This window comes from Chamaea fasciata, unplaced genomic scaffold (assembly GCF_029207755.1).
Source record: "Chamaea fasciata isolate MVZ Bird 193981 ecotype frontalis unplaced genomic scaffold, bChaFas1.0.hap1 SCAF_251, whole genome shotgun sequence".
In the NCBI taxonomy this organism is placed as follows: Eukaryota; Metazoa; Chordata; class Aves; order Passeriformes; family Sylviidae; genus Chamaea; species Chamaea fasciata.
This window is the reverse complement of record NW_027094336.1, coordinates 509-70,423: the sequence shown is the minus strand read 5'-3', so window position 1 is coordinate 70,423 and position 69,915 is coordinate 509. Positions and strand designations below refer to the sequence as shown.

The 69,915-nt window shown below is 57.1% G+C and overlaps 1 protein-coding gene across 1 annotated transcript; it reads right to left on the bottom strand.

The window, feature by feature from the left end:
* Nucleotides 1–14,166: 14,166 nt before the first annotated feature.
* Nucleotides 14,167–56,738, bottom strand: LOC136305043 (olfactory receptor 6E1-like). Its single transcript, XM_066208446.1, is given in 7 exon segments — nt 14,167–14,195; nt 14,473–14,554; nt 14,949–15,050; nt 55,796–56,229; nt 56,232–56,365; nt 56,367–56,705; nt 56,707–56,738. Coding segments are annotated over 7 exon segments (1,152 nt in total).
* Between the last annotated feature and the right edge of the window lie 13,177 nt (nt 56,739–69,915).

Genomic DNA, 69,915 nt, shown 5'->3' with positions numbered 1-69,915 from the left:
TGCTCCTTCCTACAGGGCATGTGGGCAGGAGCACCTGGAGCAAGTGCTGGAAACTGTTGCGCTCTGTCAGAAGCTGTTACTCCATGCTGAAATTGTTTTCTACTTGGAGCCATTTCCTGAAGCACAAAATCACCCTGGCAGCAGAGGCAGAGAAGGATCTGGCATTTAAGAATCTTCAATTCAGGAAAGCTTTTCTTCCCATTACTCAACTCAAATAGTTCCAAAAAGTTGCAAACTTCCTAAATTCATAGCAATGGCCTGAGAACCTGATAGATTTGGAAGTTTCCTTCCCACCCCAAAGCAGTAACACATTTGCCTTAACGTCATCCACTGAATGTCACTTTACAAATCATAAGACCACACAGAGGCAAAATAAAGGCCTTGCTTTGGTTTCAAACATTTTTCTAGGAAGGCATGTTAAGAGCCTAATTCTCTTAAGGAATAAAAGCTCTCCACGAATGAAAGTCCACTCAGTGTTATAAAAGCAGCCCAAACAAATGAGTAGATTGCAAAAGGGCTAATCCTGCCCCTGCTACAGATATCTAAGTGGCCAAGAAAGCACAGCTCTCCCCTCCTCTTCTCTGCAGGAGAAGCAGGATGACTAAGAGAAAAAGTCCCAGCTATTCCTTCTGTCCTCCATAACCAAAGCTGTGCCATACCACAGGTGGTGCCTTCAAAGTGACTCCAGTTCCAGCCTAGACCTCTCCTCTTCCAGACGACTCCTTCCCCAACACACCCAGCAACACCAACCCCAGCTCAACACCCTGCCAAGACCCGGCAGCTGTCCCCATCCCTCCGCAGAGCTTTCCCACCCCCTGCTTCCCTGCACGTGCCAGTGGGATGGCACTCAGGAGGATGTGCTCCAAGGCCTTCCCCGGCAGCAAGCTCAGGCTGCCAGGCCTACGGTTCCTGGATCATCCTTCCCACCCACACTTCCCGTGCTCAGCTGTTCCATTTGCGCTCAGCTCAGACTTGTCCGCTTAAGCGGGACTGCTGGTAAAGGATGGAGAGCAGCCTGGCAAGCTCCTTCTCCAGCTCCTTCTTTACTCTCAGGGGAGGTAGAACATGCCACAGGAAAGCAAGCAGTGCCAAAAGACTTGGGCCAGCATCAGGCACATTTAGGAATGAAACAAGGCCTTTGTTTGATGTAAGGAAGCACAGGCAATTGACAGAAGGAAAGAGTACTTAGCACAGATATCCAGAAGTACTTAGCACCAGTTAACATAAGAAAAACCTGGAAGCCTAACTTGGCAAGAGAGTGACTTGATAAAAAGCTTTAGACATAGCCTTGGGGAAGACCTAAGGGTGGCTACAGAATCAGCCCTGTGCAGGGAAGGGGTGAGGAAGATGAGCTGCTTTGGTGCGCTGAGACTCCTCCTGGCCAGCAGGTGGACATTAGCTTCAAGTCTAGGATTCTGACGCAATGTGTTTCTTTCTAAGCCCCTGCCTATGGAATCGCCTCAGCAGTCTAAAGACGGAAGGTATTTTTGATAGAATTCCTACAGAAACCCACTGCAATTTGGACGTGGCAAAGAAGCCTTGTGGTGGGGTGCAGAGCCCTAACCGCCTGCAAATCAAAGAGCTTTTGGTGGACAATGCATTTGTCTGCTGATTTCTTTGAATTCTAGAGACCTCTCAGGACTGCTCTATCCTGAGGGAACGCCCTTGGCCTTGACCTGTAGGCACCCGCGCAAGCTTCAAATCAGCTCCCTCAGCTTCCAGGACCTCTCTTGGCCGGTATCCTGACGGGGATGCAGGACTGCTGCGAGGCACTGCTGGGACCCGGCAGGACAGGACCGGCTGTCTCGTGTCCACGTAGCAGCACCCCCTGACACAGCCGGGGTCATCCCGAAAGCAGACAAGGCTCACGTGTCTGCAGAGAGGGGCAAGGAGCGCTGGGCTCCTCTCAGGGTGTCTCAGCTGGGCCTGCTCCACAACACGCCCCCATTTGAAGGCCTGCTAATGCCCAGCTGCCAGAAATGCCTGCCTTGTTCTCTCCAAGATGCACAGGGAGAGCCAGTGAGCATGGCGCCTTGGGAGGAAAACCTTCCAAGCCTTTTCTGAGGCCACGGACACCCCAAGATCAGCCAAGACTCTCCGTGCCGCCTGGCCCACACAGCCCAGCTCGGTGCTGGCCCTCTGGGCCGCAGCAGCTTCCAGCAAGCAAGAGGCAAATGCATATTGCCAAGAGTTGAAACACAGCAGACAGGTAAGATGTGAGAGGTGTGTGCGTGAAGGCCTTTGAATTCACAGCTCTCAAAGACAGCTTTGGGGCTGGCATCTGGACAGAGATGCTCCTGCTCACACCTGTGTCCAAAGGGGGGGAACACACCCTGCTGCAGGTGCTGGCCTTGGTCTCCGCAGGTCCAGGTGGATTCCAAACCTGCTCTTCACAGCCTTCTCCCTTCCCTTGTCCATCTGCCAAGTGCAACGGGCCTCAAGGACTGAAAGGACCACAGAGAGCCAAAGGGGGACAGCTGCTCTTATGTCACTGGGAGCTCCTAGGAAAGCGCTTTCCTTCCGCAGCAAGCTCTTTTCCCCCAGAGGCATTTCCCCAAATGTGTACCTTTCCTGGGGAACACCAACACACTCTTAAGAAACCCTGGCAAGGCTGAGTTTCTTCTGGTCCTTTCTGGACAGGCGCTCCAGCTCTAGCTGGGATTTCCCCCAGTGTGATTCCAGGTGGAGGTTCGCACATGCAGCCCCAGGCCCTCTACAAACACAAGCTGCCCGCCGCCTCTTCACCTGCCTCGACGCCTGCCTGCACTCATAGCAGCAAAACCAGGCTCTTCCCGGCCAGAGACCAGAGCCCTGTTCCCGCAGGACGCTCCTGCCAGCACCTTCCAGGACTCTCCGCTGTGCACGCAGCACTTTTCATGCCCACTCTCCACAGCCTTTGGAACACAGAGCACAGCCTGGCTGGCGCTGCCATCAGCACACCCCAAACACAGGCGGAGGAAGGAGAAGCAGGGGCTGCTTTGTGGCCATGCCCAGGAGAGACTGGAAGGCTGCCCTCCCTCTGCTCTCACTTGCTTGGCTTTCTGACAGGCTCTGAGGCAGGGGCTGCGATTCCTCAGCTCTGGGGAGCAGAACCGCAGCCCGGATCCCAGCACTGCCTGACGGCGCTCGGGCCATTGGCTCGGTCACGCATCCGAGTCTTGGCCACCGTGCTGCTGCTGCTTCACTTGCCCTAAGGCACACCCAAAGCTCCCTGTTAAGGCCTGATGGTCTCTGCTTCTGCCCTCTCCCTGACCCTGTGCAGCGATGGAGCACTGCTATGCTTTCAGGAAGCCATTCTTGAAAGCTTCCAGCATTCCAAGCTCCTTTGCCCTCTGTAGATGCTTGCCATGGAATCCCTCACAGCTGGGTTCAGAGCATACTCAGGTTGGCTCTTCCAAAATCCAGGAGCTTCAGGCTGCTCAGCTGGACCTTAAACTGCACAGTGTTGTGGAACTGGACCTTCAGCACAGGCACCTTTCCAGCCTGACGCGGCCTCGCTCCTCTGTGCCTCTGCACAAAAGACGGCGCGCAAGAGGACGGCAGCAGGGGCCTGTGTGTGCCAGGGCTCAGGTTTTTACGCCGCTTCAGGTCCACAGTGACACAGGTAAAGTGAAGAAGCCAAAGTGTTTATTAATTAAAGGCAAAGCAAAGGGATGAGCTGGGAGGGAATAAGGGGGGATGGGCAGGGTTTGAGGGCTGGGAGGGAAGGAGCTGTCAAAAGGGGTGGAGAGTGGAGGGAAAAATAGGGCATGGGCCGGGTCTGAGGGCTGGAGGGAGGGAGCTAAGTACAAACAGGCAGAGGCCTGAAGCCATGAGAATTGTGCTCAGCCTCAGCTGTGCGTGGAGCTCCAGCAGCACTGAGAGATGGTGTCCTCTTCAGTGTCTTTTGGTGTGTTCTTGGGACACTGGTTCACTGGTTTCAGAAGACGTCCCCAGTTGTTGAGCTTTTTGAGGAAACCGGGCTTCATCTTGCAGCTTAGAGCATGATGGGCTGTTGTCTTGCCTCTGGGTTTGAAGGACTGGAAGAGAGAAGAACAGAGCCATGGTCAGAGCCGGGATCTGTGGGAATCCTAGGAGATCTTCCGGCCAGGGCCATCCCACCCAGAAGGAAGCAGGAGACATTGGGATCAGCCAGAAGGTGCTTGCCACGAATCCCCCACGTGCCCCTGAAATCTCTGTGTGTTGTGCCCTCTCCAGCCCTCGTCCACACAAGGAGCAAAGCCCTCCCCAGCTGGGGACTGCAGCTCTCGGCCCAGGCAGTGCAGCTTCCCCCGCCAGAGCCGCTGACAACCCGCTGCCCTCACTCACCCCTGGCGATGAGCTGGAGCTCTCCCTGCTACACCCTCATCTACCGGCTGGCCATGCCTGTGAAGACAGAGTGTGTCACAGCCCCAGAGGCACGGCTCCCTGCCAGCGCCGCTGCCAGCCCTGTGGCCACACGGCCTCCTGCCCCGGCAGGGCTCAGCCCGGGCCCTTGCCGCCTGCTGCCGCCCCAGGGCACGGCTGCCAGAGGGCGGCAGCAGCCCCGAGGGCAGGCGGGGCTCCACGGCGCCGGGCCCGGATGCCGCTGCAGCCGGGGCAGCAGCCGGGGCCGGGGCCGAGCTGCGGCGGGCCGGGGAGGGACCCCGGGCTCGTGGCTCACCGATGAACCCCATGGCCGCCTCTCGCAGGGACTCCTGTGGGTTCTGCAGGTGCTCGGCCGCTCGGCTCCTGTCGTCTGCCAGCTGGAGAGAGCGACAGGAGGGAAGGGTTGGCGCGGGCTCAGCCCCTGGGCCGGGCTCTGGCCGCGCCCAGCCCCGGCCTCCCCTGCCCGCACGGCCCTGAGGCGCGGCCAGCAGCCGCTGGTGCCGGGCTCTGGAGGGGGCAGAGGGCCGGCTGCTGCCCGGGGAGCGGCGCTGCCGCCCCGCCCCGCAGCCCCGCTGGGCCGGGACTCCACGGGCACCCGGCTCGGGGCCGCAGGAGCCTGGAGAAGAGCCCGCGGGGCCCAGGGAAGGGAGCGGCGTGTGGGGCGCAGGCCGGAGCCCCTGGGTGCAGCGCTGGGCAGGGGCCACGGCTGCCAGCCCCGCGGCCACGGATCTTCTCCAGGCTGAGGCTGGCACTTCTCCAAGCCATCCTTACCTTACACTCATCGATATTCAACAGATCTTCCTTGGTCGGTAGCTCCTCGAGATCCCTCCTCTCCAGGAACTTGGCCGCACAATGCAGGGTTTCCCGAGAGGCCTGAAGAGCAGCAGAGATGCAGAGATGGCACCACAGCCCAGGGCACAAGGACCCGCATCCCTGTGCCAAGGCCTGGAGGAGGACGCAGCCTGCGTGGCACCAGGGCAGGAGGCGGCTGAGCCCCCTCCCAGGCATGCACAAAACCTCACATTTGCAACACGCCGGTTCTCATCACGGCAGTAGATTAAAAGTAGCTGCAGGCTCTTGTTGACAATTGTCTTCAGGGGCTTTTTTCCCTCATCCATTACCACCTCCATCACCTTACGGAAGAGGTCAATGGAGAGCAGTTGCATGAAGCTATTTTCCTAGAGGAAAGGAAAAAACCTAAGCACCAATTACTCCAGGCCCACCTAGGCAAAGGCCTGAAAATGCAGACAGCACAAAGTTTCTGGGCAGCACCCAATGCCTGTGGCTCGGGTTGCCGAACCTTACATTGTTAAAGAGCGCCAGGAGTGCCTCAGCCAGCTTTGGGGCGGTGGTGCTGGATATCAGGATGTCTTCGTTCTTCAGCATATTAGTAAGCACGCACAGGGTCAGGGCAACCACCACTCCATCTTCATCACCCAGCAGATCCACAAAGCTTCGAGACAGACAGCACATTCTTCTGGCCTGTGTGGAACACAAGGCTGCGCTGTGAAGCTGTCAGCAGCTGCACCAGCGACAGCGCCCTGGCACTGCAAGCCCAGCCTGCTGCTGCAGGGCCCAGAGACCAAAGGCCCATCCCAAAGCACTCGGGCAGCTGAGGCAGGAGAGCTGGGAGCAGCTGCCTCAGCTCCTGAAGCCCAGCCAGCCCATGGGGCTGCTCTCCCCAGTGCAGCTTCAGCTGCTGCCCCTTTCTCACCATCAGGGGATCCTTGCTGAGCACCAGGAGGCCTCTGAGCGCCAGGCGACACATCTGCCTGCACTCGATCCGCAGGTAACTCGAAACGACCCTCAGGACCCAGCCACCACATTTAGTAAAGTCCAGGCACTCCAGGACCTGAAAGGCAGAGGGCAGTGGCACAGGGCCGGCTGGCAGGAGCCCAGAAGTGCACAGGGCCAGCCCCAGGCAGCAGCACAGGGCCCTGGTGCCATCCCGGGCCAGGGATGCTGCTGCGAGAGGGCAGAGAGCTGGGAGGCAGCTCAGCGAGGCCGCGCTGGCCTTCAGGCTCACCTCCACAAGGAATGCCAGGAGAGGCAGATCGCAGCCTGGCTTCTCAATGCTGAGCAGCCGGAGCAAATGGATTGCGATGCAGGAAGCCAAAGGGGTTGAGACATGGCGCATCTCCCTGCCAGGGGCAAAAAGGAACAAAGAGCCTGAGGTGGGGGGGCACACTTTTCTCAGGACTGACTCATAGAGGGGCAGTCTTTCCCCAGCATCCCTGCAGGGGACGTGGGTGCTTTGGGAGGCGGCCACTCCTGTGCACCCTCCTCTCCCAGCCTTTTCCAGTCTGCTCGGCCATCCCTAAAGTGACGAGGCCCTCTGGCCCACGACCACAGGGACTGTGTGGGGCAGCCCGGGCACAGGGCACAAATTCCAGGGACAGCAGGGAGAAGGGGATCTCACCTGGCCAGCAGAGACACAGCATAGTGCTGGGTGTCAGCACAGGGCAGCGTGTTCCAGCCATGCTTGGACTCCACAGCGATCACCTCCTTGTCACACTCCAGCCGGCAAAGCAGGGACCTCACGGCCTGCACTGCAAACCTGTGTGCAGAGCAAAGCCCGGGTCACACTGGGAGCACTGGCACTGGCCACAAGGACATGGGAAGGACAGGAGGGCGGAGACCTGTTGGGGTCGCTGGGAAGGCGGTGTTCCTCTCGGCATGCTCTCCAGAAGTGATGGACTTCCTGTGGTGGCATCTGCTGTGTGGTGATGACAACATGGAAAAGCAGAGCCACAAAGAGGCGGGAGGAATGAAGGATCAGTGCCTCGTGGCACTCAGGCACCTGGACAATCACCCACACCACCAGAGTCGCCTGCAAAAGAAGTTGCCGAGGAGAGCGCTCAGTGCTGAGGTGTCCATGTGGCAGGGCCCCAAGGGAGACGCAGGGGGAACAGCAGGCCTGGTGCCCCCTGAGCCTGCCCTTGGCCCAGGTTTCAGCCCAGGGCCTGAGGCAGGGAGAGGATGGAGAGCTGCTGGAGAGGCGACCTGGGGGTGAGCAAATGCCCAGGAACTCACAGCCAGGGCAAAGACGTCCTCCTTGTCCCCATCAGAGGTGAACATGCGAGACAGAGGCCAGTCCTCCATCACACTGAGGAGTGTTGGCAGCACCTTCTCCACCGTGGAACTCGATGAACCTATGATTCTCCACATCATGGCAGCAGCTCTGTGGGATCAGAGCTCTGTGTCAGGGACGTCTCAGCCACACTACCATGCCCTGTGCGGGTCTGGGGGCCAGGGGACAGAGCCCCGGTGCCCTGAAGGGCAGGGAGGGAGCATGGCAGCAGGCTCGGGAAACAGAGGGGCCCGAGGGTCCTGGACCTGTCTGCCTGTCTGGCAGAGCCCATTGCACAGGCCGTGCAGGGCCACGGCCCTAAAGGCGGGTGAGCCCTGAGCTCTCAAGGCAGGTGAGCCCATACCTGTCACAGGTTGGGGCACAGCGCAGGAGGGTCAGCACCACGTCCGCTGGGTGTTCTTCAGCCAGCCTCACAATGTCAGTTTGCATCCCGGCATCCACAGTGACATGGGATGCTAGTCTCTGGTGAACATTCCTAACAATTGCTGGTACCTGGAGGAGGCATGGGGAAGACTTGGAGCACTGTCCAAGGCAGCAACTTCTCCAGCTTCCCTTCCCACAGTACTCTAATGGCTTCAAAGGCTGAGAGGATCCAACGGCTTGAGGGGACACACAATCCTGGGAGGCCTCCAGCCCTGGCCCCAGGCTGCTTACCCGCTGCTGAAGAGGAACAGGACTCTCCTTGTAAAAATGCACGGTGGGAGCATGAGTCATGGTGGGAGTGGGGGTGCTGTCAGTATTTGGGAGGCCTTGAGTCATTCTGGTGGCAGGGTTTGTGATGCTCGTGCCCTCGGTCATTTCCATGACAGCAGCCTTCACCCGGAGATCATTCACTGCAGTGACAAAATTTTCTGAGTGTGCAGTCAAATTTGTGCTGACATCAGGCTCTTCCTGGCAGTTGGTCAGCCTGGAGTTAAGCTTGGCTGTACCTGCAGTTGCAGTGCTGCTGGTGTTCCTACGCCGAATGCGCAGGAATTTCGGGAACATCTGCAGGGGAACAAAGCCAGGGATGTTCCATGGAACGCTCCAAGGGCGGTGCTCGGCCGAGCAGTGACAGCAGGCCCAGCCCAGGTGGGGAGGGCTGCAGGTACCTTCAGTGTCCTGCGGAAGCGGCCGCTGGCAGGCCTGTGCTCTTGTGTGCCGTCCGTGGCTGCATCTGGCAAAGAGCGAGAGCAGGCAGAGCTGAGGGGCTGCGGGAGAGGCCGGAGAACACAGCCCAGCCCTGTCCTCCCCAGGCTGGGACTGCCCCGGGATGCCCCAGGGGATGGAGCATGGGTGCTGCCAACTTCAGCCCCAGCCCCTCTTCCGTCCTGTCCCTGGGCATGTCCACAACAGGTGGGAGAGGACGGAGCCAAGCTGGCTGCAGCCATCAGCCCTGTGGCCCAGTTCTGCCACTCACCATCCTGCACTGGCTGGAACTGCTCTGGCTCTTCAGGCTGTTGTGCTCCACGGGCTTGCTTTCTTTCCCCCCTGAAGACTTTGAAGAGGCCAAGAAATCTGTCCGCCATGCCAGAGTGTGGTGTTGAGGGCGCCTTCTAGAGAGGTGGCTCAGAAGAGCTCCGAGTCAACAAGTCCTCGATGGTACGTGCAAAAGAGAAGCCTCGGGTAGGCCACAGGTCACCAAGTCCTGTGGTCTGGCCTCGAGGTCACCTGTAGGAATAACACCTCGGAAAAGCTCCGGATCAGACGGGAATGAGTGTGCCTTGGGGGGGCTCCTCACGACACCGCTCTATCCCGTCCTGTCCCGTCGCCTGCTCCGAGCACTGTGGCCTGGCTGCGCCACCGCCAGCACCTATGTCGCCACGGGTCACAAAGGGTCCTTTGACACCCTGTCCCATTCCATGCCACGGTGACCCCGCTGCTGCACCGTGTCACAAAGGGCCAATGCACACACTGCCACCTGCCCTGGGGCCACCCCCAGCCCAGCCAAGGTGGTCCAGGTTGGAAGGAATCCCTCACCCCAAGTGTCGAAGACAGCCCTGAGACAGCATCTTTCGGAGCGGCTCAAACCGTGGGCAAACGCTGCCCGGCTCTGCGGGCCCAGGGCAGCAGAAGGAGCCCCCAGGGCTGCCGACGCGGCCGCAGCGGGAAGGCCACGGGGCCTTGCACAGAAGCTGGCACGGCCTCCCTGGGACACGTCCCCATCCGCTGGCCGTCCTAAACCCGCGGGTGTGACGCAGACGAGGAACGTGTGGGCCAGGGCACGGATGCTGCTCTGAGCCCTGGGGCCAGGGGAGCGCTGAAACCGGCAGGTGTGACGGAGCCCCCGCCCAAGCAGAGCTGCTGCCCCCCGAGCCCTGGCAGTGCTGGGGTCATCTCCTGCCCCAGAGACTTGTGCCCCGGGGCGCTTCTCTGCCACAGGGCAGCCAAAGCCAACGTGCGCTGGGGGCCGTGCTCCTTCCTACAGGGCATGTGGGCAGGAGCACCTGGAGCAAGTGCTGGCAACTGTTGCGCTCTGTCAGAAGCTGTTACTCCATGCTGAAATTGTTTTCTACTTGGAGCCATTTCCTGAAGCACAAAATCACCCTGGCAGCAGAGGCAGAGAAGGATCTGGCATTTAAGAATCCTCAATTCAGGAAAGCTTTTCTTCCCATTACTCAACTCAAACAGTTCCAAAAAGTTGCAAACTTCCTAAATTAATAGCAATGGCCTGAGAACCTGATAGATTTGGAAGTTTCCTTCCCACCTCAAAGCAGTAACACATTTGCCTTAAGGTCATCCACTGAATGTCACTTTACAAATCATAAGACCACACAGAGGCAAAATAAAGGCCTTGCTTTGCTTTCAAACATTTTTCTAGGAAGGCATGTTAAGAGCCTAATTCTCTTAAGGAATAAAAGCTCTCCACGAATGAAAGTCCACTCAGTGTTATAAAAGCAGCCCAAACAAATGAGTAGATTGCAAAAGGGCTAATCCTGCCCCTGCTACAGATATCTAAGTGGCCAAGAAAGCACAGCTCTCCCCTCCTCTTCTCTGCAGGAGAAGCAGGATGACTAAGAGAAAAAGTCCCAGCTATTCCTTCTGTCCTCCATAACCAAAGCTGTGCCATACCACAGGTGGTGCCTTCAAAGTGACTCCAGTTCCAGCCTAGACCTCTCCTCTTCCAGACGACTCCTTCCCCAACACGCCCAGCAACACCAACCCCAGCTCAACGCCCTGCCAAGACCCGCAGCTGTCCCCATCCCTCCGCAGAGCTTTCCCACCCCCTGGTTCCCTGCACGTGCCGTGGCATGGCACTCAGGAGGATGTGCTCCAAGGCCTTCCCCGGCAGCAAGCTCAGGCTGCCAGGCCTACGGTTCCTGGATCATCCTTCCCACCCACCCTTCCCGTGCTCAGCTGTTCCATTTGCGCTCAGCTCAGACTTGTCCGCTTAAGCAGGACTGCTGGTAAAGGATGGAGAGCAGCCTGGCAAGCTCCTTCTCCAGCTCCTTCTTTACTCTCAGGGGAGGTAGAACATGCCACAGGAAAGCAAGCAGTGCCAAAAGACTTGGGCCAGCATCAGGCACATTTAGGAATGAAACAAGGCCTTTGTTTGATGTAAGGAAGCACAGGCAATTGACAGAAGGAAAGAGTACTTAGCACAGATATCCAGAAGTACTTAGCACCAGTTAACATAAGAAAAACCTGGAAGCCTAACTTGGCAAGAGAGTGACTTGACAAAAAGCTTTAGACATAGCCTTGGGGAAGACCTAAGGGCGGCTACAGAATCAGCCCTGTGCAGGGAAGGGGTGAGGAAGATGAGCTGCTTTGGTGCGCTGAGACTCCTCCTGGCCAGCAGGTGGACATTAGCTTCAAGTCTAGGATTCTGACGCAATGTGTTTCTTTCTAAGCCCCTGCCTATGGAATCGCCTCAGCAGTCTAAAGACGGAAGGTATTTTTGATAGAATTCCTACAGAAAGCCACTGCAATTTGGACGTGGCAAAGAAGCCTTGTGGTGGGGTGCAGATCCCATACCTCCTGCAAATCAAAGAGCTTTTGGTGGACAATGCATTTGTCTGCTGATTTCTTTGAATTCTAGAGACCTCTCAGGACTGCTCTATCCTGAGGGAACGCCCTTGGCCTTGACCTGTAGGCACCCGCGCAAGCTTCAAATCGGCTGCCTCAGCTTCCAGGACCTCTCTTGGCCGGCATCCTGACGGGGATGCAGGACTGCTGCGATGCACTGCTGGGACCCAGCAGGACAGGACCGGCTGTCTCGTGTCCACATAGCAGCACCCCCTGACACAGCCGGGGTCATCCCGACAGCAGACAACGCTCACGTGTCTGCGGAGAGGGGCAAGGAGCGCTGGGCTCCTCTCAGGGTGTCTCAGCTGGGCCTGCTCCACAACACGCCCCCATTTGAAGGCCTGCTAATGCCCAGCTGCCAGCAATGCCTGCCTTGTTCTCTCCAAGATGCACAGGGAGAGCCAGTGAGCAGGGCGCCTTGGGAGGCAAACCTTCCAAGCCTTTTCTGAGGCCACGGACACCCCAAGATCAGCCAAGACTCTCCGTGCCGCCTGGCCCACACAGCCCAGCTCGGTGCTGGCCCTCTGGGCCGCAGCAGCTTCCAGCAAGCAAGAGGCAAATGCATATTGCCAAGAGTTGAAACACAGCACAGGTAAGATGTGAGAGGTGTGTGCGTGAAGGCCTTTGAATTCACAGCTCTCAAAGACAGCTTTGGGGCTGGCATCTGGACAGAGATGCTCCTGCTCACACCTGTGTCCAAAGGGGGGGAACACACCCTGCTGCAGGGGCTGGCCTTGGTCTCCGCAGGTCCAGGTGGATTCCAAACCCGCTCTTCACAGCCTTCTCCCTTCCCTTGTCCATCTGCCAAGTGCAACGGGCCTCAAAGACTGAAAGGACCACAGACAGCCAAAGGGGGACAGCTGCTCCTACATCACTGGGAGCTCCTAGGAAAGCGCTTTCCTGCCGCAGCAAGCCCCCTTTCCCCAGAGGCATTTCCCCAAATGTCTACCTTTCCTGGGGAACACCAACACACTCTTAAGAAACCCTGGCAAGGCTGAATTCCTTCTGGTCCTTTTTGGACAGGCGCTCCAGCTCTAGCTGGGATTTCCCCCAGTGTGATTCCAGGTGGAGGTTCGCACATGCAGCCCCAGGCCCTCTACAAACACAAGCTGCCCGCCGCCTCTTCACCTGCCTCGACGCCTGCCTGCGCTCACAGCAGCAAAACCAGGCTCTTCCCGGCCAGAGACCAGAGCCCTGTTCCCGCAGGACGCTCTTGCCAGCACCTTCCAGGACTCTCCGCTGTGCACGCAGCACTTTTCGTGCCCGCTCTCCACAGCCTTTGGAACACAGAGCACAGCCTGGCTGGCGCTGCCATCAGCACGCCCCAAACACAGGCGGAGGAAGGAGAAGCAGGGGCTGCTTTGTGGCCATGCCCAAGAGAGACTGGAAGGCTGCCCTCCCTCTGCTCTCACTTGCTTGGCTTTCTGACAGGCTCTGAGGCAGGGGCTGCGATTCCCCAGCTCTGGGGACCAGAACCGCAGCCGGGATCCCGGCACTGCCTGACGGCGCTGGGGCCATGGACTCGGTCACGCGTCCGAGTCTCGGCCACCGTGCTGCTGCTGCTTCACTTGCCCTTAGGCACACCCAAAGCTCCCTGTTAAGGCCTGATGGCCTCTGCTTCTGCCCTCTCCCTGCCCCTGTGCAGGGGTGGAGCACTGCTGTGCTTTCAGGAAGCTATTCTTGAAAGCTTTCAGCATTCCAAGCTCCTTTGCCCTCTGTAGATGCTTGCCATGGAATCCCTCACAGCTGGGTTCAGAGCATACTCAGGTTGACTCTTCCAAAATCCAGGAGCTTCAGGCTGCTCAGTTGGACCTTAAACTACACAGTGTTGTGGAACTGGACCTTCAGCACAGACACCTTTCCAGCCTGATGTGGCCTCGCTCCTCTGTGTCTCTGCACAAAACACGGCGCGGAAGAGGATGGCAGCAGGGGCCTGTGTGTGCCAGGGCTCAGGTTTTTACGCCGCTTCAGCTCCACACAGATGCAGGTGAAGTGAAGAAGCCAAAGTGTTTATTAATGAAAGTCGAAGGAAAGGGATGAGCTGGGAGGGAATAAGGGGGGATGGACAGGGTTTGAGGGCTGGGATGGAAAGAGGTGTCAAAAGGGTTGGAGAGTGGAGGGAAAAAAAAGGCATGGGCAGGGTCTGAGGGCTGGAAAGAGGGAGCTAACTACAAACAGGGAGAGGTCTGAAGCCGTGGGAATTGTGCTCAGCCTCAGCTGTGCGTGGAGCTCCAGCAGCACTGAGAGATGGTGTCCTCTTCAGTGTCTCCTGGTGTGTTCTTGGGACACTGGTTCACTGGATTCAGAAGACGTCCCCAGTTGTTGAGCTTTTTGGGGAAACCGGGCTTCATTTTGCAGGTTAGAGCATGACGGGCTGCTGTCATGCCTCTGGGTTTGAAGGGCTGGAAGAGAGAAGAACAGAGCCATGGTCAGAGCCGGGATCTGTGGGAACCCTAGGAGATCTTCCTGCCAGGGCCATCCCACCCAGAAGGAAGCAGGAGACATTGGGATCAGCCAGAAGGTGCTTGCCACGAATCCCCCACGTGCCCCTGAAATCTCTGTGTGTTGTGCCCTCTCCAGCCCTCGTCCACACAAGGAGCAAAGCCCTCCCCAGCCGGGGACTGCAGCTCTCGGCCCAGGCAGTGCAGCTTCCCCCGCCAGACAGAGCCGCTGACAACCCGCTGCCCTCACTCACCCCTGGCGATGAGCTGGAGCTCTCCCTGCTACATCCTCATCAACCGCACGGCCATGCCTGTGAACACAGAGCGTGTCACGGTCCCAGCGGCACGGTTCCCTGCCAGCGCCGCTGCCAGCCCTGTGGCCACACGGCCTCCTGCCCCGGCAGGGCTCAGCCCGGGCCCTTGCCGCCTGCTGCCGCCCCAGGGCACGGCTGCCAGAGGGCGGCAGCAGCCCCGAGGGCAGGCGGGGCTCCACGGCGCCGGGCCCGGATGCCGCTGCAGCCGGGGCAGCAGCCGGGGCCGGGGCCGAGCTGCGGCGGGCCGGGGAGGGACCCCGGGCTCGTGGCTCACCGATGAACCGCAAGGCCGCCTCCAGCAGGGACTGCTGTGGGTTCTGCAGGTGCTCGGCCGCTCGGCTCCTGTCGTCTGCCAGCTGGAGAGAGCGACAGGAGGGAAGGGTGGGCGCGGGCTCAGCCCCTGGGCCGGGCTCTGGCCGCGCCCAGCCCCGGCCTCCCCTGCCCGCACGGCCCTGAGGCGCGGCCAGCAGCCGCTGGTGCCGGGCTCTGGAGGGGGCAGAGGGCCGGCTGCTGCCCGGGGAGCGGCGGTGCCGCCCCGCCCCGCAGCCCCGCTGGGCCGGGACTCCACGGGCACCCGGCTCGGGGCCGCAGGAGCCTGGAGAAGAGCCCGCGGGGCCCAGGGAAGGGAGCGGCGTGTGGGGCGCAGGCCGGAGCCCCTGGGTGCAGCGCTGGGCAGGGGCCACGGCTGCCAGCCCCACGGCCACGGATCTTCTCCAGGCTGAGGCTGGCACTTCTCCAAGCCATCCTTACCTTACACTCATCGATATTCAAGGGATATTCCTTCCTCACTAGCTCCTCCAGATCCCTCCTCTCCAGGAACTTGGCCGCACAATGCAGGGTTTTCCGAGAGGCCTGAAGAGCAGCAGAGATGCAGAGATGGCACCACAGCCCAGGGCACAAGGACCCGCATCCCTGTGCCAAGGCCTGGAGGAGGACGCAGCCTGCGTGGCACCAGGGCAGGAGGCGGCTGAGCCCCCTCCCAGGGATGCCCAAAACCTCACATTTGCCACAAGCCGGTTCTCATCACGGCAGTAGATTAAAAGGAGGTGCAGGCTCTTGTTGACAATTGTCTTCAGGGGTTCTTTTCCCTCATCCACTACCAACTCCATCACCTTACAGAAGAGGTCAATGGAGAGCAGTTGCATGAAGCTATTTTCCTAGAGGAAAGGAAAAAACCTAAGCACCAATTACCCCAGGCCCACCTAGGCAAAGGCCTGAAAACGCAGACAGCACAAAGTTTCTGAGCAGCACCCAATGCCTGTGGCTCGGGTTGCAGAACCTTACATTGTTAAAGAGCGCCAGGAGTGCCTCAGCCAGCTTTGGGGCGGTGGTGCTGGATATCAGGATGTCTTCATTCTTCAGCATATCAGTAAGCACACGGAGGGTCAGGGCAACCACCACTCCATCTTCATCGCCCAGCAGATCCACAAAGCTTTCAGACAGACAGCACATTTTTCTGGCCTGTGTGGAACACAAGGCTGCACTGTGAAGCTGTCAGCAGCTGCACCAGCGACAGCGCCCTGGCACTGCAAGCCCAGTCTGCTGCCGCAGGGCCCAGAGACCAAAGGCCTGTCCCAAAGCACTCGGGCAGCTGAGGCAGGAGAGCTGGGAGCAGCTGCCTCAGCTCCTGAAGCCCAGCCAGCCCATGGGGCTGCTCTCTCCAGTGCAGCTTCAGCTGCTGCTCCTTTCTCACCATCAGGGGATCCTTGCTGAGCACCAGGAGGCCTCTGAGCGCCAGGCGACACATCTGCCTGCACTCGATCCGCAGGTAACTCGACACGACTATCAGGGCCCAGCCACCACATTTAGTCAAGTCCAGGCACTCCAGGACCTGAAAGGCAGAGGGCAGTGGCACAGGGCCCGGCTGGCAGGAGCCCAGAAGTGCACAGGGCCAGCCCCAGGCAGCAGCACATGGCGCTGGTTCCATCCCAGGCCAGGGATGCGGCTGCAAGAGGGAAGAGAGCTGGGAGGCAGCTCAGCGAGGCCACGCTGGCCTTCAGGCTCACCTCCACAAGGAATGCCAGGAGAGGCAGATCGCAGCCTGGCTTCTCAGTGCTGAGCAGCCGGAGCAAGTGGGTTGCGACGCAGGAAGCCAAAGGGATTGAGACATGGCGCATCTCCCTGCCAGGGGCAAAAAGGAACAAAGAGCCTGAGGTGGGGGGGCACACTTTTCTCAGGACTGACTCATAGAGGGGCAGTCTTTCCCCAGCATCCCTGCAGGGGACGTGGGTGCTTTGGGAGGCGGCCACTCCTGTGCACCCTCCTCTCCCAGCCTTTTCCAGTCTGCTTGGCCATCCCTAAAGTGACGAGGCCCTCTGGCCCATGACCACAGGGACTGTGTGGGGCAGCCTGGGCACAGGGCACAAATTCCAGGGACAGCAAGGAGAAGGGGATCTCACCTGGCCAGCAGAGCCATAGCATAGTGCTGGGTGTCAGCACAGGGCAGCGTGTCCCAGCCATGCTTGGACTCCACAGCAATCACCTCATTGTCGCACTCCAGCCGGCAGAGCAGGGACTTCATGGCCTGCACTGCAAACCTGTGTGCAGAGCAAAGCCCGGGTCACACTGGGAGCACTGGCACTGGCCACAAGGACGTGGGAAGGACAGGAGGATGGAGACCTGTTGGGGTCGCTGGGAAGGCGGTGCTCCTCTCGGCATGCTCTCCAGAAGCGATCGACTTCCTGTGGTGGCATCTGCTGTGTGGTGATGACAACATGGAAAAGCAGAGCCACAAAGAGGCGGGAGGAATGAAGGATCAGTGCCTCGTGGCACTCAGGCACCTGGACAATCACCCACACCACCAGAGTTGCCTGCAAAAGAAGTTGCCAAGGAGAGCGCTCAGTGCCGAGGTGTCCATGTGGCAGGGCCCCAGGGGAGACGCAGGGGGAGCAGCAGGCCTGGTGCCCCCTGAGCCTGCCCTTGGCCCAGGTTTCAGCCCAGGGCCTGAGGCAGGGAGAGGATGGAGAGCTGCTGGAGAGGCGACCTGGAGGTGAGCAAATGCCCAGAAACTCACAGCCAGGGCAAAGACGTCCTCGTTGTCCCCATCAGAGGTGAACATCCGACACAGAGGCCAGTCCTCCATCACACTGAGGAGTGTTGGCAGCACCTTCTCCACTGTGGAACTCGATGAGCCTATGGTTCTCCACATCATTGCAGCAGCTCTGTGGGATCAGAGCTCTGTGTCAGGGATGTCTCAGCCACACTACCATGCCCTGTGCGGGTCTGGGGGCCAGGGGACAGAGCCCCGGTGCCCTGAAGGGCAGGGAGGGAGCATGGCAGCAGGCTCGGGAAACAGAGGGGCCCGAGGGTCCTGGACCTGTCTGCCTGTCTGGCAGAGCCCATTGCACAGGTTATGCAGGGTTACGGCCCTAAAGGCCGGTGAGCCCTGAGCTCTCAAGGCAGGTGAGCCCATACCTGTCACATGTTGGGGCACAGCGCAGGAGGGTCAGCACCACGTCCGCTGGGTGTTCTTCAGCCAGCCTCACAATGTCAGTTTGCATCCCGGCATCCACAGTGACATGGGATGCTAGTCTCTGGTGAACATTCCTAACAATTGCTGGTACCTGGAGGAGGCATGGGGAAGACTTGGAGCACTGTCCAAGGCAGCAACTTCTCCAGCTTCCCTTCCCACAGTACTCTAATGGCTTCAGAGGCTGAGAGGACCCAGTGGCTGGAGGGGACACACAATCCTGGGAGGCCTCCAGCCCTGGCCCCAGGCTGCTTACCCGCTGCTGAAGAGGAACAGAACTCTCCTTGAAAAAATGCACGGTGGGAGCATGAGTCATGGTGGGAGTGGGGGTGCTGTCAGTATTTGGGAGGCCTTGAGTCATTCTGGTGGCAGTGTCTGTGATGGTCGTGCCCTCGGTCATTTCCATGACAGCAGCCTTTGCCCGGAGATCATTCACTGCAGTGACAAAATTTTCTGAGCGTGCAGTCAAATTTGTGCTGACATCAGGCTCTGCCTGGCAGTTGGTCAGCCTGGAGTTAAGCTTGGCTGTACCTGCAGTTGCAGTGCTGCTGGTGTTCCTATGCCGAATGCGCAGGAATTTCGGGAACATCTGCAGGGGAACAAAGCCAGGGATGTTCCATGGAGCGCTCCAAGCGCGGTGCTCGGCCGAGCAGTGACAGCAGGCCCAGCCCAGGTGGGGAGGGCTGCAGGTACCTTCAGTGTCCTGCGGAAGCGGCCACTGGCAGGCCTGTGCTCTTGTGTGCCGTCCGTGGCTGCATCTGGCAAAGAGCGAGAGCAGGCAGTGCTGAGGGGCTGCGGGAGAGGCTGGAGAACACAGCCCAGCCCTGTCCTCCCCGGGCTGGGACTGCCCCGGGATGCCCCAGGGGAAGGAGCATGGGTGCTGCCAGCTTCAGCCCCAGCCCCTCTTCCGTCCTGTCCCTGGGCATGTCCACAACAGGTGGGAGAGGATGGAGCCAAGCTGGCTGCAGCCATCAGCCCTGTGGCCCAGTTCTGCCACTCACCATCCTGCACTGGCTGGAGCTGCTCTGGCTCTTCAGGCTGTTGTGCTCCACGGCCTTGCCTTCTTTCCCCCCTGAAGACTTTGAAGAGGCCAAGAAATCTGCCCGCCATGCCAGAGTGTGGTGTTGAGGGCGCCTTCTAGAGAGGTGGCTCAGAAGAGCTCCGAGTCAACAAGTCCTCGATGGTACGTGCAAAAGAGAAGCCTCGGGTAGGCCACAGGTCACCAAGTCCTGTGGTCTGGCCTCGAGGTCACCTGTAGGAATAACGCCTCGGAAAAGCTCCGGATCAGACGGGAATGAGTGTGCCTTGGGGGGGCTCCTCACGACACCGCTCTATCCCGTCCTGTCCCGTCGCCTGCTCCGAACACTGTGGCCTGGCTGTGTCACCGCCAGCACCTATGTCGCCACGGGTCACAAAGGGTCCTTTGACACCCCGTCCCGTTCCATGCCACGGTGACCCCGGTGCTGCACCGTGTCACAAAGGGCCAATGCACACACTGCCACCTGCCCTGGGGCCACCCCCAGCCCAGCCAAAGTGGCCCAGGTTGGAAGGAATCCCTCATCCCAAGTGTCGAAGACAGCCCTGAGACAGCATCTTTCGGAGCGGCTCAAACCGTGGGCAAACGCTGCCCGGCTCTGCGGGCCCAGGGCAGCAGAAGGAGCCCCCAGGGCTGCCGACGCGGCCGCAGCGGGAAGGGCACGGGGCCTTGCACAGAAGCTGGCACGGCCTCCCTGGGACACGTCCCCATCCGCTGGCCGTCCTAAACCCGCGGGTGTGACGCAGACGAGGAACGTGTGGGCCAGGGCACGGATGCTGCTCTGAGCCCTGGGGCCAGGGGAGCGCTGAAACCGGCAGATGTGACGGAGCCCCCGCCCAAGCAGAGCTGCTGCCCCCCGAGCCCTGGCAGTGCTGGTGTCATCTCCTGCCCCAGAGACTTGTGCCCCGGGGCGCTTCTCTGCCACAGGGCAGCCAAAGCCAACGTGCGCTGGGGGCCGTGCTCCTTCCTACAGGGCATGTGGGCAGGAGCACCTGGAGCAAGTGCTGGCAACTGTTGCGCTCTGTCAGAAGCTGTTACTCCATGCTGAAATTGTTTTCTACTTGGAGCCATTTCCTGAAGCACAAAATCACCCTGGCAGCAAAGGCTGAGAAGGATCTGGCATTTAAGAATCCTCAATTCAGGAAAGCTTTTCTTCCCATTACTCAACTCAAATAGTTCCAAAAAGTTGCAAACTTCCTAAATTAATAGCAATGGCCTGAGAACCTGATAGATTTGGAAGTTTCCTTCCCACCTCAAAGCAGTAACACATTTGCCTTAAGGTCATCCACTGAATGTCACTTTACAAATCATAAGACCACACAGAGGCAAAATAAAGGCCTTGCTTTGGTTTCAAACATTTTTCTAGGAAGGCATGTTAAGAGCCTAATTCTCTTAAGGAATAAAAGCTCTCCACGAATGAAAGTCCACTCAGTGTTATAAAAGCAGCCCAAACAAATGAGTAGATTGCAAAAGGGCTAATCCTGCCCCTGCTACAGATATCTAAGTGGCCAAGAAAGCACAGCTCTCCCCTCCTCTTCTCTGCAGGAGAAGCAGGATGACTAAGAGAAAAAGTCCCAGCTATTCCTTCTGTCCTCCATAACCAAAGCTGTGCCATACCACAGGTGGTGCCTTCAAAGTGACTCCAGTTCCAGCCTAGACCTCTCCTCTTCCAGACGACTCCTTCCCCAACACGCCCAGCAACACCAACCCCAGCTCAACGCCCTGCCAAGACCCGCAGCTGTCCCCATCCCTCCGCAGAGCTTTCCCACCCCCTGGTTCCCTGCACGTGCCGTGGCATGGCACTCAGGAGGATGTGCTCCAAGGCCTTCCCCGGCAGCAAGCTCAGGCTGCCAGGCCTACAGTTCCTGGATCATCCTTCCCACCCACCCTTCCCGTGCTCAGCTGTTCCATTTGCGCTCAGCTCAGACTTGTCCGCTTAAGCAGGACTGCTGGTAAAGGATGGAGAGCATCCTGGCAAGCTCCTTCTCCAGCTCCTTCTTTACTCTCAGGGGAGGTAGAACATGCCACAGGAAAGCAAGCAGTGCCAAAAGACTTGGGCCAGCATCAGGCACATTTAGGAACCAAACAGGGCCTTTGTTTGATGTAAGGAAGCACTGGCAATTGACAGAAGGAAAGAGTACTTAGCACAGATATCCAGAAGTACTTAGCACCAGTTAACATAAGAAAAACCTGGAAGCCTAACTTGGCAAGAGAGTGACTTGACAAAAAGCTTTAGACATAGCCTTGGGGAAGACCTAAGGGCGGCTACAGAATCAGCCCTGTGCAGGGAAGGGGTGAGGAAGATGAGCTGCTTTGGTGCGCTGAGACTCCTCCTGGCCAGCAGGTGGACATTAGCTTCAAGTCTAGGATTCTGACGCAATGTGTTTCTTTCTAAGCCCCTGCCTATGGAATCGCCTCAGCAGTCTAAAGACGGAAGGTATTTTTGATAGAATTCCTACAGAAAGCCACTGAAATCTGGACGTGGCAAAGAGGCCTTGTGGTGGGGTGCAGAGCCCTAACCTCCTGCCAATCAAAGAGCTTTTGGTGGACAATGCATTTGTCTGCTGATTTCTTTGAATTCTAGAGACCTCTCAGGACTGCTCTATCCTGAGAGAACGCCCTTGGCCTTGACCTGTAGGCACCCGTGCAAGCTTCAAATCGGCTCCCTCAGCTTCCAGGACCTCTCTTGGCCGGCATCCTGACGGGGATGCAGGACTGCTGCGATGCACTGCTGGGACCCAGCAGGACAGGACCGGCTGTCTCGTGTCCACGTAGCAGCACCCCCTGACACAGCCGGGGTCATCCCGACAGCAGACAACGCTCACGTGTCTGCGGAGAGGGGCAAGGAGCGCTGGGCTCCTCTCAGGGTGTCTCAGCTGGGCCTGCTCCACAACACGCCCCCATTTGAAGGCCTGCTAATGCCCAGCTGCCAGAAATGCCTGCCTTGTTCTCTCCAAGATGCACAGGGAGAGCCAGTGAGCAGGGCGCCTTGGGAGGCAAACCTTCCAAGCCTTTTCTGAGGCCACGGACACCCCAAGATCAGCCAAGACTCTCCGTGCCGCCTGGCCCACACAGCCCAGCTCGGTGCTGGCCCTCTGGGCCGCAGCAGCTTCCAGCAAGCAAGAGGCAAATGCATATTGCCAAGAGTTGAAACACAGCAGACAGGTAAGATGTGAGAGGTGTGTGCGTGAAGGCCTTTGAATTCACAGCTCTCAAAGACAGCTTTGGGGCTGGCATCTGGACAGAGATGCTCCTGCTCACACCTGTGTCCAAAGGGGGGGAACACACCCTGCTGCAGGTGTTGGCCTTGGTCTCCGCAGGTCCAGGTGGATTCCAAACCCGCTCTTCACAGCCTTCTCCCTTCCCTTGTCCATCTGCCAAATGCAACGGGCCTCAAGGACTGATAGGACCACAGAGAGCCAAAGGGGGACAGTTGCTCCGACAGCACCGGGAGCTCCTAGGAAAGCGCTTTCCTTTCGCAGCAAGCCCCTTTCCCCCAGAGGCGTTTCCCCAAATGTGTACCTTTCCTGGGGAACACCAACACACTCTTAAGAAACCCTGGCAAGGCTGAATTCCTTCTGGTGCTTTCTGGACAGGCGCTCCAGCTCTAGCTGGGATTTCCCCCAGTGTGATTCCAGGTGGAGGTTCGCACATGCAGCCCCAGGCCCTCTACAAACACAAGCTGCCCGCTGCCTCTTCACCTGCCTCGACGCCTGCCTGCGCTCACAGCAGCAAAACCAGGCTCTTCCCGGCCAGAGACCAGAGCCCTGTTCCCGCAGGACGCTCCTGCCAGCACCTTCCAGGACTCTCCGTTGTGCACGCAGCACTTTTCATGCCCGCTCTCCACTGCCCTTGGAACACAGAGCACAGCCTGGCTGGCGCTGCCATCAGCACACCCCAAACACAGGCGGAGGAAGGAGAAGCAGGGGCTGCTCTGTGGCCATGCCCAGGAGAGACTGGAAGGCTGCCCTCCCTCTGCTCTCACTTGCTTGGCTTTCTGACAGGCTCTGAGGCAGGGGCTGCGATTCCTCAGCTCTGGGGACCAGAACCGCAGCCGGGATCCCGGCACTGCCTGACGGCGCTGGGGCCATGGACTCGGTCACGCGTCCGAGTCTCGGCCACCGTGCTGCTGCTGCTTCACTTGCCCTTAGGCACACCCAAAGCTCCCTGTTAAGGCCTGATGTCCTCTGCTTCTGCCCTCTCCCTGACCCTGTGCAAGGATGGAGCACTGCTGTGCTTTCAGGAAGCTATTCTTGAAAGCTTTCAGCATTCCAAGCTCCTTTGCCCTCTGTAGATGCTTGCCATGGAATCCCTCACAGCTGGGTTCAGAGCATACTCAGGTTGGCTCTTCCAAAATCCAGGAGCTTCAGGCTTCTCAGTAGGACCTTAAACTACACAGTGTTGTGGAACTGGACCTTCAGCACAGACACCTTTCCAGCCTGATGTGGCCTCGCTCCTCTGTGTCTCTGCACAAAACACGGCGCGGAAGAGGATGGCAGCAGGGGCCTGTGTGTGCCAGGGCTCAGGTTTTTACGCCGCTTCAGCTCCACACAGATGCAGGTGAAGTGAAGAAGCCAAAGTGTTTATTAATGAAAGTCGAAGGAAAGGGATGAGCTGGGAGGGAATAAGGGGGGATGGACAGGGTTTGAGGGCTGGGATGGAAAGAGGTGTCAAAAGGGTTGGAGAGTGGAGGGAAAAAAAAGGCATGGGCAGGGTCTGAGGGCTGGAAAGAGGGAGCTAACTACAAACAGGGAGAGGTCTGAAGCCGTGGGAATTGTGCTCAGCCTCAGCTGTGCGTGGAGCTCCAGCAGCACTGAGAGATGGTGTCCTCTTCAGTGTCTCCTGGTGTGTTCTTGGGACACTGGTTCACTGGATTCAGAAGACGTCCCCAGTTGTTGAGCTTTTTGGGGAAACCGGGCTTCATTTTGCAGGTTAGAGCATGACGGGCTGCTGTCATGCCTCTGGGTTTGAAGGGCTGGAAGAGAGAAGAACAGAGCCATGGTCAGAGCCGGGATCTGTGGGAACCCTAGGAGATCTTCCTGCCAGGGCCATCCCACCCAGAAGGAAGCAGGAGACATTGGGATCAGCCAGAAGGTGCTTGCCACGAATCCCCCACGTGCCCCTGAAATCTCTGTGTGTTGTGCCCTCTCCAGCCCTCGTCCACACAAGGAGCAAAGCCCTCCCCAGCCGGGGACTGCAGCTCTCGGCCCAGGCAGTGCAGCTTCCCCCGCCAGACAGAGCCGCTGACAGCCCGCTGCCCTCACTCACCCCTGGCGATGAGCTGGAGCTCTCCCTGCTACATCCTCATCAACCGCACGGCCATGCCTGTGAACACAGAGCGTGTCACGGTCCCAGCGGCACGGCTCCCTGCCAGCGCCGCTGCCAGCCCTGTGGCCACACGGCCTCCTGCCCCGGCAGGGCTCAGCCCGGGCCCTTGCCGCCTGCTGCCGCCCCAGGGCACGGCTGCCAGAGGGCGGCAGCAGCCCCGAGGGCAGGCGGGGCTCCACGGCGCCGGGCCCGGATGCCGCTGCAGCCGGGGCAGCAGCCGGGGCCGGGGCCGAGCTGCGGCGGGCCGGGGAGGGACCCCGGGCTCGTGGCTCACCGATGAACCCCATGGCCGCCTCTCGCAGGGACTCCTGTGGGTTCTGCAGGTGCTCAGCCGCTCGGCTCCTGTCATCTGCCAGCTGGAGAGAGCGGCAGGAGGGAAGGGTTGGCGCGGGCTCAGCCCCTGGGCCGGGCTCTGGCCGCGCCCAGCCCCGGCCTCCCCTGCCCGCACGGCCCTGAGGCGCGGCCAGCAGCCGCTGGTGCCGGGCTCTGGAGGGGGCAGAGGGCCGGCTGCTGCCCGGGGAGCGGCGCTGCCGCCCCGCCCCGCAGCCCCGCTGGGCCGGGACTCCACGGGCACCCGGCTCGGGGCCGCAGGAGCCTGGAGAAGAGCCCGCGGGGCCCAGGGAAGGGAGCGGCGTGTGGGGCGCAGGCCGGAGCCCCTGGGTGCAGCGCTGGGCAGGGGCCACGGCTGCCAGCCCCGCGGCCACGGATCTTCTCCAGGCTGAGGCTGGCACTTCTCCAAGCCATCCTTACCTTACACTCATCGATATTCAAGGGATGTTCCTTCCTCACTATCTCCTCCAGATCCCTCCTCTCCAGGAACTTGGCCGCACAATGCAGGGTTTTCCGAGAGGCCTGAAGAGCAGCAGAGATGCAGAGATGGCACCACAGCCCAGGGCACAAGGACCCGCATCCCTGTGCCAAGGCCTGGAGGAGGACGCAGCCTGCGTGGCACCAGGGCAGGAGGCGGCTGAGCCCCCTCCCAGGGATGCCCAAAACCTCACATTTGCCACAAGCCGGTTCTCATCACGGCAGTAGATTAAAAGTAGCTGCAGGCTCTTGTTGACAATTGTCTTCAGGGGTTCTTTTCCCTCATCCACTACCACCTCCATCACCTTACAGAAGAGGTCAATGGAGAGCAGTTGCATGAAGCTATTTTCCTAGAGGAAAGGAAAAAACCTAAGCACCAATTACCCCAGGCCCACCTAGGCAAAGGCCTGAAAACGCAGACAGCACAAAGTTTCTGAGCAGCACCCAATGCCTGTGGCTAGGGTTGCAGAACCTTACATTGTTAAAGAGCGCCAGGAGTGCCTCAGCCAGCTTTGGGGCGGTGGTGCTGGATATCAGGATGTCTTCATTCTTCAGCATATCAGTAAGCACACGGAGGGTCAGGGCAACCACCACGCCATCTTCATCGCCCAGCAGATCCACAAAGCTTTCAGACAGACAGCACATTTTTCTGGCCTGTGTGGAACACAAGGCTGCACTGTGAAGCTGTCAGCAGCTGCACCAGCGACAGCGCCCTGGCACTGCAAGCCCAGCCTGCTGCCGCAGGGCCCAGAGACCAAAGGCCTGTCCCAAAGCACTCGGGCAGCTGAGGCAGGAGAGCTGGGAGCAGCTGCCTCAGCTCCTGAAGCCCAGCCAGCCCATGGGGCTGCTCTCTCCAGTGCAGCTTCAGCTGCTGCCCCCTTCTCACCATCAGGGGATCCTTGCTGAGCACCAGGAGGCCTCTGAGCGCCAGGCGACACATCTGCCTGCACTCGATCCGCAGGTAACTCGAAACGACCCTCAGGACCCAGCCACCACATTTAGTAAAGTCCAGGCACTCCAGGACCTGAAAGGCAGAGGGCAGTGGCACAGGGCCCGGCTGGCAGGAGCCCAGAAGTGCACAGGGCCAGCCCCAGGCAGCAGCACAGGGCGCTGGTTCCATCCCAGGCCAGGGATGCGGCTGCGAGAGGGCAGAGAGCTGGGAGGCAGCTCAGCGAGGCCACGCTGGCCTTCAGGCTCACCTCCACAAGGAATGCCAGGAGAGGCAGATCGCAGCCTGGCTTCTCAGTGCTGAGCAGCCGGAGCAAGTGGGTTGCGACACAGGAAGACAAAGGGATCGAGACATGGCGCATCTCCCTGCCAGGGGCAAAAAGGAACAAAGAGCCTGAGGTGGGGGGGCACACTTTTCTCAGGACTGACTCATAGAGGGGCAGTCTTTCCCCAGCATCCCTGCAGGGGACGTGGGTGCTTTGGGAGGCGGCCACTCCTGTGCACCCTCCTCTCCCAGCCATTTCCAGTCTGCTTGGCCATCCCTAAAGTGACGAGGCCCTCTGGCCCATGACCACAGGGACTGTGTGGGGCAGCCTGGGCACAGGGCACAAATTCCAGGGACAGCAAGGAGAAGGGGATCTCACCTGGCCAGCAGAGCCATAGCATAGTGCTGGGTGTCAGCACAGGGCAGCGTGTCCCAGCCATGCTTGGACTCCACAGCAATCACCTCATTGTCGCACTCCAGCCGGCAGAGCAGGGACTTCATGGCCTGCACTGCAAACCTGTGTGCAGAGCAAAGCCCGGGTCACACTGGGAGCACTGGCACTGGCCACAAGGACGTGGGAAGGACAGGAGGATGGAGACCTGTTGGGGTCGCTGGGAAGGCGGTGCTCCTCTCGGCATGCTCTCCAGAAGCGATCGACTTCCTGTGGTGGCATCTGCTGTGTGGTGATGACAACATGGAAAAGCAGAGCCACAAAGAGGCGGGAGGAATGAAGGATCAGTGCCTCGTGGCACTCAGGCACCTGGACAATCACCCACACCACCAGAGTTGCCTGCAAAAGAAGTTGCCAAGGAGAGCGCTCAGTGCCGAGGTGTCCATGTGGCAGGGCCCCAGGGGAGACGCAGGGGGAGCAGCAGGCCTGGTGCCCCCTGAGCCTGCCCTTGGCCCAGGTTTCAGCCCAGGGCCTGAGGCAGGGAGAGGATGGAGAGCTGCTGGAGAGGCGACCTGGAGGTGAGCAAATGCCCAGAAACTCACAGCCAGGGCAAAGACGTCCTCGTTGTCCCCATCAGAGGTGAACATCCGACACAGAGGCCAGTCCTCCATCACACTGAGGAGTGTTGGCAGCACCTTCTCCACTGTGGAACTCGATGAGCCTATGGTTCTCCACATCATTGCAGCAGCTCTGTGGGATCAGAGCTCTGTGTCAGGGATGTCTCAGCCACACTACCATGCCCTGTGCGGGTCTGGGGGCCAGGGGACAGAGCCCCGGTGCCCTGAAGGGCAGGGAGGGAGCATGGCAGCAGGCTCGGGAAACAGAGGGGCCCGAGGGTCCTGGACCTGTCTGCCTGTCTGGCAGAGCCCATTGCACAGGTTATGCAGGGTTACGGCCCTAAAGGCCGGTGAGCCCTGAGCTCTCAAGGCAGGTGAGCCCATACCTGTCACATGTTGGGGCACAGCGCAGGAGGGTCAGCACCACGTCCGCTGGGTGTTCTTCAGCCAGCCTCACAATGTCAGTTTGCATCCCGGCATCCACAGTGACATGGGATGCTAGTCTCTGGTGAACATTCCTAACAATTGCTGGTACCTGGAGGAGGCATGGGGAAGACTTGGAGCACTGTCCAAGGCAGCAACTTCTCCAGCTTCCCTTCCCACAGTACTCTAATGGCTTCAGAGGCTGAGAGGACCCAGTGGCTGGAGGGGACACACAATCCTGGGAGGCCTCCAGCCCTGGCCCCAGGCTGCTTACCCGCTGCTGAAGAGGAACAGAACTCTCCTTGAAAAAATGCACGGTGGGAGCATGAGTCATGGTGGGAGTGGGGGTGCTGTCAGTATTTGGGAGGCCTTGAGTCATTCTGGTGGCAGTGTCTGTGATGGTCGTGCCCTCGGTCATTTCCATGACAGCAGCCTTTGCCCGGAGATCATTCACTGCAGTGACAAAATTTTCTGAGCGTGCAGTCAAATTTGTGCTGACATCAGGCTCTGCCTGGCAGTTGGTCAGCCTGGAGTTAAGCTTGGCTGTACCTGCAGTTGCAGTGCTGCTGGTGTTCCTATGCCGAATGCGCAGGAATTTCGGGAACATCTGCAGGGGAACAAAGCCAGGGATGTTCCATGGAGCGCTCCAAGCGCGGTGCTCGGCCGAGCAGTGACAGCAGGCCCAGCCCAGGTGGGGAGGGCTGCAGGTACCTTCAGTGTCCTGCGGAAGCGGCCACTGGCAGGCCTGTGCTCTTGTGTGCCGTCCGTGGCTGCATCTGGCAAAGAGCGAGAGCAGGCAGTGCTGAGGGGCTGCGGGAGAGGCTGGAGAACACAGCCCAGCCCTGTCCTCCCCGGGCTGGGACTGCCCCGGGATGCCCCAGGGGAAGGAGCATGGGTGCTGCCAGCTTCAGCCCCAGCCCCTCTTCCGTCCTGTCCCTGGGCATGTCCACAACAGGTGGGAGAGGATGGAGCCAAGCTGGCTGCAGCCATCAGCCCTGTGGCCCAGTTCTGCCACTCACCATCCTGCACTGGCTGGAGCTGCTCTGGCTCTTCAGGCTGTTGTGCTCCACGGCCTTGCCTTCTTTCCCCCCTGAAGACTTTGAAGAGGCCAAGAAATCTGCCCGCCATGCCAGAGTGTGGTGTTGAGGGCGCCTTCTAGAGAGGTGGCTCAGAAGAGCTCCGAGTCAACAAGTCCTCGATGGTACGTGCAAAAGAGAAGCCTCGGGTAGGCCACAGGTCACCAAGTCCTGTGGTCTGGCCTCGAGGTCACCTGTAGGAATAACGCCTCGGAAAAGCTCCGGATCAGACGGGAATGAGTGTGCCTTGGGGGGGCTCCTCACGACACCGCTCTATCCCGTCCTGTCCCGTCGCCTGCTCCGAACACTGTGGCCTGGCTGTGTCACCGCCAGCACCTATGTCGCCACGGGTCACAAAGGGTCCTTTGACACCCCGTCCCGTTCCATGCCACGGTGACCCCGGTGCTGCACCGTGTCACAAAGGGCCAATGCACACACTGCCACCTGCCCTGGGGCCACCCCCAGCCCAGCCAAAGTGGCCCAGGTTGGAAGGAATCCCTCATCCCAAGTGTCGAAGACAGCCCTGAGACAGCATCTTTCGGAGCGGCTCAAACCGTGGGCAAACGCTGCCCGGCTCTGCGGGCCCAGGGCAGCAGAAGGAGCCCCCAGGGCTGCCGACGCGGCCGCAGCGGGAAGGGCACGGGGCCTTGCACAGAAGCTGGCACGGCCTCCCTGGGACACGTCCCCATCCGCTGGCCGTCCTAAACCCGCGGGTGTGACGCAGACGAGGAACGTGTGGGCCAGGGCACGGATGCTGCTCTGAGCCCTGGGGCCAGGGGAGCGCTGAAACCGGCAGATGTGACGGAGCCCCCGCCCAAGCAGAGCTGCTGCCCCCCGAGCCCTGGCAGTGCTGGTGTCATCTCCTGCCCCAGAGACTTGTGCCCCGGGGCGCTTCTCTGCCACAGGGCAGCCAAAGCCAACGTGCGCTGGGGGCCGTGCTCCTTCCTACAGGGCATGTGGGCAGGAGCACCTGGAGCAAGTGCTGGCAACTGTTGCGCTCTGTCAGAAGCTGTTACTCCATGCTGAAATTGTTTTCTACTTGGAGCCATTTCCTGAAGCACAAAATCACCCTGGCAGCAAAGGCTGAGAAGGATCTGGCATTTAAGAATCCTCAATTCAGGAAAGCTTTTCTTCCCATTACTCAACTCAAATAGTTCCAAAAAGTTGCAAACTTCCTAAATTAATAGCAATGGCCTGAGAACCTGATAGATTTGGAAGTTTCCTTCCCACCTCAAAGCAGTAACACATTTGCCTTAAGGTCATCCACTGAATGTCACTTTACAAATCATAAGACCACACAGAGGCAAAATAAAGGCCTTGCTTTGGTTTCAAACATTTTTCTAGGAAGGCATGTTAAGAGCCTAATTCTCTTAAGGAATAAAAGCTCTCCACGAATGAAAGTCCACTCAGTGTTATAAAAGCAGCCCAAACAAATGAGTAGATTGCAAAAGGGCTAATCCTGCCCCTGCTACAGATATCTAAGTGGCCAAGAAAGCACAGCTCTCCCCTCCTCTTCTCTGCAGGAGAAGCAGGATGACTAAGAGAAAAAGTCCCAGCTATTCCTTCTGTCCTCCATAACCAAAGCTGTGCCATACCACAGGTGGTGCCTTCAAAGTGACTCCAGTTCCAGCCTAGACCTCTCCTCTTCCAGACGACTCCTTCCCCAACACGCCCAGCAACACCAACCCCAGCTCAACGCCCTGCCAAGACCCGCAGCTGTCCCCATCCCTCCGCAGAGCTTTCCCACCCCCTGGTTCCCTGCACGTGCCGTGGCATGGCACTCAGGAGGATGTGCTCCAAGGCCTTCCCCGGCAGCAAGCTCAGGCTGCCAGGCCTACAGTTCCTGGATCATCCTTCCCACCCACCCTTCCCGTGCTCAGCTGTTCCATTTGCGCTCAGCTCAGACTTGTCCGCTTAAGCAGGACTGCTGGTAAAGGATGGAGAGCATCCTGGCAAGCTCCTTCTCCAGCTCCTTCTTTACTCTCAGGGGAGGTAGAACATGCCACAGGAAAGCAAGCAGTGCCAAAAGACTTGGGCCAGCATCAGGCACATTTAGGAACCAAACAGGGCCTTTGTTTGATGTAAGGAAGCACTGGCAATTGACAGAAGGAAAGAGTACTTAGCACAGATATCCAGAAGTACTTAGCACCAGTTAACATAAGAAAAACCTGGAAGCCTAACTTGGCAAGAGAGTGACTTGACAAAAAGCTTTAGACATAGCCTTGGGGAAGACCTAAGGGCGGCTACAGAATCAGCCCTGTGCAGGGAAGGGGTGAGGAAGATGAGCTGCTTTGGTGCGCTGAGACTCCTCCTGGCCAGCAGGTGGACATTAGCTTCAAGTCTAGGATTCTGACGCAATGTGTTTCTTTCTAAGCCCCTGCCTATGGAATCGCCTCAGCAGTCTAAAGACGGAAGGTATTTTTGATAGAATTCCTACAGAAAGCCACTGAAATCTGGACGTGGCAAAGAGGCCTTGTGGTGGGGTGCAGAGCCCTAACCTCCTGCCAATCAAAGAGCTTTTGGTGGACAATGCATTTGTCTGCTGATTTCTTTGAATTCTAGAGACCTCTCAGGACTGCTCTATCCTGAGAGAACGCCCTTGGCCTTGACCTGTAGGCACCCGTGCAAGCTTCAAATCGGCTCCCTCAGCTTCCAGGACCTCTCTTGGCCGGCATCCTGACGGGGATGCAGGACTGCTGCGATGCACTGCTGGGACCCAGCAGGACAGGACCGGCTGTCTCGTGTCCACGTAGCAGCACCCCCTGACACAGCCGGGGTCATCCCGACAGCAGACAACGCTCACGTGTCTGCGGAGAGGGGCAAGGAGCGCTGGGCTCCTCTCAGGGTGTCTCAGCTGGGCCTGCTCCACAACACGCCCCCATTTGAAGGCCTGCTAATGCCCAGCTGCCAGAAATGCCTGCCTTGTTCTCTCCAAGATGCACAGGGAGAGCCAGTGAGCAGGGCGCCTTGGGAGGCAAACCTTCCAAGCCTTTTCTGAGGCCACGGACACCCCAAGATCAGCCAAGACTCTCCGTGCCGCCTGGCCCACACAGCCCAGCTCGGTGCTGGCCCTCTGGGCCGCAGCAGCTTCCAGCAAGCAAGAGGCAAATGCATATTGCCAAGAGTTGAAACACAGCAGACAGGTAAGATGTGAGAGGTGTGTGCGTGAAGGCCTTTGAATTCACAGCTCTCAAAGACAGCTTTGGGGCTGGCATCTGGACAGAGATGCTCCTGCTCACACCTGTGTCCAAAGGGGGGGAACACACCCTGCTGCAGGTGTTGGCCTTGGTCTCCGCAGGTCCAGGTGGATTCCAAACCCGCTCTTCACAGCCTTCTCCCTTCCCTTGTCCATCTGCCAAATGCAACGGGCCTCAAGGACTGATAGGACCACAGAGAGCCAAAGGGGGACAGTTGCTCCGACAGCACCGGGAGCTCCTAGGAAAGCGCTTTCCTTTCGCAGCAAGCCCCTTTCCCCCAGAGGCGTTTCCCCAAATGTGTACCTTTCCTGGGGAACACCAACACACTCTTAAGAAACCCTGGCAAGGCTGAATTCCTTCTGGTGCTTTCTGGACAGGCGCTCCAGCTCTAGCTGGGATTTCCCCCAGTGTGATTCCAGGTGGAGGTTCGCACATGCAGCCCCAGGCCCTCTACAAACACAAGCTGCCCGCTGCCTCTTCACCTGCCTCGACGCCTGCCTGCGCTCACAGCAGCAAAACCAGGCTCTTCCCGGCCAGAGACCAGAGCCCTGTTCCCGCAGGACGCTCCTGCCAGCACCTTCCAGGACTCTCCGTTGTGCACGCAGCACTTTTCATGCCCGCTCTCCACTGCCCTTGGAACACAGAGCACAGCCTGGCTGGCGCTGCCATCAGCACACCCCAAACACAGGCGGAGGAAGGAGAAGCAGGGGCTGCTCTGTGGCCATGCCCAGGAGAGACTGGAAGGCTGCCCTCCCTCTGCTCTCACTTGCTTGGCTTTCTGACAGGCTCTGAGGCAGGGGCTGCGATTCCTCAGCTCTGGGGACCAGAACCGCAGCCGGGATCCCGGCACTGCCTGACGGCGCTGGGGCCATGGACTCGGTCACGCGTCCGAGTCTCGGCCACCGTGCTGCTGCTGCTTCACTTGCCCTTAGGCACACCCAAAGCTCCCTGTTAAGGCCTGATGTCCTCTGCTTCTGCCCTCTCCCTGACCCTGTGCAAGGATGGAGCACTGCTGTGCTTTCAGGAAGCTATTCTTGAAAGCTTTCAGCATTCCAAGCTCCTTTGCCCTCTGTAGATGCTTGCCATGGAATCCCTCACAGCTGGGTTCAGAGCATACTCAGGTTGGCTCTTCCAAAATCCAGGAGCTTCAGGCTTCTCAGTAGGACCTTAAACTACACAGTGTTGTGGAACTGGACCTTCAGCACAGACACCTTTCCAGCCTGATGTGGCCTCGCTCCTCTGTGTCTCTGCACAAAACACGGCGCGGAAGAGGATGGCAGCAGGGGCCTGTGTGTGCCAGGGCTCAGGTTTTTACGCCGCTTCAGCTCCACACAGATGCAGGTGAAGTGAAGAAGCCAAAGTGTTTATTAATGAAAGTCGAAGGAAAGGGATGAGCTGGGAGGGAATAAGGGGGGATGGACAGGGTTTGAGGGCTGGGATGGAAAGAGGTGTCAAAAGGGTTGGAGAGTGGAGGGAAAAAAAAGGCATGGGCAGGGTCTGAGGGCTGGAAAGAGGGAGCTAACTACAAACAGGGAGAGGTCTGAAGCCGTGGGAATTGTGCTCAGCCTCAGCTGTGCGTGGAGCTCCAGCAGCACTGAGAGATGGTGTCCTCTTCAGTGTCTCCTGGTGTGTTCTTGGGACACTGGTTCACTGGATTCAGAAGACGTCCCCAGTTGTTGAGCTTTTTGGGGAAACCGGGCTTCATTTTGCAGGTTAGAGCATGACGGGCTGCTGTCATGCCTCTGGGTTTGAAGGGCTGGAAGAGAGAAGAACAGAGCCATGGTCAGAGCCGGGATCTGTGGGAACCCTAGGAGATCTTCCTGCCAGGGCCATCCCACCCAGAAGGAAGCAGGAGACATTGGGATCAGCCAGAAGGTGCTTGCCACGAATCCCCCACGTGCCCCTGAAATCTCTGTGTGTTGTGCCCTCTCCAGCCCTCGTCCACACAAGGAGCAAAGCCCTCCCCAGCCGGGGACTGCAGCTCTCGGCCCAGGCAGTGCAGCTTCCCCCGCCAGACAGAGCCGCTGACAGCCCGCTGCCCTCACTCACCCCTGGCGATGAGCTGGAGCTCTCCCTGCTACATCCTCATCAACCGCACGGCCATGCCTGTGAACACAGAGCGTGTCACGGTCCCAGCGGCACGGCTCCCTGCCAGCGCCGCTGCCAGCCCTGTGGCCACACGGCCTCCTGCCCCGGCAGGGCTCAGCCCGGGCCCTTGCCGCCTGCTGCCGCCCCAGGGCACGGCTGCCAGAGGGCGGCAGCAGCCCCGAGGGCAGGCGGGGCTCCACGGCGCCGGGCCCGGATGCCGCTGCAGCCGGGGCAGCAGCCGGGGCCGGGGCCGAGCTGCGGCGGGCCGGGGAGGGACCCCGGGCTCGTGGCTCACCGATGAACCCCATGGCCGCCTCTCGCAGGGACTCCTGTGGGTTCTGCAGGTGCTCAGCCGCTCGGCTCCTGTCATCTGCCAGCTGGAGAGAGCGGCAGGAGGGAAGGGTTGGCGCGGGCTCAGCCCCTGGGCCGGGCTCTGGCCGCGCCCAGCCCCGGCCTCCCCTGCCCGCACGGCCCTGAGGCGCGGCCAGCAGCCGCTGGTGCCGGGCTCTGGAGGGGGCAGAGGGCCGGCTGCTGCCCGGGGAGCGGCGCTGCCGCCCCGCCCCGCAGCCCCGCTGGGCCGGGACTCCACGGGCACCCGGCTCGGGGCCGCAGGAGCCTGGAGAAGAGCCCGCGGGGCCCAGGGAAGGGAGCGGCGTGTGGGGCGCAGGCCGGAGCCCCTGGGTGCAGCGCTGGGCAGGGGCCACGGCTGCCAGCCCCGCGGCCACGGATCTTCTCCAGGCTGAGGCTGGCACTTCTCCAAGCCATCCTTACCTTACACTCATCGATATTCAAGGGATGTTCCTTCCTCACTATCTCCTCCAGATCCCTCCTCTCCAGGAACTTGGCCGCACAATGCAGGGTTTTCCGAGAGGCCTGAAGAGCAGCAGAGATGCAGAGATGGCACCACAGCCCAGGGCACAAGGACCCGCATCCCTGTGCCAAGGCCTGGAGGAGGACGCAGCCTGCGTGGCACCAGGGCAGGAGGCGGCTGAGCCCCCTCCCAGGGATGCCCAAAACCTCACATTTGCCACAAGCCGGTTCTCATCACGGCAGTAGATTAAAAGTAGCTGCAGGCTCTTGTTGACAATTGTCTTCAGGGGTTCTTTTCCCTCATCCACTACCACCTCCATCACCTTACAGAAGAGGTCAATGGAGAGCAGTTGCATGAAGCTATTTTCCTAGAGGAAAGGAAAAAACCTAAGCACCAATTACCCCAGGCCCACCTAGGCAAAGGCCTGAAAACGCAGACAGCACAAAGTTTCTGAGCAGCACCCAATGCCTGTGGCTAGGGTTGCAGAACCTTACATTGTTAAAGAGCGCCAGGAGTGCCTCAGCCAGCTTTGGGGCGGTGGTGCTGGATATCAGGATGTCTTCATTCTTCAGCATATCAGTAAGCACACGGAGGGTCAGGGCAACCACCACGCCATCTTCATCGCCCAGCAGATCCACAAAGCTTTCAGACAGACAGCACATTTTTCTGGCCTGTGTGGAACACAAGGCTGCACTGTGAAGCTGTCAGCAGCTGCACCAGCGACAGCGCCCTGGCACTGCAAGCCCAGCCTGCTGCCGCAGGGCCCAGAGACCAAAGGCCTGTCCCAAAGCACTCGGGCAGCTGAGGCAGGAGAGCTGGGAGCAGCTGCCTCAGCTCCTGAAGCCCAGCCAGCCCATGGGGCTGCTCTCTCCAGTGCAGCTTCAGCTGCTGCCCCCTTCTCACCATCAGGGGATCCTTGCTGAGCACCAGGAGGCCTCTGAGCGCCAGGCGACACATCTGCCTGCACTCGATCCGCAGGTAACTCGAAACGACCCTCAGGACCCAGCCACCACATTTAGTAAAGTCCAGGCACTCCAGGACCTGAAAGGCAGAGGGCAGTGGCACAGGGCCCGGCTGGCAGGAGCCCAGAAGTGCACAGGGCCAGCCCCAGGCAGCAGCACAGGGCGCTGGTTCCATCCCAGGCCAGGGATGCGGCTGCGAGAGGGCAGAGAGCTGGGAGGCAGCTCAGCGAGGCCACGCTGGCCTTCAGGCTCACCTCCACAAGGAATGCCAGGAGAGGCAGATCGCAGCCTGGCTTCTCAGTGCTGAGCAGCCGGAGCAAGTGGGTTGCGACGCAGGAAGACAAAGGGATCGAGACATGGCGCATCTCCCTGCCAGGGGCAAAAAGGAACAAAGAGCCTGAGGTGGGGGGGCACACTTTTCTCAGGACTGACTCATAGAGGGGCAGTCTTTCCCCAGCATCCCTGCAGGGGACGTGGGTGCTTTGGGAGGCGGCCACTCCTGTGCACCCTCCTCTCCCAGCCATTTCCAGTCTGCTCGGCCATCCCTAAAGTGATGAGGCCCTCTGGCCCATGACCACAGGGACTGTGTGGGGCAGCCCGGGCACAGGGCACAAATTCCAGGGACAGCAGGGAGAAGGGGATCTCACCTGGCCAGCAGAGCCATAGCATAGTGCTGGGTGTCAGCACAGGGCAGCGTGTCCCAGCCATGCTTGGACTCCACAGCAATCACCTCATTGTCGCACTCCAGCCGGCAGAGCAGGGACTTCATGGCCTGCACTGCAAACCTGTGTGCAGAGCAAAGCCCGGGTCACACTGGGAGCACTGGCACTGGCCACAAGGACGTGGGAAGGACAGGAGGATGGAGACCTGTTGGGGTCGCTGGGAAGGCGGTGCTCCTCTCGGCATGCTCTCCAGAAGCGATCGACTTCCTGTGGTGGCATCTGCTGTGTGGTGATGACAACATGGAAAAGCAGAGCCACAAAGAGGCGGGAGGAATGAAGGATCAGTGCCTCGTGGCACTCAGGCACCTGGACAATCACCCACACCACCAGAGTTGCCTGCAAAAGAAGTTGCCAAGGAGAGCGCTCAGTGCCGAGGTGTCCATGTGGCAGGGCCCCAGGGGAGACGCAGGGGGAGCAGCAGGCCTGGTGCCCCCTGAGCCTGCCCTTGGCCCAGGTTTCAGCCCAGGGCCTGAGGCAGGGAGAGGATGGAGAGCTGCTGGAGAGGCGACCTGGAGGTGAGCAAATGCCCAGAAACTCACAGCCAGGGCAAAGACGTCCTCGTTGTCCCCATCAGAGGTGAACATCCGACACAGAGGCCAGTCCTCCATCACACTGAGGAGTGTTGGCAGCACCTTCTCCACTGTGGAACTCGATGAGCCTATGGTTCTCCACATCATTGCAGCAGCTCTGTGGGATCAGAGCTCTGTGTCAGGGATGTCTCAGCCACACTACCATGCCCTGTGCGGGTCTGGGGGCCAGGGGACAGAGCCCCGGTGCCCTGAAGGGCAGGGAGGGAGCATGGCAGCAGGCTCGGGAAACAGAGGGGCCCGAGGGTCCTGGACCTGTCTGCCTGTCTGGCAGAGCCCATTGCACAGGCCGTGCAGGGCCACGGTCCTAAAGGCCGGTGAGCCCTGAGCTCTCAAGGCAGGTGAGCCCATACCTGTCACATGTTGGGGCACAGCGCAGGAGGGTCAGCACCACGTCCGCTGGGTGTTCTTCAGCCAGCCTCACAATGTCAGTTTGCATCCCGGCATCCACAGTGACATGGGATGCTAGTCTCTGGTGAACATTCCTAACAATTGCTGGTACCTGGAGGAGGCATGGGGAAGACTTGGAGCACTGTCCAAGGCAGCAACTTCTCCAGCTTCCCTTCCCACAGTACTCTAATGGCTTCAGAGGCTGAGAGGACCCAGTGGCTGGAGGGGACACACAATCCTGGGAGGCCTCCAGCCCTGGCCCCAGGCTGCTTACCCGCTGCTGAAGAGGAACAGAACTCTCCTTGAAAAAATGCACGGTGGGAGCATGAGTCATGGTGGGAGTGGGGGTGCTGTCAGTATTTGGGAGGCCTTGAGTCATTCTGGTGGCAGTGTCTGTGATGGTCGTGCCCTCGGTCATTTCCATGACAGCAGCCTTTGCCCGGAGATCATTCACTGCAGTGACAAAATTTTCTGAGCGTGCAGTCAAATTTGTGCTGACATCAGGCTCTGCCTGGCAGTTGGTCAGCCTGGAGTTAAGCTTGGCTGTACCTGCAGTTGCAGTGCTGCTGGTGTTCCTACGCCGAATGCGCAGGAATTTCGGGAACATCTGCAGGGGAACAAAGCCAGGGATGTTCCATGGAGCGCTCCAAGCGCGGTGCTCGGCCGAGCAGTGACAGCAGGCCCAGCCCAGGTGGGGAGGGCTGCAGGTACCTTCAGTGTCCTGCGGAAGCGGCCACTGGCAGGCCTGTGCTCTTGTGTGCCGTCCGTGGCTGCATCTGGCAAAGAGCGAGAGCAGGCAGTGCTGAGGGGCTGCGGGAGAGGCCGGAGAACACAGCCCAGCCCTGTCCTCCCCGGGCTGGGACTGCCCCGGGATGCCCCAGGGGATGGAGCATGGGCGCTGCCAGCTTCAGCCCCAGCCCCTCTTCCGTCCTGTCCCTGGGCATGTCCACAACAGGTGGGAGAGGATGGAGCCAAGCTGGCTGCAGCCATCAGCCCTGTGGCCCAGTTCTGCCACTCACCATCCTGCACTGGCTGGAGCTGCTCTGGCTCTTCAGGCTGTTGTGCTCCACGGCCTTGCCTTCTTTCCCCCCTGAAGACTTTGAAGAGGCCAAGAAATCTGCCCGCCATGCCAGAGTGTGGTGTTGAGGGCGCCTTCTAGAGAGGTGGCTCAGAAGAGCTCCGAGTCAACAAGTCCTCGATGGTACGTGCAAAAGAGAAGCCTCGGGTAGGCCACAGGTCACCAAGTCCTGTGGTCTGGCCTCGAGGTCACCTGTAGGAATAACGCCTCGGAAAAGCTCCGGATCAGACGGGAATGAGTGTGCCTTGGGGGGGCTCCTCACGACACCGCTCTATCCCGTCCTGTCCCGTCGCCTGCTCCGAACACTGTGGCCTGGCTGTGTCACCGCCAGCACCTATGTCGCCACGGGTCACAAAGGGTCCTTTGACACCCCGTCCCGTTCCATGCCACGGTGACCCCGGTGCTGCACCGTGTCACAAAGGGCCAATGCACACACTGCCACCTGCCCTGGGGCCACCCCCAGCCCAGCCAAAGTGGCCCAGGTTGGAAGGAATCCCTCATCCCAAGTGTCGAAGACAGCCCTGAGACAGCATCTTTCGGAGCGGCTCAAACCGTGGGCAAACGCTGCCCGGCTCTGCGGGCCCAGGGCAGCAGAAGGAGCCCCCAGGGCTGCCGACGCGGCCGCAGCGGGAAGGGCACGGGGCCTTGCACAGAAGCTGGCACGGCCTCCCTGGGACACGTCCCCATCCGCTGGCCGTCCTAAACCCGCGGGTGTGACGCAGACGAGGAACGTGTGGGCCAGGGCACGGATGCTGCTCTGAGCCCTGGGGCCAGGGGAGCGCTGAAACCGGCAGGTGTGACGGAGCCCCCGCCCAAGCAGAGCTGCCGCCCCCCGAGCCCTGGCAGTGCTGGTGTCATCTCCTGCCCCAGAGACTTGTGCCCCGGGGCGCTTCTCTGCCACAGGGCAGCCAAAGCCAATGTGCGCTGGGGGCCGTGCTCCTTCCTACAGGGCATGTGGGCAGGAGCACCTGGAGCAAGTGCTGGCAACTGTTGCGCTCTGTCAGAAGCTGTTACTCCATGCTGAAATTGTTTTCTACTTGGAGCCATTTCCTGAAGCACAAAATCACCCTGGCAGCAAAGGCTGAGAAGGATCTGGCATTTAAGAATCTTCAGTTCAGGAAAGCTTTTCTTCCCATTACTCAACTCAAATAGTTCCAAAAAGTTGCAAACTTCCTAAATTCATAGCAATGGCCTGAGAACCTGATAGATTTGCAAGTTTCCTTCCCACCTCAAAGTAGTAACACATTTGCCTTAAGGTCATCCACTGAATGTCACTTTACAAATCATAAGACCACACAGAGGCAAAATAAAGGCCTTGCTTTGGTTTCAAACATTTTTCTAGGAAGGCATGTTAAGAGCCTAATTCTCTTAAGGAATAAAAGCTCTCCACGAATGAAAGTCCACTCAGTGTTATAAAAGCAGCCCAAACAAATGAGTAGATTTCAAAAGGGCTAATCCTGCCCCTGCTACAGATATCTAAGTGGCCAAGAAAGCACAGCTCTCCCCTCCTCTTCCCTGCAGGAGAAGCAGGATGACTAAGAGAAAAAGTCCCAGCTATTCCTTCTGTCCTCCATAACCAAAGCTGTGCCATACCACAGGTGGTGCCTTCAAAGTGACTCCAGTTCCAGCCTAGACCTCTCCTCTTCCAGACGACTCCTTCCCCAACACGCCCAGCAACACCAACCCCAGCTCAACACCCTGCCAAGACCCGCAGCTGTCCCCATCCCTCCGCAGAGCTTTCCCACCCCCTGGTTCCCTGCACGTGCCGTGGCATGGCACTCAGGAGGATGTGCTCCAAGGCCTTCCCCGGCAGCAAGCTCAGGCTGCCAGGCCTACGGTTCCTGGATCATCCTTCCCACCCACCCTTCCCGTGCTCGGCTGTTCCATTTGCGCTCAGCTCGGACTTGTCCGCTTAAGCAGGACTGCTGGTAAAGGATGGAGAGCAGCCTGGCAAGCTCCTTCTCCAGCTCCCTCTTTACTCTCGGGGGAGATAGAGCATGCCACAGGAGAGCAAGCAGTGCCAAAAGACTTGGGCCAGCATCAGGCACATTTAGGAACCAAACAAGGCCTTTGTTTGATGTAAGGAAGCACAGGCAATTGACAGAAGGAAAGAGTACTTAGCACAGATATCCAGAAGTACTTAGCACCAGTTAACATAAGAAAAACCTGGAAGCCTAACTTGGCAAGAGAGTGACTTGAGAAAAAGCTTTAGACATAGCCTTGGGGAAGACCTAAGGGCGGCTACAGAATCAGCCCTGTGCAGGGAAGGGGTGAGGAAGATGAGCTGCTTTGGTGCGCTGAGACTCCTCCTGGCCAGCAGGTGGACATTAGCTTCAAGTCTAGGATTCTGATGCAATGTGTTTCTTTCTAAGCCCCTGCCTATGGAATCATCTCAGCAGTCTAAAGACGGAAGGTATTTTTGATAGAATTCCTACAGAAACCCACTGCAATTTGGACGTGGCAAAGAAGCCTTGTGGTGGGGTGCAGAGCCCTAACCTCCTGCCAATCAAAGAGCTTTTGGTGGACAATGCATTTGTCTGCTGATTTCTTTGAATTCTAGAGACCTCTCAGGACTGCTCTATCCTGAGAGAATGCCCTTGGCCTTGACCTGTAGGCACCCGCGCAAGCTTCAAATCAGCTCCCTCAGCTTCCAGGACCTCTCTTGGCCGGCATCCTGACGGGGATGCAGGACTGCTGCGAGGCACTGCTGGCACCCAGCAGGACAGGACCGGCTGTCTCGTGTCCACGTAGCAGCACCCCCTGACACAGCCGGGGTCATCCCGACAGCAGACAAGGCTCACGTGTGTGCGGAGAGGGGCAAGGAGCGCTGGGCTCCTCTCAGGGTGTCTCAGCTGGGCCTGCTCCTCAACACGCCCCCATTTGAAGGCCTGCTAATGCCCAGCTGCCAGAAATGCCTGCCTTGTTCTCTCCAAGATGCACAGGGAGAGCCAGTGAGCAGGGCGCCTTGGGAGGCAAACCTTCCAAGCCTTTTCTGAGGCCACGGACACCCCAAGATCAGCCAAGACTCTCCGTGCCGCCTGGCCCACACAGCCCAGCTCGGTGCGGACCCTCTGGGCCGCAGCAGCTTCCAGCAAGCAAGAGGCAAATGCATATTGCCAAGAGTTGAAACACAGCAGACAGGTAAGATGTGAGAGGTGTGTGCGTGAAGGCCTTTGAATTCACAGCTCTCAAAGACAGCTTTGGGGCTGGCATCTGGACAGTGATGCTCCTGCTCACACCTGTGTCCAAAGGGGGGGAACACACCCTGCTGCAGGTGTTGGCCTTGGTCTCCGCAGGTCCAGGTGGATTCCAAACCCGCTCTTCACAGCCTTCTCCCTTCCCTTGTCCATCTGCCAAGTGCAACAGGCCTCAAGGACTGAAAGGACCACAGAGAGCCAAAGGGGGACAGTTGCTCCGACAGCACCGGGAGCTCCTAGGAAAGCGCTTTCCTTCCGCAGCAAGCCCCTTTCCCCCAGAGGCGTTTCCCCAAATGTGTACCTTTCCTGGGGAACACCAACACACTCTTAAGAAACCCTGGCAAGGCTGAATTCCTTCTGATCCTTTCTGGACAGGCGCTCCAGCTCTAGCTGGGATTTCCCCCAGTGTGATTCCAGGTGGAGGTTCGCACATGCAGCCCCAGACCCTCTACAAACACAAGCTGCCCGCTGCCTCTTCACCTGCCTCGACGCCTGCCTGCGCTCACAGCAGCAAAACCAGGCTCTTCCCGACCAGAGACCAGAGCCCTATTCCCGCAGGACGCTCCTGCCAGCACCTTCCAGGACTCTCCACTGTGCACACAGCACTTTTCATGCCCGCTCTCCACAGCCTTTGGAACACAGAGCACAGCCTGGCTGGCGCTGCCATCAGCACACCCCAAACACAGGCAGAGGAAGGAGAAGCAGGGGCTGCTTTGTGGCCATGCCCAGGAGAGACTGGAAGGCTGCCCTCCATCTGCTCTCACTTGCTTGGCTTTCTGACAGGCTCTGAGGCAGGGGCTGCGATTCCTCAGCTCTGGGGACCAGAACCGCAGCCAGGATCCCGGCACTGCCTGATGGCGCTCGGGTCATTGGCTCGGTCACACGTCCGAGTCTCGGCCACCGTGCTGCTGCTGCTTCACTTGCCCTTAGGCACACCCAAAGCTCCCTGTTAAGGCCTGATGGTCTCTGCTTCTGCCCTCTCCCTGACCCTGTGCAAGGATGGAGCACTGCTGTGCTTTCAGGAAGCTATTCTTGAAAGCTTTCAGCATTCCAAGCTCCTTTGCCCTCTGTAGATGCTTGCCATGGAATCCCTCACAGCTGGGTTCAGAGCATACTCAGGTTGGCTCTTCCTGAATCCAGGAGCTTCAGGCTGCTCAGTTGGACCTTAAACTCCACAGTGTTGTGGAACTGGACCTTCAGCACAGGCATCTTTCCAGCCTGACGCGGCCTCGCTCCTCTGTGTCTCTGCACAAAAGACAGCGCGCAAGAGGACGGCAGCAGGGGCCTGTGTGTTCCAGGGCTCAGGTTTTTACGCCGCTTCAGCTCCACAGAGACGCAGGTAAAGTGAAGAAGCCAAAGTGTTTATTAATGAAAGTCGAAGGGATGAGCTGGGAGGGAATAAGGGGGGATGGGCAGGGTTTGAGGGCTGGGAGGGAAGGAGCTGTCAAAAGGGTTGGAGAGTGGAGGGAAAAAAAGGGCATGGGCAGGGTCTGAGGGCTGGAGGGAGGGAGCTAACTACAAACAGGGAAAGGTCTGAAGCCATGGGAATTGTGCTCAGCCTCAGCTGTGCGTGGAGCTCCAGCAGCACTGAGAGATGGTGTCCTCTTCAGTGTCTCCCGGTGTGTTCTTGGGACACTGGTTCACTGGTTTCAGAAGACGTCCCCAGTTGTTGAGCTTTTTGGGGAAACCGGGCTTCATTTTCCAGCTTAGTGCGTGACGGGCTGTTGTCATGCCTCTGTGTTTGAAGGGCTGGAAGAGAGAAGAACAGAGCCATGGTCAGAGCCGGGATCTGTGGGAACCCTAGGAGATCTTCCTGCCAGGGCCATCCCACCCAGAAGGAAGCAGGAGACATTGGGATCAGCCAGAAGGTGCTTGCCACGAATCCCCCACGTGCCCCTGAAATCTCTGTGTGTTGTGCCCTCTCCAGCCCTCGTCCACACAAGGAGCAAAGCCCTCCACAGCCGGGGACTGCAGCTCTCGGCCCAGGCAGTGCAGCTTCCCCTGCCAGAGAGAGCCGCTGACAACCCGCTGCCCTCACTCACCCCTGGCGATGAGCTGGAGCTCTCCCTGCTACATCCTCATCAACCGCACGGCCATGCCTGTGAACACAGAGCGTGTCACGGCCCCAGCGGCACGGCTCCCTGCCAGCGCCGCTGCCAGCCCTGTGGCCACACGGCCTCCTGCCCCGGCAGGGCTCAGCCCGGGCCCTTGCTGCCTGCTGCCGCCCCAGGGCACGGCTGCCAGAAGGCGGCAGCAGCCCCGAGGGCAGGCGGGGCTCCACGGCGCCGGGCCCGGATGCCGCTGCAGCCGGGACAGCAGCCGGGGCCGGGGCCGAGCTGCGGCGGGCCAGGGAGGGACCCCGGGCTCGTGGCTCACCGATGAACCCCATGGCCGCCTCTCGCAGGGACTCCTGTGGGTTCTGCAGGTGCTCGGCCGCTCGGCTCCTGTCGTCTGCCAGCTGGAGAGAGCGACAGGAGGGAAGGGTTGGCGCGGGCTCAGCCCCTGGGCCGGGCTCTGGCCGCGCCCAGCCCCGGCCTCCCCTGCCCGCACGGCCCTGAGGCCCGGCCAGCAGCCGCTGGTGCCGGGCTCTGGAGGGGGCAGAGGGCCGGCTGCTGCCCGGGGAGCGGCGCTGCCGCCCCGCCCCGCAGCCCCGCTGGGCCGGGACTCCACGGGCACCCGGCTCGGGGCCGCAGGAGCCTGGAGAAGAGCCCGCGGGGCCCAGGGAAGGGAGCGGCGTGTGGGGCGCAGGCCGGAGCCCCTGGGTGCAGCGCTGGGCAGGGGCCACGGCTGCCAGCCCCGCGGCCACGGATCTTCTCCAGGCTGAGGCTGGCACTTCTCCAAGCCATCCTTACCTTACACTCATCGATATTCAACAGATCTTCCTTGGTCGGTAGCTCCTCCAGATCCCTCCTCTCCAGGAACTTGGCCGCACAATGCAGGGTTTCCCGAGAGGCCTGAAGAGCAGCAGAGATGCAGAGATGGCACCACAGCCCAGGGCACAAGGACCCGCATCCCTGTGCCAAGGCCTGGAGGAGGACGCAGTCTGTGTGGCACCAGGGCAGGAGGTGGCTGAGCCCCCTCCCAGGGATGCCCAAAACCTCACATTTGCCACACGCCGGTTCTCATCACGGCAGTAGATTAAAAGGAGGTGCAGGCTCTTGTTGACAATTGTCTTCAGGGGTTCTTTTCCCTCATCCACTACCACCTCCATCACCTTACGGAAGAGGTCAATGGAGAGCAGTTGCATGAAGCTATTTTCCTAGAGGAAAGGAAAAAACCTAAGCACCGATTACACCAATTACTCCAGGCCCACCTAGGCAAAGGCCTGAAAATGCAGACAGCGCAAAGTTTCTGGGCAGCACCCAATGCCTGTGGCTTGAGTTGCCGAACCTTACATTGTTAAAGAGCGCCAGGAGTGCCTCAGCCAGCTTTGGGGCGGTGGTGCTGGATATCAGGATGTCTTCATTCTTCAGCATATCAGTAAGCACACGGAGGGTCAGGGCAACCACCACGCCATCTTCATCGCCCAGCAGATCCACAAAGCTTTGAGACAGACAGCACATTTTTCTGGCCTGTGTGGAACACAAGGCTGCGCTGTGAAGCCGTCAACAGCTGCACCAGCGACAGCGCCCTGGCACTGCAAGCCCAGCCTGCTGCCGCAGGGCCCAGAGACCAAAGGCCTGTCCCAAAGCACTCGGGCAGCTGAGGCAGGAGAGCTGGGAGCAGCTGCCTCAGCTCCTGAAGCCCAGCCAGCCCATGGGGCTGCTCTCCCCAGTGCAGCTTCAGGTGCTGCCCCTTTCTCACCATCAGGGGATCCTTGCTGAGCACCAGGAGGCCTCTGAGCGCCAGGCGACACCTCTGCCTGCACTCGATCCGCAGGTAACTCGACACGACTATCAGGACCCAGCCACCACATTTAGTAAAGTCCAGGCACTCCAGGACCTGAAAGGCAGAGGGCAGTGGCACAGGGCCCGGCTGGCAGGAGCCCAGAAGTGCACAAGGCCAGCCCCAGGCAGCAGCACAGGGCCCTGGTGCCATACCAGGCCAGGGATGCGGCTGCAAGAGGGAAGAGAGCTGGGAGGCAGCTCAGCGAGGCCGCGCTGGCCTTCAGGCTCACCTCCACAAGGAATGCCAGGAGAGGCAGATCGCAGCCTGGCTTCTCAATGCTGAGCAGCCGGAGCAAGTGGGTTGCAATGCAGGAAGACAAAGGGATTGAGACATGGCGCATCTCCCTGTCAGGGGCAAAAAGGAACAAAGAGCCTGAGGTGGGGGAGCACACTTTTCTCAGGACTGACTCATAGAGGTGCAGTCTTTCCCCAGCATCCCTGCAGGGGACGTGGGTGCTTTGGGAGGCGGCCACTCCTGTGCACCCTCCTCTCCCAGCCTTTTCCAGTCTGCTCGGCCATCCCTAAAGTGACGAGGCCCTCTGGCCCACAACCACAGGGACTGTGTGGGGCAGCCCGGGCACAGGGCACAAATTCCAGGGAGAACAGGGAGAAGGGGGTCTCACCTGGCCAGCAGAGCCATAGCATAGTGCTGGGTGTCAGCACAGGGCAGCGTGTCCCAGCCATGCTTGGACTCCACAGCGATCACCTCATTGTCACACTCCAGCCGGCAGAGCAGGGACTTCATGGCCTGCACTGCAAACCTGTGTGCAGAGCAAAGCCTGGGTCACACTGGGAGCACTGGCACTGGCCACAAGGACATGGGAAGGACAGGAGGGCGGAGACCTGTTGGGGTCGCTGGGAAGGCGGTGTTCCTCTCGGCATGCTCTCCAGAAGCGATCGACTTCCTGTGGTGGCATCTGCTGTGTGGTGATGACAACATGGAAAAGCAGAGCCACAAACAGGCGAGAGGAATAAAGGATCAGTGCCTCATGGCACTCAGGCACCTGGACAATCACCCACACCACCAGAGTTGCCTGCAAAAGAAGTTGCCGAGGAGAGCGCTCAGTGCTGAGGTGTCCATGTGGCAGGGCCCCCGGGGAGACGCAGGGGGAGCAGCAGGCCTGGTGCCCCCTGAGCCTGCCCTTGGCCCAGGTTTCAGCCCAGGGCCTGAGGCAGGGAGAGGATGGAGAGCTGCTGGAGAGGCGACCTGGGGGTGAGCAAATGCCCAGGAACTCACAGCCAGAGCAAAGACGTCCTCGTTGTCCCCATCAGAGGTGAACATGCGAGACAGAGGCCAGTCCTCCATCACACTGAGGAGTGTTGGCAGCACCTTCTCCACTGTGGAACTCGATGAGCCTATGGTTCTCCACATCATGGCAGCAGCTCTGTGGGATCAGAGCTCTTTGTCAGAGGGACATCTCAGCCACACTACCATGCCCTGTGCGGGTCTGGGGGCCAGGGGACAGAGCCCCGGTGCCCTGAAGGGCAGGGAGGGAGCATGGCAGCAGGCTCGGGAAACAGAGGGGCCTGAGGGTCCTGGACCTGTCTGCCTGTCTGGCAGGGCCCATTGCACAGGCCGTGCAGGGCCACGGCCCTAAAGGTCGGTGAGCCCTGAGCTCTCAAGGCAGGTGAGCCCATACCTGTCACATGTTGGGGCACAGCGCAGGAGGGTCAGCACCACGTCCGCTGGGTGTTCTTCAGCCAGCCTCACAATGTCAGTTTGCATCCCGGCATCCACAGTAGCATGGGATGCTAGTCTCTGGTGAATATTCCTAACAATGGCTGGTACCTGGAGGAGGCATGGGGAAGACTTGGAGCACTGTCTAAGGGAGCAACTTCTCCAGCTTCCCTTCCCACAGTACTCTAATGGCTTCAGAGGCTGAGAGGACCCAGTGGCATGAGGGGACACACAATCCTGGGAGGCCTCCAGCCCTGGCCCCAGGCTGCTTACCCGCTGCTGAGGAGAAACAGAACGCTCCTTGAAAAAATCCACGGTGGGAGCATGAGTCATGGTGGGAGTGGGGGTGCTGTCAGTATTTGGGAGGCCTTGAGTCATTCTGGTGGCAGTGTCTGTGATGGTCGTGCCCTCGGTCATTTCCATGACGACAGCCTTCGCCCGGAGATCATTCACTGCAGTGACAAAATTTTCTGAGTGTGCAGTCAAATTTGTGCTGACATCAGGCTCTTCCTGGCAGCTGGTCAGCCTGGAGTTTAGCTTGGCTGTACCTGCAGTTGCAGTGCTGCTGGTGTTCCTACGCCGAATGCGCAGGAATTTCGGGAACATCTGCAGGGGAACAAAGCCAGGGATGTTCCATGGAACGCTCCAAGCGTGGTGCTCAGCCGAGCAGTGACAGCAGGCCCAGCCCAGGTGGGGAGGGCTGCAGGTACCTTCAGTGTCCTGCGGAAGCGGCCACTGGCAGGCCTGTGCTCTTGTGTGCCGTCCGTGGCTGCATCTGGCAAAGAGCAAGAGCAGGCAGAGCTGAGAGGCTGCGGGAGAGGCCGGAGAACACAGCCCAGCCCTGTCCTCCCCAGGCTGGGACTGCCCCAGGATGCCCCAGGGGATGGAGATTGGGCACTGCCAGCTTCAGCCCCAGCCCCTCTTCCGTCCTGTCCCTGGGCATGTCCACAACAGGTGGGAGAGGACGGAGCCAAGCTGGCTGCAGCCATCAGCCCTGTGGCCCAGTTCTGCCACTCACCGTCCTGCACTGGCTGGAGCTGCTCTGGCTCTTCAGGCTGTTGTGCTCCACGGCCTTGCTTTCTTTCCCCCCTGAAGACTTTGAAGAGGCCAAGAAATCTGCCCGCCATGCCAGAGTGTGGTGTTGAGGGCGCCTTCTAGAGAGGTGGCTCAGAAGAGCTCCGAGTCAACAAGTCCTCGATGGTACCTGCAAAAGAGAAGCCTCGGGTAGGCCACAGGTCACCAAGTCCTGTGGTCTGGCCTCGAGGTCACCTGTAGGAATAACGCCTCGGAAAAGCTCCGGATCAGACGGGAATGAGTGTGCCTTGGGGGGGCTCCTCACGACACCGCTCTATCCCGTCCTGTCCCGTCGCCTGCTCCGAGCACTGTGGCTTGGCTGCGCCACCGCCAGCACCTATGTCGCCACGGGTCACAAAGGGTCCTCTGACACCCTGTCCCGTTCCATGCCGCGGTGACCCCGCTGCTGCACTGTGTCACAAAGGGCCAATGCACACACTGCCACCTGCCCTGGGGCCACCCCCAGCCCAGCCAAGGTGGCCCAGGTTGGAAGGAATCCCTCACCCCAAGTGTCGAAGACAGCCCTGAGACAGCATCTTTCGGAGCGGCTCAAACCGTGGACAAACGCTGCCCGGCTCTGCGGGCCCAGGGCAGCAGAAGGAGCCCCCAGGGCTGCCGACGCAGCCGCAGAGGGAAGGCCACGGGGCCTTGCACAGAAGCTGGCACGGCCTCCCTGGGACACGTCCCCATCCGCTGGCCGTCCTAAACCCGCGGGTGTGACGCAGACGAGGAACGTGTGGGCCAGGGCACGGATGCTGCTCTGAGCCCTGGGGCCAGGGGAGCGCTGAAACCGGCAGGTGTGACGGGGCCCCCGCCCAAGCAGAGCTGCCGCCCCCTGAGCCCTGGCAGTGCTGGTGTCATCTCCTGCCCCAGAGACCTGTGCCCCGGGGCGCTTCTCTGCCACAGGGCAGCCAAAGCCAATGTGCGCTGGAGGCCGTGCTCCTTCCTACAGGGCATGTTGTCAGGAGCACCTGGATCAAGTGCTGGAAACTGTTGCGCTCTGTCAGAAGCTGTTACTCCATGCTGAAATTGTTTTCTACTTGGAGCCATTTCCTGAAGCACAAAATCACCCTGACAGCAGAGGCAGAGAAGGATCTGGCATTTAAGAATCTTCAGTTCAGGAAAGCTTTTCTTCCCATTACTCAACTCAAGTAGTTCCAAAAAGTTGCAAACTTCCTAAATTAATAGCAATGGCCTGAGAACCTGATAGATTTGGAAGTTTCCTTCCCACCTCAAAGCAGCAACACATTTGCCTTAAGGTCATCCACTGAAGGTCACTTTACAAAGCATAAGACCACACAGAGGCAAAATAAAGGCCTTGCTTTGGTTTCAAACATTTTTCTAGGAAGGCATGTTAAGAGCCTAATTCTCTTAAGGAATAAAAGCTCTCCACGAATGAAAGTCCATTCAGTGTTACAAAAGCAGCCCAAACAAAGGAGTAGATTGCAAAAGGCCTAATCCTGCCCCTGCTACAGATATCTAAGTGGCCAAGAAAGCACAGCTCTCCCCTCCTCTTCTCTGCAGGAGAAGCAGGATGACTAAGAGAAAAAGTCCCAGCTATTCCTTCTGTCCTCCATAACCAAAGCTGTGCCATACCACAGGTGGTGCCTTCAAAGTGACTCCAGTTCCAGCCTAGACCTCTCCTCTTCCAGACGACTCCTTCCCCAACACGCCCAGCAACACCAACCCCAGCTCGACACCCTGCCAAGACCCACAGCTGTCCCCATCCCTCCGCAGAGCTTTCCCACCCCCTGGTTCCCTGCACGTGCCGTGGCATGGCACTCAGGAGGATGTGCTCCAAGGCCTTCCCCGGCAGCAAGCTCAGGCTGCCAGGCCTACGGTTCCTGGATCATCCTTCCCACCCACCCTTCCCGTGCTCGGCTGTTCCATTTGCGCTCAGCTCGGACTTGTCCGCTTAAGCAGGACTGCTGGTAAAGGATGGAGAGCAGCCTGGCAAGCTCCTTCTCCAGCTCCTTCTTTACTCTCGGGGGAGGTGGAGCATGCCACAGGAGAGCAAGCAGTGCCAAAAGACTTGGGCCAGCATCAGGCACATTTAGGAACCAAACAAGGCCTTTGTTTGATGTAAGGAAGCACAGGCAATTGACAGAAGGAAAGAGTACTTAGCACACATATCCAGAAGTACTTAGCACCAGTTAACATAAGAAAAACCTGGAAGCCTAACTTGGCAAGAGAGTGACTTGACAAAAAGCTTTAGACATAGCCTTGGGGAAGACCTAAGGGCGGCTACAGAATCAGCCCTGTGCAGGGAAGGGGTGAGGAAGATGAGCTGCTTTGGTGCGCTGAGACTCCTCCTGGCCAGCAGGTGGATATTAGCTTCAAGTCTAGGATTCTGACGCAATGTGTTTCTTTCTAAGCCCCTGCCTATGGAATCACCTCAGCAGTCTAAAGACGGAAGGTATTTTTGATAGAATTCCTACAGAAACCCACTGAAATCTGGACGTGGCAAAGAAGCCTTGTGGTGGGGTGCAGAGCCCTAACCTCCTGCCAGTCAAAGAGCTTTTGGTGGACAATGCATTTGTCTGCTGATTTCTTTGAATTCTAGAGACCTCTCAGGACTGCTCTATCCTGAGGGAACGCCCATGGCCTTGACCTGTAGGCACCCGCGCAAGGTTCAAATCGGCTCCCTCAGCTTCCAGGACCTCTCTTGGCCGGCATCCTGACGGGGATGCAGGACTGCTGCGATGCACTGCTGGCACCCAGCAGGACAGGACCGGCTGTCTCGTGTCCACGTAGCAGCACCCCCTGACACAGCCGGGGTCATCCCGACAGCAGACAACGCTGACGTGTCTGCGGAGAGGGGCAAGGAGCGCTGGGCTCCTCTCAGGGTGTCTCAGCTGGGCCTGCTCCACAATAAAACCATTAAATGGTTTTCCAAGTTCCTTGATTTTCTCCATTTTGCCAGTAGAGCTGTGTGTTGCTTTGACCTCTTAGCACAGTTGGTTAAAATATGGTGCTAATATCACCGAGGTTTAGGGTTCCATCCCTCTATGGGCCATTAACTTCAGAATTGGACTTATGATCCTTGACTGTTCCTTGCAAATAAGAATATTCTGTGCATCTGTTCATCCTGAGACTATCTGGTTGGCATTTCTCCTTGTGCACCAAACTCGAGTAAGAGAACCTTTGGGTACCCCCATTATTTCAGTGTTCTGGGGTGTTACAGCCCCGCAGGCTCATTACGGCCTCTTGTTTCCATGAGGCCCTGCTGTGTCACACTGGCCCGCAGTGCCATGAGGATCGGGAGTGTCACACAGCTTTGTGCCATTTGTCCTCGCTGCCCCTCCCATCCCACTGCCCCACAAGCAGCCCCGAGCCACCCGGGAGGGACAGGCCCTGCTGTGCCAGGCCTGGGCTCAGGGCTTGGCCTTTCTGCTGCCTCCAACCAGCCCAGGCCTTGCTCAGCATTGCAGTTCCCTGCTCACAGCCTGCGGCTCCCTGCAATCCTGGCCTCAAGGATCTGCTCTCAGCAGTCCCTGGGGAGCCTTTGGCACTCCCTGCCCTCAGTGGGGCCCAGGGATGCTCCAAGGGACTTGGAGTTTTGCTTCTGCTTCCTTGAGCAGCTTCTTCAACCTTCTCTCAGTGCCTGGAGCTTCTGGACTCAGCCCCAAATCCAGCATGGGGCTGATTCAAATCCAGAAAGCAGTCACAACCTCCTTTTCTTCCTTCACTTGTCTTTGTCTCCAGGGCTTGTGCAGCTGCTTGGAGCCAGTCTGGAGTTCTCTTATGGAGGAAGATTTCAAAGTGCATCTCCTGATTTGTTTTTCTAATCAAGGCTGCATTTTTTTTTTATTTTTCAGTCCATTGAAGAGGTGAAAGAAACATTCCCCAAGTGATCTTAATGCTGAGTGTCTCCTTAGGAGGTCTGGGCATGGAGAATGAGCCCCTTGCAGGCTGACCCTGTTTGGACAACCTGCTCCTCACCCCAACCTCACCGTGTCTGAAATCACCCACCAAGGACTGACATCTGAAATAATTTTTGTAAATTAGCAATTTTTCTTTTTTAAAAAAATTATAAGGAAATTATAATAATACTTATAAATATATAAAATATTATTATATACGTTTTAACCTATGTTTTACATGTATTTAAAAAAATTGATACATTTTTAGCGACCCAAAAAATTATTGGTCATTGGTTTTAAGTAACACAATTCCCTTCATTAATTCATTGACAACATCTGGCTATTGATTCTATCCCGCTTTATGCTAATTAGTTCTATTTTTACTCCTTTTGTAATCTTCTTTATCGTTTTCTCAGACAGGGTAAAAGGGGCCACTTTGGGGTCCACGGAGACATTTCTGGGGCACATTTGGGGCAGTTCTAAACCTGGGGATGGAATCTGAAGAAAATTTGGGGTCTGAAGGACATCTGGGGGAGCCGGGTGGGCACTTGGAGGTCAGGGAGGGGAATCTGGGGCCCTTCGGGGTCCGGGCGGGCACTTGGGGGCCCTGAGGGGACTCTCTGGGGCGCGGGGGATGATGGGAGTTGTAGGCGCGGGTAGAACACGGTGTAACGGGGCCGCGGAGCATCACGGGAGTTCGAGGCGCGGCTCCAATGGCTGTCGGCGGGGCGCGGGGCATGACGGGAGACGGAGTCACGGCTGGAATAGGGCTCTGTGTGCGCCGCGGAGCATGCTGGGAGCTGTAGTCCCGGAAGTGCATAAAGCCGAGCTGTGGCGGGTCCGGGAAGGCGCTTGGCGGACACGTCTGCGTCCGAGTCGCGACTTGAGGCCCTCGGGGGAAACGTGTGCGGTTCGGGAGGAATTGGGGGGAACTTGGGGAGCTCGAACCGGGCGCTTTAGGACACGGGGCACAGCAGGAATTTTCGGCGCGAGACTGTGTTGGGCAGAGCTCTGAGAGCACGGGGGATGATCGGAGATGAATTCCCAGAAGTGGCTCTAACGGGCATCTCTGGGGTTGGGAACATTCAGGGGAGTCGGGGACGATTTTGGGGGGTTCCAAATAAATACTGAGGGGGCACTTAGGGATCCTGGAGGGTCTGGGGGAAACGTAGGGTACACATGGGGGGGAGGGGGATACGGGGGCGGGGTTCTGTGGAGCGCGGGGCATGACGGGCATTGTAGTCCGGGGTGCAATGGGGCTCAATTGGGCCGCGGTGCATGACGGGAGTTGAAGGCAAAACCGAAACGTGGCACCGACACCAGACACCGCCCCGAGGCCCCGGTTTCCTGGCACTGATTGGGTGCTGGCGGTGACGGGCGGGAGCCTCGGCAAATGGGAGTTTGCGGAGGCGGGAGCAGCCGATTCAACCCCTCTAGTTCTTCCCAGTACAGCCCAGTTCATCCCCAGTACAGCCCAGTTCTACCCCTGTGGCCCTTCAGTGCCCCCCTTTACAGCCCATTTCATCACCAGTACAGCCCAGTCCCTCCCAATACACCTGAGTTCATTCCCATTCCCTTCCAGTTCCCCCCAGTATCTTCCATAGCACGCCCCAGTATTCCCCAGTCTTCCCCACAGTGTTGCCATTGTCCCCAGTTTGTCCCAGTGTGTCCGTGGCCACAGCCCCTTGCAGTGTCCCAGGGCAGGTTGGGATGCTGATCCACCCTCACAGCCGGCCCAGGGCAGGGCTGGAGTGGTTTTGGTGGCCCCTTGGGCTGGCACACACTTGAGGAGTGTGTCTGTTTTCAGTGGGGAAAATTACGAGTTTTACGTTGCTTCAAAAATAGAAAAGCCCTTTTTGCCTGAGTGCAGGCAGCTCTCTGAGCAAAGCAGGTCCCAGGTGAGTGAGGACAGGCAGGATGGGCTTGGGGAATGTGGAACAAGGTTGTCCACACTGGGTCAGACCTCAAGGCACAGCTTCTCTGGCCAGGCCAGGCCTTTGGAGGAGAGGCCCTGGATCAATATCAATCACAGAATGCTGCAATCACCTCTGCTCCAAAGAGAACAGTGATAAAACACACCCTTTATAACAGGAATGTGAATTTCTTAGAAGCTCTTTGAAATCTTTCTCCATAACTGCAGTACAAAACCTTCCTAATGAACTGCACCAGAGCAGAGGGAAATCAAGGCAGAGCCGTGGTTTGTCAGGACTTGCTTGATCCCAAAGAGCCCCGTGGTGCATTTGGTGCTGAGCCCTCAGGGCCTGAGAGGAGATGGCACAAACCTTTCCAGGAGTCCAAGTCAGAGGAAAAACCCAACGTGTCTCAAAGCATTCCTGGGGCCCACCGAGGTCCATCCCCAACACAGGCTCCTCATGGACTCCTTGGAGGAGAGAACTGGAGGCCAAGAGTGCCCAAAAACCTCTCAGAGACGGAGTGTGGGAAGGAAAACCCAAAGTACCTTAAAAGACATTGAGTATCTCAGAGCATTAATGAGCTCCACTGAGTGTCAGTACAAAGCCTCTCTAGGGACTAATTACAGCAGATAATTGGAGGCCATGACTGCACAAACCTCTCAGAGTGATTCAGTGTCAAAAAGTAGTACTTTAATGACTCTTGAGTAACTTGAGGCATTAATGAGCCCCACTGAGTGTTGTTAGTGACAAAACATCTCAAGGGACTAATTACAGCAGACAATTGGAGGCCGTGATTGCACAAACCCCTCAGAGACTCCCAGGCAAAAGCAAAACCCAAAGTGCTCTGAAAAACCTGCAGTCCCTGGGAGCACTGAGGAGCCCCCCAGGGCCATTCCTGACCAAGGCTCCCCAGGGACTGGTCCCAGCAGATCCCTGGGGCCACTGGGATGGATGTGGGGGGATGCTGAGAGCAGGACAAGGGGGTGACAGTGCCCAGCCTTGCTGGGGCTGTGCCAGGAGGCCCCAGGGCCTCAGGACAAGGTGTCCCCTCCCAGCCCTTGGTGGCCCAGACCCTGCTGTGCCCCAGGGCACCAAGACTTGGCTTCTCCTGGGCACTGCCAGCCCTGCCGGGCCCTTGGCCACGTCCAGCACAGCTTGTCCTGCGCTGTCCCACAGCTGCTGCTGTGTCCCTGCAGGCTGCACACTCCCATCTCGCTGCCCCCCTGGCTCTGCCCTGCATTTCCCTTTCTCTTCTCCCTGATATCCTGGGATGGAACGTGTGAGAATGGTTCAAAGCTGTACCAGGGAGGGTTTAGACTGCACAGGAGAAAGTCTTTCTTTACTGGGAGGGTGACTTTGGGGTTTCAAACTTTGGGGTTTCAAAGCAGGGCTGATGGCTGTCCCAGGAAAGGAGCTGGGACAAGGTGTCCATCGCTCAGGAGCTGTAATTTGGATTGTCACTTGCCACTGTTCCTCTGAGCTCTTCTCTGTTCCAGAGATGGGCTCTTAATGAGCTGGTGGCTCTCCTGAGATGGGCCCGGGAGCAGCCCGGGCAGAGAATGAACTGAGTTTGTCCTGCTGCCATTGTTGGTGCCCTGTCTGGGAGTGCAGATGAGTCTCTTCTCTCTTAACCTGACACAACCCAGCAGGAGCATCAATCTCCTGAGGCAGCCGTGTTTGGAGGCTGCACACACAGGCACTGGTTTTGTGTAACAGATGATACCAGATCCTTGGGATGGCTTTCCAGAAATGCACCATGCTTAGAGGAAAGGCTTTGTTCTTGGCCTGGCAATGGATTTCTTCAGGGCCAGGATCACAGATTTGTTCCCAAGGCTGCAGATGAATGGATTTAGGGATGGGAACAGGACTGTGTTCAGCAGAGCTCCAGTTCTGTTGGTCCTCAAGGAAACATCTTCTGCAGGACACGTGCAGAGAGCAATGCAGCTCCCACGGGCAATGGATAAGGTGATGGGATGGGAAGAACACGTGGCCAAAGCTTTCTTCCTCCCAGAGGCTGCTGGAAGATGCAGAACACAGAAAAGGACGCAGATGTCAAATGCCAGAGTCAAACACAAGGAGCCCAGCACGACACACGGTAAGAAGACAGAGTCTGTTTCCCAAAGCAGGCTGGTGTCAGAGCAGGACAGTTTGAACAAGGGGGAGTTGTCCCAGAGGAAATGGGGGATCTTGGAGCCACAGAAAGACAGCTCAGAGAGGAAGAGCAGCGGTAGCTCAGCAGGACAAAGCCGAGGACCCAAGCAGCAACACCCAGGTGGACACAGAGCTGAGGCTTTGTGATGTCAGCATAGAGCAAAGGGTGGCAGATGGCAACACAGCGGTCAAAGGACATGACAACCAGGGAAGAACTCTGTGCAGCCCAGGGCAAAATAAAAATAGTTTTGGGCAAAGCAGCTGCCTAGTGAGAGAGTGTTCTGACCAGAACTCAGCATCACAAACCATTTGATGCTTGTGGAGGATGTGAACCAGATTTCCGGGAAGGCCAGGCTGCAGATGAGAACGTCCATGGGGGTTTGCAGGTGGTGATCCACACACAGGAGGAAAAGGATGGTTTCACTCCCCATCACTGTTGTCAGGTACATGAGCAGAAGGACCTGAGATAAAAACATCCGCAGTCTTGGATCATGCTCTGGGAAACCCTCTAGGATGAACTCAGTAACTGCTGTTGCATTTTCTGGTGCAGAATTCCAGTTCTTCGTGCTGAGACAGGAACATGACAAAAACAAGGGTGATAATTTCACAGTCTGGACAAACATTTCTATCCTTCCTTCTCTGCTTCTTTCTTTTCCTGCAGTCTTGCCATACAGCACAGTGATTGCACTTCAAACACTTTGTTGCCCAGTACTTTTTAGAGGAGTAGTTTCCTGCCCAATAGTTTCTTGGGGATTAGTTTCTTGCCCAATATTATCTTGCCCAGTAGTTTCTTGGAGAGTAGTCCCGCCGTCCCTTTTATTTAATCTTCCTTTTTTTCCTTTCTCTCTTTCTCTCTGTCTCTCTCTCTCTCCTTCCTTTCTTCCTTCCTCCCTTTCTGTAATGTGGTGCCCTTATCCTCCCCAAATCACTGCCACGTAACCTCAGCCCTGCACAGCTTGGGACCTTTACCTCTGCCTTCCCAATTTCACTGTGATCTCCCAGAATGCACTTCTAGGCCCCAAAATTGCTACAAGCAACAGGAGCCTCCAAAAAGTGCCTCTTGCTTTCCCTTCCTCTAGACCCACTACTCCAAGAGCAAAAACTACCCAATACCTCATTGCAATCCCTACACCTGCCAAGTTTCTTACCACCCCCACAGTGCAATCCCCACATTTCACCGCTCCACACCACCCTACCCCACGGTACCCTACACCATCCCATCCCATCCCATCCCATCCCATCCCATCCCATCCCATCCCATCCCATCCCATCCCATCCCATCCCATCCCATCCCATCCCATCCCATCCCATCCCATTCCCTCCCATCCCATCCCATCCCATCCCATCCCATCCCCTCCCATCCCATCCCATGACTTCTGGGCAGGAAATCCCTTCCAACCAGGACTTAAAACCTCCCAGGGATTCGGGGGCAGCCGCAGCCTCTCGGGCCAACCTGGGCCACGGCCCGACCGCCCTCCCAGGGTACAAGTCCATGCCCACATCCCATCTCGGCCTGGCCCCGGCAGCACAAAGCCCTTCCCTGTGGCCTCTCCTTGCAGACCCTTGGCAAGAGTCTCTCTCAGCCAGCAATTACTGCTCCTCCCTGCTGTGGGTCACAAACTGCAAGTTGATTTTCTCCCCGTGGCCCCGGCCCAGAGCCAGGGCCAGGACCTTTCCCCGCAGCTCTGCGGCCGCTGCCTCCCTTCGGCCGCAGCCCAGCAGACGCAGCTCGGAGCTCCCCGGGGGCTGCGGCTCCTTGCCAGGGCCGGCGCTGGGGCAGCTCCACCTGGGCCCCGGGGGAGCAGGGACAGCAGCCCAGGGAACGGCTGGGGCTGGGCCAGGCTGGCTCCGGGCCAGAGAGCAGCAAAAGCTCCTTCCCCTACAGGGGGCTGGGACACTGACCAGGCTCCCGGGGAATGATCACAGCCCCGAGGCTGCCGCAGCTCCAGGAGCCTTTGGACACCCCTCCCAGGGATGCCCAGGCCGCCATTGCCTGCGCTCCATCATTCCTCTGGGTCCCTCTCAGCTCAGCCTCTTCTGCCATTCTCACCTCTGGCTCAGCCTGTGTGTCCACTCCAGGGGCTGACAGAGTCCTTCAGAAGCTGGTGGGGTAGGCACAAAGAACTGGTTGAAGGGCTGGGAGGAAACTTCCCCTGCTGTCATTTCCTCACAGAAAGTACCATTCTTAAAGTAACCCCAAAAACATACACTTAGAGTGTGATAGCCGTGTATCTATGTGCTTTAACCTCAAGCAGAAGTTAAAAATCCATGAATTCCTCACCTTATCTGTTGGGTTTGGTCTCCTGACCTGAGCTTGAAGATGGTAAAAAGCCTTTTTTCCCTCTGAAAGCCCCGAGCCAGGTTGCAAGAAAGAAGCGGAGTCCTCAAGGTCTTGTTCTCTTGATATTTCGTGTTGTTTATTGTTTCATATCTTAAAATGTTCTCCGTGCCCAGTGGAGATCTGAACAGCAGCTGGGACACGAGGCGACTCCCCCCACAGTGGGACGTCGCAGTCCCTTTATACAGAAAGTTACGGATCACCTGTTTACACTTATATTCCAATACCTAGCACCTATAGTAAAACGGTCAACTTTACTCTAATCCAATCTCCTTAAACTACTTTGTGCCACCGTCACCAAAAGATGGAGGCCAGGGGAGAAGAAGGAAGAACTAAGGGCAACACCCTAAGTCCTCCATCTTGTCCCCCATGTACCTATACTCTAAAAACTCAAAACTACATCATTTCTCATCCTATACCAAACTAAACTACTTTTTTCACATCTTTGTGGTTTGTAATTCTTCCCTCAATGTTGGAAGCCGTTCCCATGGACTGAAGTCAAAGACAGTGTCCTCCTGAGTTCCGTGCCAGGGTCTCCAACCCCCCTGTACATCTCCAAAACCCCCCTGTACAGATCTCAAACCCTCTTGCTCAGGTCTGTGGCCTCCCAGGGCATCCAGAGGAATGCCCTGGACTCCGACATTATCAACCCATAAAACAAACTAGATAACAGACACAGTAGCCTTAGTTATAGGGCCCCTGTTTTGATAAGGGCCTGCAAATGGGAGGAATACAGCCACAACCATGTGCCATCCAAACCAGGGTAAGCTAGACAACATGGTGTTACCTAATGAGGTTTCTATATCCAGCTCACAGAAAATTACAAGCTGGCCAGAAGGTGAAAACTTTGGTCTCACTGATGAAGAGGGGCAGAAACAAGTGACAAAGGCTGAAGAAGCTCCTCTGTCCAACCAACTGCCAGCAGAAGAAACACTCTACGCTCTTTTCACTGACAGCTCCTGTCGCATCGTAGGGATGAACTGGAGGTGGAAGGCAGCTGTGTGGAGCCCCAGGCAGGGGAGTATGGAGACAGGCCGCTGAAGCTACTGAAGGAGAAGGTGGATCGAGTCAACTTGCTGAACTGAAAGCTGTTCAATTGGCCCTGGACATTGCTGAAAGAGAGAAGCTCTACCTCTGCACTGATTTGTGGATGGCAGCCAATGCTCTGTGGGGCTGGCTGGAAAGGTGGAAAAAGGCCAGCTGGCAGCAGAGGGGAAAACCAATCTGGGCTGCTGATGAATGGGAAGACATTGCCACTAGAGAACAGTGAGATGTTACTTGGGTAGAGAAGCTACCTATGAAAGTCCGCCATGTAGATGCCCATGTCCCCAAGAGTCGGGCTAATGAGGAGCAGGGAGATCAGGCTGCAAAGATAGAGGTGTCAAAGATAGATTTAGATTGGCAAAACAAGGGAGAGTTGTTCCTAGCTGGATGGGCCCGTGATGCCTCAGGTCATCAGGGCAGAGATGCCACCTGTAAGTGGGCACGAGACTGAGGGGTGAATTTAACCATGGACAGTATTTCTCAGGTTATCCATGACTGTGAGACGTGTGCTGCAGTCAAACAAGCCATGCGGGTGAAGCCCCTATGGTATGGTGGGCGGTGGTCCAAATATAAGCATGGGGAGGCCTGGCAGATTGACTACATCACCCTTCCCCAAACCCTCCAAGGAAAGTGCTATGTGCTGGCCATGGTGGAAGCCACCACTGGCTGGTTGGAGACCCACCCTGTGCCTCACGCTACTGCCCAGAACACCATCCTGGGCCTGGAAAAACAAGTCCTGTGGAGACATGGCACCCCTGAGAGAATTGAGTCTGACAATGGGACTCATTTCAAGAACAGCCTTACCAACACCTGGGCTAGAGAACATGGCATGGAGTGGGTGTACCATATTCCTTATCACGCGCCTGTGGCCGGGAAAGTTGAATGGTGCAATGACCTGCTTAAAACCATCTTGAAGGCACTGGGTGGGGAGACTTTCAAGAACTGGGAGATTAATTTAGCAAAGGCCACCTGGTTGGTGAACTCTTGAGGTTCCACCAACAGAGCAGCCCTGCACAATCTGAGCCCCTGAGAACAATAGATGGAGATAAGGTTCCAGTGGCACACATGAGAGATATGCTGGGAAAAACTGGATTAATTCTGCCTTCAGCAAAGACAATCCCATCCGTGGGGTTGTCTTTGCTCAGGGATGAAGTTGCACCTGGTGGGTGATGCAAAAGGATGGAGAGATCCGATGCATACCTCAAGGGACCCTTGTTTTAGGGAGAACTACCCGTGACACTGTATCTGTATCCATGTTTGCATGTATATATGTATATAATTAAGGTAGTGAATGTATGTATATTCTTTAAAGGTTTAAATTCAATGTAATATGTTGGTATGGGGAAAAAAATTGGGGTGGATATTGTTGGGGGTTAGATTTGTTTCTTTTTTGCTTACAGAATTTTGTCCGATAAGTTGCTAGGAGACTAACTGCTGGGTACTTGTGGGTGCTTGACTAAAACAAAGCAGTAGCCAAAAGTCAGGAGAGTAAGTGTAGCATTGGACTACACTTCTTTTGTCTCTGGGAGTTTCCCTCGGAGGGGGAAGATAATCTGAGTTTTGGGGGCAGGTAGAGGATGGGGCTGGGGGCAGCTACGCTGTCTCTTGCCCTCGTATTTAGGAGAGAGGACAGCCAGGCTGCTGCATGCTGTGGGAGGAATCCACTGACACTACCAAGTCCGGTCCTGGGAAATCTACCCTCTGCTCGTGTTCCCAGGAATTCAGGGCTGCCTCCTCCTGCCCTGCTGGAGCTGGGCCGGCCCTGTCTCACCACTGCCCCTTCTTCGGCACAGCCCTTTTTGCTACTCTGTGGGCCTGCACTCCCCTGTCCTGCCGGGACGTCCCTGCCAATGCAGCTACCACCGTGGAGCTTCTGATATACCTTACCCACCAGCCCAGGATTTTTCACTGTTCCAGCTTGGTGCTCTCATAGTCCCGCAGGGGCACCAAAATCAGACTGCCCCAAGCTTTCTGAAACAAAGACGCTCAAGGTTCCTGGTTCTGTTTTGTTGTTAACGCTGTTGTTCTTGTTGTTTGTTTGCCTTGTTATACATACTCGAAAAGAACTGTTTATCCTATCCCCATATCTTTGCCTAAGAGCCCCCTCAAAATTCAAAATTATAATAATTTGGAGGGAGGCGGTTTGAGTTCTCCCTGCCCCTCCCTAGTAAACACCTGTCTTTTCCAAACCAAGACACCCTTATAACCTGGAAACCGTTAAACAATAAAGATGTTAAATTTCCCAAAAATGTTTCAGGTAAAGAGGATTAGTAGGAGAAGAAAAAGAGAGATTGAGAAAGACAGAAGATCTATATCCAAAGACACACATATAGCTAGCAACTGCTTGGGTTCCAGTGTGGGTGAGACACAAACCCCAGGAGAAGGAGGGTCCACACCATGGGCTGAGCTTGTGATCCGTCTTTTAAGCTCCTGGGCCTTTGTGTGGCCACTGTGACACTGCAGAGCCAAGGAGACCATTGCTGACAGTACAGAACCCTACAGAACCGAGGGGCCATGGGGACACTGTGGTGCCTCATGGAATCAAGGGGACCATTGTGAAACTCAGGGGCCCCATGGAAGCAAGGGAACGTGGAATAGGCCTGGCTGGTTTGGCCTCCCGGGGGCTGCTGGACAGGTCTGGCTGACCTTGGCATGTTGAGGGCTGCTGCTCATCTGCCCCGGAAGCTCTGGGGCTCTGTGTTCTCCTTCTGTGGAAAAGAGCTGTCCTTCTCCTCCAAGGGCCTGTGGCTAAATTTGCAATTCCTCCTCCAAATTTCCTTAAATGGAAAGATTGTTTCCAGATGACATCTGCCAGGAGAGACTGATCTAGCTGGCCTGGAAACCTGGGGTCCATCTCACATTGTAGTAGTTTGAAGACAAAACAAATGAGAGGCTCTAAGTCAGAGATACAATTTAATAGGAAAAAAAAAAAAAGAAAGAAAGTAAAATAAAATAGATGCAATAATACAAAAGACCACTGACAGAGTCAGAATACAACCTGAGCGTAGTGATGGAAGCAGTCCAGATGAGGTGGTCTTCCTGAAGCAGTGATCCTGTAGAAAGGTCTGGTAGCTCGGGTCCTCTGGGAATCCAGTGGGTAAGCGCCCCTCTGGTGTTCAGAGTCTCAGCTTATATCCAGGCTGGAATGCTTGGTTCCTCCCTCTGGGCGGAGCATCCCACAATGGGATGGTGAGTCATGTGATAAGGCCTGATGGGCCCATTAACAGGAGGTAGTCCAGGAGGGGGTTATCTGTGAGCTGTGTAGCAAAGGTGCTGATGGCCCATTAACAGAAGATAAGCCAGAGTGGAGGAGGCAGGGAGCACTGCCTCACCTGGTTTCAACAGTTCTTGAAGATGGTGATAGAATATACTTCAACCCAGGACATTATCCACCCCTTATTCTATTACCATCTGCATCATCCCAAATCAATACCTTCCTTAAACTACACACACACACACATATATATATAATGAAATCCTACACACAGTTCTCACTTAAAATAAGGTCTCCTTGTGGTACACAGTGGGTGTCCCCATCCTTTTGCATCACCCACCAAGTGTAACCAGGTCCTTGTGCAAAGACAGCCCCTCGGATGGGTTTGTCCTTGTGCAAAGACAGCCCCTCGGATGTGTTTGCCCTTGCCCGAGGTGGGATTAATCCAAACAGTCTTTCCTAACATACCTCTCATGTGTACCACAGGGACCCTATCTCCATCCACTGTATGCAAGGATTCAGACTGGGCAGGACCAGCTCGATTGATGGACCCTCGGGTATTGACCATCCAGGTGGCCTTCGCTAAGTTCAGTTCCCAATTTTTGAAGGTCCCTCCACCAAGTGCCTTAAGGGTAGTTTTAAGCAGTCCATTGCAGCGTTCCACCTTCCTGGCAGCTGGTGCATGGTATGGGATATGGTATATCCATTCGATTCCGTGTTCTCTGGCCCAAGTGCTTATGAGGCCATTCTTGAAATGAGTCCCGTTGTCTGACTCAATTCTCTCAGGGGTGCCATGTCTCCACAGGACCTGCTTTTCCAGACCCAAGATGGTGTTCCGGGCAGTAGCATGAGGCACAGGGTAGGTCTCCAGCCATCCAGTGGTTGCTTCCACCATGGTGAGCACGTAGCGCTTGCCTTGGCGGGTTTGGGGAAGGGTGATGTAGTCAATTTGCCAGGCTTCCCCATACCTATACTTTGACCATCGTCCGCCATACCACAGAGGCTTCACTCGCTTGGCCTGTTTGATCGCAGCACAGGTCTCGCAGTCATGGATAGCCTGGGAGATGCTGTCCATAGTAATGTCCACCCCTCGGTCACGAGCCCATCGATATGTTGCATCTCTCCCTTGATGACCAGAGGCATCATGAGCCCAACGAGCTAGGAATAATTCTCCTTTGTGCTGCCAGTCTAGATCAACCTGAGATACTTTCACCTTGGCAGCTCGATCCACCTGCTCGTTGTTGTGATGTTCTTCATTAGCCCGACTCTTGGGTACGTGCGCATCCACGTGTCGAACCTTCACGGTCAGCCTTTCTACTCGGGTGGCGATGTCCTGCCAAATCTCAGCAGCCCAGATGGGTTTCCCTCTGCGCTGCCAGTTGGCCTTTCTCCAGCGGTCCAGCCATCCCCACAGAGCATTAGCTACCATCCATGAGTCAGTGTAGAGATAGAGCCTTGGCCACTTCTCTCGTTCAGCAATATCCAAAGCCAGCTGGACAGCTTTAAGCTCTGCGACCTGACTCGATCCACCTTCTCCCTCGGTAGCTTGTGCAACTCGTCGTGTGGGGCTCCATACAGCAGCTTTCCACTTCCGGTTAGTACCTACAATTCGGCAGGAACCGTCGGTGAAAAGGGCATATCGTCTCTCACTCTCTGGTAGCTCGTTATATGGTGGGGCTTCCTCGGCCCGTGTCACTTGCTCCTCCTCTTCTTCAGAGGATAATCCAAAGGTCTCACCTTCAGGCCAGTTTGTTATAATTTCCAGAATCCCAGGGCGATTCAGGTTTCCAATACGGGCGCGCTGCGTGATCAGGGCGATCCATTTGCTCCACGTGGTGTCGGTGGCGTGATGTGTGGTAGGAACCTTTCCCTTGAACATCCACCCCAGCACCGGTAGTCGAGGTGCCAGAAGCAGCTGTGCTTCAGTACCAATCACCTCTGAGGCAGCTTGGACTCCTTCATAGGCGGCTAAGATTTCCTTCTCTGTGGGAGTGTAGTTGGCTTCGGATCCTCTGTAGCTTCGGCTCCAGAATCCCAGTGGTCGTCCCCGAGTCTCACCCGGCACCTTCTGCCAAAGGCTCCATGACAGACCGTGGCTCCCGGCTGCAGAGTAAAGCACATTCTTCACCTCTGATCCTGTCCTGACTGGGCCAAGGGCTACCGCATGAGCGATTTCCTGCTTGATCTGGGCGAAAGCTTGCTGCTGTTCTGGGCCCCAGTGGAAATCGTTCTTCTTGCGGGTAACCAGGTAGAGAGGGCTCACGATTTGGCTATACTCGGGAATGTGCATCCTCCAGAAGCCTATGGCACCTAGGAAAGCTTGTGTTTCCTTCTTGTTGGTCGGTGGAGACATTGCAGTGATCTTATTGATGACTTCAGTGGGAATCTGACGCCGTCCATCTTGCCACTTCACTCCCAGAAACTGGATCTCTCGAGCAGGTCCCTTGACTTTGCTCCTCTTGATGGCGAAGCCGGCCTTCAGGAGAATCTGAATGATCTTCTCTCCCTTCTCAAAGACTTCTGTTGCGGTGTTTCCCCACACGATAATGTCGTCAATGTATTGCAGGTGTTCTGGAGCCTCACCCTTTTCCAGTGCAGCCTGGATCAGTCCATGGCAAATGGTGGGACTGTGCTTCCACCCCTGGGGCAGTCGGTTCCAGGTGTACTGCACGCCCCTCCAGGTGAAGGCAAACTGAGGCCTGCATTCTGCTGCCAGAGGAATGGAGAAAAAGGCATTTGCAATATCAATGGTCGCATACCATTTTGCTGCCTTGGATTCCAGCTCATACTGAAGCTCCAACATGTCTGGTACGGCAGCGCTCAGTGGTGGTGTGACTTCATTCAGGCCACGGTAATCCACTGTCAGTCTCCATTCTCCGCTGGACTTACGCACGGGCCATATAGGGCTATTAAAGGGTGAACGAGCCTTGCTTACCACCCCTTGGCTCTCCAGCTCACGAATCATCTTATGGATGGGGACCACAGAGTCTCTGTCGGTGCGATATTGCCTACGGTGCACTGTTGCTCGGGCGATCGGCACCTGTTGTTCTTCAACTTTCAGTAGTCCCACAGCAGAGGGGTCGTCTGAGAGTCCAGGCAAGGTACTCAGTTGTCTGATGCCTTCTGTCTCTAGAGCAGCTATGCCAAAAACCCAGCGGTATCCTCTTGGGTCTTTGAAATACCCATTTCTGAGATAGTCTATGCCCAAAATGCATTGGGCCTCTGGACCAGTCACAATGGGGTGTTTCTGCCATTCTTTCCCAGTTAGATTTACTTCAGCTTCCAGTACAGTCAGCTCCTGGGATCCTCCTGTCACCCCAGAAATGGAAATGGGTTCTGCTCCCACGTACCTTGATGGCATCAGAGTACACTGAGCACCGGTATCAACCAGAGCCGTATATCTTTGTGGGTCAGATGTTCCAGGCCATCGGATCCACACAGTCCAGTAGATCCGACTGTCCCTTTCCTCTACCTGGCTAGAGGCAGGGCCCCCCTATTCCTGGTCATGGCATACATTGCTCTCTTCTTGTAAATATGTTTCTGAGGTTCCTTCAAGAGGATCAGTCATATCATCATTCCTGTACTGTCTGGAGTTCTGTGCACGAGAGACCGGAGCAACATTGATTCTAGATGGGCTCTTTGTGGTAGGTGTTTCTCTTTTCAGTTCACGTACCCGGGCTGCTAAGGAGGAGGTGGGTTTTCCATCCCACTTCCTCATGTCTTCTCCATGCTCCCGAAGAAAAGACCAGAGGTTACCTCGGGGTGTGTATCCTCTCTCCCTGGCTGGGGAGCGCCTGCTCCTAATGGCAGAGACTCTCATTGGCTCTGGCTGGATATGGTAAATTTCTTCCTTAAGTTCTTTTTTCAGTTTCTGATGGCCTTCTTCAATCAAGTTCCGGACTTGCTCAGCCAGTCTTGTTTCCACAGACGAGACATGGGTACGAACTGGGGCAGTGACAGTGTCCTCGTAAATTCTTAGTTTATTAGCCAAGACACCTACCCTGTCCTCACCTTCCCTCCATTGCAGTGTTGCCAGGTAACGTGAGTACATCTCGGGTCCAAGCCGTGCAAATCTCAACCACATCCGTGATGTGCACTGGACACCATCTGGGTTTTTAGGAAATCTCTCATCTTCTGAAAAAAGGATTTCCAACACAGCCAATTCCCTCAGGCATCGGATACCTTGTTCTATTGTGTTCCATTTTCCTTGGTGCACTTGGAGGTCTTCTTTACAAAGGTATCTATCCTTCACACTTGTTAGCAGTCGCTGCCAGAGGCTGAGAGGTTCTTGGCTTTTCCCAATCCCCTGGTCAATGACCACATCCCGGGACAACGATCCCAGTTGCCTGGCCTCACTTCCATCCAGAATGGTGTCATTGGCTGCAGCGTCCCAGATGCGGAGCAGCCAGGTCAGGATGGACTCGTTGGTCTGGCGGGTGAATTCCCTTCGCAGGTCACGCAGCTCACCCAGAGATAGAGAGCGAGTGATGATTTCTGGCTCTGTCTCTTCTGCTGATTGTGAAGGTCCTGCTGCACCCTCATCAGTCACTATGCGGACTGATTTGGTCCTTGATTTCTTCTTCTGAACGGGGGCAACTGCTACTGGTTTAGGCTGTTCCGGTTCGGTGATGGTTTGTGTGGAGATGCTGATGGCACCCTTAGTCCCTTTCTCCTCTGTGACAGTCTGCGTAGATGTGGACACTGTTGCCTCACTTTTGGCTTCTTTCTCCTCTGTGACGGTCTGTGTAGATGAGGACACTGTTGCCTTGCCTTTGGTTCCTTTCACTTCTGTGACACTCTGTGTAGACACTGATATTGTTGCTCTGCTTCTTTTTCCCTCTTCCTCTTCCTTCAGAACACGCTGTATCACACCATGTAGTGTTTTGATTCTAAGCATGGTGCGGGCCGTGCAGAGAAGACAAAGCAGGACTAACAACAACATCATGCTGTCCTTGGCATCCAGAGGGTATTCCATATTTTCAAAAACTACTGTGTCATGCCTGAAAAGCTGGAAAAAATCATTCTTCACCCCTCCCCACAGGGGCTAGGTGAGATTGTTGAGGCCCCAGATGTAGCATCCTAGACCAGAACAAGAAAACAAAAGTGGGTGTATATTCTGAATAATGTTCATTGCCTCAGAGTTTATCAAGCAATGGACATAATAGACTACTAAAGCAATTTTAGTACCATACCCTGGTCTACGCAGGAGCATTAAGACTGGCAGATAGTACCCCAGTTGTGGAAAAATATAGAGAGATAGATATAAGACACATGTAAGCATGTTGAGCATCATAGCGAACAGGTGTCTTCTTCAATACAAAATTGTAATTCTGACTTTTCTCAGTGCCTTGTGCCGCACATTGGGCGCCAAAAATGTAGTAGTTTGAAGGCAAAACAAATGAGAGGCTCCAAGTCAGAGATACAATTTAATAGGAAAAAAAAAAAAGAAAGTAAAATAAAATCGATGCAATAATACAAAAGACCACTGACAGAGTCAGAATACAACCTGAGCGTAGTGATGGAAGCAGTCCAGATGATGTGGTCTTCCTGAAGCAGTGATCCTGTAGAAAGGTCTGGTAGCTCGGGTCCTCTGGGAATCCAGTGGGTAAGCCCCCTCTGGTGTTCAGAGTCTCAGCTTATATCCAGGCTGGAATGCTTAGTTTCTCCCTCTGGGCGGAGCATCCCACAATGGGATGGTGAGTCATGTGATAAGGCCTGATGGGCCCATTAACAGGAGGTAGTCCAGGAGGGGGTTATCTGTGAGCTGTGTAGCAAAGGTGCTGATGGCCCATTAACAGAAGATAAGCCAGAGTGGAGGAGGCAGGGAGCACTGCCTCACCTGGTTTCAACAGTTCTTGAAGATGGTGATAGAATATACTTCAACCCAGGACATATGCTCAAAGTTAATTTATTATCCTCTATTGCTTCTATTCAGGCCCATGTTAACAGAATAAATTCATCACAAATGATCAGACTTGAAAAGGCAGATTTGGATTCTGACAGAGAATAATTGATCATGGCTGGGAAAAAGCCTCCCACAGACTGGGCTGTTGGAATGCTGGAAGATGAAACTGGAATGACTGCAGAACTCCTGCAGAAAAGGACATGAAAGTCTTGGGGGGCAAAACAAACAAATAATAAATCCCCGACTCCATCTCCCCAAATAGGGAGGTTCCTGACACTGAGTATTTTTCTTTTTCACACTCACAGGTCCTTTTTCTTACCTTCTACCCTGAGGCAGAAATAATCATTAGGGCTCTGCTGGTCCTCGTTTCCATACCCAGAGCTGGGGACAGAGGGGCACAGGGAGTGCCAGGGACATTCAGAGCTCTGCAGAAATTCAGACTTCAGAGCTCTGGGGCCACAGACTGCTTATCAGTACATCCATGCAGCACATGGCCCTGCTGTAGTGCTGCACAGCGCAACACTAATTTATTTAATTTGCTATTTTTTGTCACCATCCCCGTGATAACAGCAGGTTTGGGGTGATCTACTGCTCTGTTACACCACGCTTGCAACCTATCTGTATATTATCTGAATTACAAAAGCAACTGGATATAACAGCATTTATGACGTGTTCCAGGTGCTGTTACAATAGAAAAAAATCAAATCCATTTTGTAGTTATAAGTCCATTATCCAGTGGAAATGGAAAGCACAAAGATACTGTCATGAATGTGGCACCACTGTGATTGTAACAGGGGTTTGGAGATTTATTGTAAAGCCCAGAAACACTTGAAATTAAACAACTGATCGTAGCATCATAGTCAATATTCTAACTATTATTATTTCGGCAAGTTATTGTTTTGTCCCCAGCTGCAGCACGGGGAGAATTCTCCTTCCTCCACAGCAGTGGCTGCTGTGGACTGGACATGGCCCCTTTTCTGTCAGACTGTGACTCCATTTACCCATCCCTTCATGTACTTGTCTCCTAATTCTGTACACACCAGAGCCCTTTCCCTGCTCCTGCTCTTGTTACACTGAGTAAATATGCAGTGTCAGGACTTGAGTTACCAAATTTCCCCAAGGAAAAAGAGGGGGAAAAAACCAGTGAGTAGCCCAGACCTGTCCAGGAAACAAAAAAACTCGCTCGGCTCAGCTTAGATATTTTACACAGGATCTTATATACTGATATAGCAATGAATATCAGTACCCAAGTGTTTGT